At 38.3% G+C, this 72,089-nt stretch overlaps 1 protein-coding gene across 1 annotated transcript; it reads left to right on the top strand.

Moving 5' to 3' along the window:
- The first annotated feature begins 16,629 nt into the window (after positions 1-16,629).
- LOC134543271 (cullin-4A) lies at positions 16,630-47,440 on the top strand. Its single transcript, XM_063388182.1, has 13 exons — positions 16,630-17,073; positions 21,392-21,565; positions 23,689-23,878; positions 25,734-25,922; positions 28,822-28,968; positions 30,296-30,675; positions 31,798-31,934; positions 33,514-33,678; positions 38,911-39,138; positions 39,989-40,096; positions 41,108-41,278; positions 42,128-42,280; positions 44,148-47,440. The coding sequence occupies exons 1-13, from the start codon at positions 16,818-16,820 to the stop codon at positions 44,241-44,243; spliced, it is 2,394 nt and encodes a 797-aa protein (XP_063244252.1). The 5' UTR covers positions 16,630-16,817; the 3' UTR covers positions 44,244-47,440.
- The last annotated feature ends 24,649 nt before the right edge of the window (positions 47,441-72,089 follow it).

Below are 72,089 nucleotides of genomic sequence, written 5' to 3'. Positions count from 1 at the left end.
CTGCGTCTCAAATCACACCTTACTGCAGAATAATCTGGTTCTGAGGTTATAGTTTCAGTAGCGGCTGCTGCCTTAAGTTCTTCTAAGGTAGTAGGAAATTTACTGTCGGGTCTCAAGTAGTGCACAACACAATCTACCTGATTGCAGGGCGTCTCAATAAAGTCCGGAGCCTCCAGATCGCAATCGGTGCTCCAGTGATGATTGAAGTTGCAGACTATGAGGTGGAACTCTCCATCTCCGGTAAGGTATGCCACACGACGAAAGCCGGGTGACACGTCTGCGTAGCGTGCCGATGGATCGAACGTCATTTTTCTTGAATATATAGTGAGTCTACGCCCGCACGACCGCGAACTGTACGCTGACTGTCGTACCCCGGGACGATGACCTCAATTTATAGCGCCTCCAGTCCAGACATGTTTACCGTTGCTTCGCTTGTTGTTGATTCCATTTCGAGCGCGTCATCCAACATTCCAGGATCGCTGTGTTCTAGCATCCAAGCCCTAAGCAATGCGACGTTACGGCGAGACGATACAGGTCTTATGCTGTCACGATTTTGAGCATACATTATGTCTAATTTTTTGAAAGCCGGGCAGCCATATTCCTCTTGTGCATCCACTATGTGCATGTGTTTGAGACAGTGTTTACCCAACCATCTTTTCTGTTCGCTTCCAGCAACTATTACAGTTCCACTCAAGTGACTTGTCAAGATGGTGGAAAGACTGTTGTAGGGAAACAATCCGTGTTCCCATTTTAAACTATGAAAATTTTTAGTGAGCCACGCATTACTTCTCCGGTATTTACGACTAATGTCTCTCCACTCAAACGGCGGTTTGAATGTTCGCGTAATTATGTTCCCCTCAGAGTCAGCAATGCTAAGTTCCTTGGTAATAAAGCCATACTGAGAGAAAAATCCTTGCAGATTAACATACTTCATGGTGGCTGAGACACGACTGAGCCTCTACTATGCTTAACTCAGTATTTTAACAGCTTTGTCTCGTGGATTATAGGAGACAAGTCTGTCGTGCAATATTATTGCAAATGCTTGTGTTAAGATCGGTAGGTTGTCTGAGCTTGTGATCTCCATCTTGCAATCTATGATATTCGAAGGTATTTTCTCAGCTTGACGGCTTACATCAAACATGAATAACGTAGCCAGTTCCTTAAACTGATGAGGGTCAAGCAAAGGTGCATTCTGCTTTCCATAGTAAGACTCTTGAAAATTTGAATACATATCATATGCGATTAAGTAAAATCCATTGTCGAAGTTTATGTCCAAATCCGTGTATGGATAACTTTCTGAATTCAAGAATAGTTTTATATTCTTTATGTTGCAGTAGTCAAACCTCGATTTATCGGCAGCCATTACATTATGTTTAGCCGATTGAAAGCCGACTATTATGTATCGTGGTTTTTCCATCGAGAAGCTTGTCTTTACTGACCAGCTGACATTTTGTGCTTGTGGCATGCTGGGATATGTTTCAACATACCAAGATCTAAATGCTATATCTATATTTCTGCCTTTCTCCACAAGCTTAAGCAGTCGCGTGCGTTCCGCTGGAGACACTTGGATGTGTGGTACGGCCCAATCGATAGAGTTTATGGTTAAATTAACTGCTTGAGGCTGCGCACTCGCATCTACAATCGAGTTAATGTACGTATTTTCTAAAACTATAATTAACTCTTGTTTGGAGTTTAGAAGTATACGGTGATAATCCTCAGCAAAGCCGAGGAGATGGCTTAGCGGAACACAGATTTCGAAAACACCATCGGCTGTTAGAGGCAAGCTATAGTTTTCCTCGAGACACCATCCCTCCATTTTGCTGATGGCGTATTCATCACGAGTTCGTGAAAGATAATTCTTCACTGTAGATACCACTCCTAGTGATCTGGTCTGATCTATAAGAACGCCGTTCAGTTCAAATCCTATCCGATTGATCATATGTAATACACCATTGTTTATAATCTTTGCATGGTCCGGTTTCCGTCCGTCTGCCTTTACGAGTTTTCCACGTATACGCAAAAAGGATTTTGAGATGTTTGTGTATGCATCATGATTTTGAATCACTATACGGATTTCAGAGTTGGGGGCATAGGGTCCATTTAAGTATGGTTTGTAAATATGCAGTTCAGTTTTTGAAATAGAATCCTCAAATTGTGGTGCTTGCTCGACTTCAAGAACGGTGTTCTCCATGAGGATAAACTCTAAATCCAAGTTTTTTAAGGAATCTCACGTTAACAGATGTTAGCCGCTTGATGTCTCGTCGTCTACTGGATAAGGACACACCTGAACCGCTCCATTTATGCTTAGAAAAATATTTCACTCCCATTGTTTTTTCAAATGCAGTCTTAGAGTTATTTCATCCTTTCTTAGGTTAACTAAGCGTCCTTCCTGATCGACTATTTGAATGTCGAGCTCCGATATCGATTGAACGGTAACTGGGACATAAATGAGCGTGGTAGGTCGTTCATTTATCTTATATCCCGGAGGTACTATGGGGGAAAATTCATGAATAGTGTTGTTTAATTTACCATTCAAGTATGTGTGTCCCACAGCATTGCTTGTAATTCGTATAACATTCACGGGGAATATATTTACAGGATTTGTCGATTCATGCAGCTCACCTGCTTTGTATACTTGAGAAGAAAATCCAAGCATTTCACCTAATGTATTTTTTCCACTAAAATCCACATGTATATTCTTGCTGAACATTATGCACTGTAAGGTGTTGGGGTTGCCTCGTAATAGAAATGTTGAATCTGCAGGTAGGTTCTGTTTTATGTAAGCTTCCATGTCACTTATTTCATATGCACCTGTTGGTAATTTCATTTCATGATGTTCATTGTTTGCGATGTATCGAAAAACTTGATTATTTTCATCAATGTTCGGTATCGAGTTATATGTTGTCAGATCGATCAATGCCATTGTCCACTCTCCATCCAATTGCAAGGGAGGGAAGTAGTAGGTTCTCATAATCGAGCTCTTCCCAGTTAAAATTAATGTTATTGACATTTTGTCTAGTTTACACTGCGTCTCGCGTTGTGTGTGGTCTCTCTATAAACACTCTGTCGCATATGTGGCTTATGATAACACTAATGCTTCTTATATATTGATACTAAAAATCTTAAGCATAAGTGACCGCAATTCCATGAATGCAACTTTTGTTGCCTGTCATAATTATAGGTTATGTTGCACTTGTTTAAATATCGTATCAGTTCCACTGGTGGAGGCAAGTCTCCGAAGCTATCGTAATATTCAACGTTAGGACCGGTCTTGACATAAGCAGTCCAATGCGTTCCCGGTCCTTTGGATGAGTCTAGATTCAAAATAGCACTTTCATTACGCAATGGTTTCTTAGGTAGCGAATCGCGCATGTATATTTGTCTAAAGTATGGTATTTTCAATTCTTTTATCGCCTTCATTAACTCGAGGTTTGTAAGAGCTCGCTTTGGTAAGTTTTTTATTATCGCTTCCTGCTCCCGCGATTTTTCTTTCTTCTTCTTCCTCTTCGCTTTCCCCCACCACCCGACTGTGGGTAGGGGCGTAGATAAAGTCCTGAACCGTTTTTTGCTGCACGTGCTATCGCTTGCATACGTGCCTGACTCCGGACATCGGAAACAGTTTTAGCAACACCCGCAGCTCCACCAATTAAGCTGCCTAATGCAGCGAGTGCTGGAAATATAAATGGTAATAGACCACCCTTCTTCCCCAGGGCTTTCCTGACAGATTTACGGTTTCTCTTCTTTGATGATGATGAAAATCTTAAACCTGCACCAAGCTTACGTTTCACTCTCATAATCTTGTTAACGGTCCACGCGGATACTCTCTGTCCAAATTTAGTTTCGGGAGACTTTCTAATCTTCTCGGCCGTGTCAGCTAATATTTTATCCGCTTTATGTCTTTCAGCCAAGTTATTACTATTCGCATACACAATATCGTGAAGACGACACGCCTCGTCTAGTGCATTCACACCACGATCACCTCTTGCTAGTCTCTCGGCTAGTCTCGTGCCAGGTCCACAGAAATTGTAGCCCGGAAGATGTGCCTCGAATGGTAGCTTATTTATAACAGAATTAACTAAGCCTGAACCTCTCTTCCGTCTCATACAAGACATATCAAGACACTGAGTGGTTTCACTATAAGGATGACTGTTTTATAGTGTTTAGGTTTAGTATTAAGAATGGAGGTTGTTCAACAACAGCTCGCTTTACCAATTTCACTAATTGATGATGATGTGTTTAGTAAAACTGAAGAACGTCATGGATCTCTGTTACCAAATACCATACGGTGTATAGTGTCAGGTCCTTCGAATTCTGGCAAAACTTGTCTTATTCTTTCACTTCTAGAACACCCCAATGGGATACGTTTTGAGAATGTGTATTTATATAGCAAGTCCCTAGAACAACCAAAATATCAACGTTTAGCCCATGTGCTGGAAAATGTCGGGGGAGTGAAATTTTTTAAATTTCGAGAAAATGCTGATGTTTTAGACCCCAGTCAAGCCCTCCCCAACTCTGTGCTAATCTTCGATGATGTTGCTTGTGATAAACAAAGCATTGTTCAAAAGTATTATTCTATGGGGCGACACCACAAGATCGACTGTTTCTACTTGGTACAAACTTATACCCAAACCCGAAAGCAATTAGTGCGAGATAATTGTAATCTAATAATTTTGTTTAAAATGGACGATCTTAATCTAAAACATGTGTTTTCCGACCATGTCGGTACAGATATGAGCTTTGAGAGATTTAAAACTCTTTGCGGTCACTGTTGGAACAGTCCTAATGAGCATGGTTTCATTGTGATAGCTAAAGATTTTCCTCTACATAAACGGCGTTACAGATGTGGTTTTGATCAGTTTATTGTGATAGGTTCATGAATCATGATATCAAAGTTCGGTGGTGGTGGACTTAAACGATCGCACGACTCATGCATGACGTTTACTCGTGAAGGGGACTGCGACTTAAGCTGGAAACATTTGAAGAGAGTTGGTGATCCTAAACAAGATGGTGATGCTGCTAATAAGAAGTATGTTGACGCAGTAAGCGGGGCTTTTACACATGCTTTGCATTCGATGACTGATGGTATGACACGACAAGTTACAGATATCAACAGATCACTTACTGTAACAAGAGATGTGCAAGTGGGGATTATGGAGTTCTTGCGCAATATGGAGGCTAAAGAACAGCATTTAATTGCTCAATTAAATGAAAGTCTTTCAGCTGTGTCGACAAAGTTGGGTGATATGTGCACCTCGTTGGAGAGCAGGTTAGATTTATTCGCACAAACATTTATAGAGGAACTAAATGATGCACTAAATGCTAACATGGTTGAGATGGTATTGAAAATTAATGCTGGAATTGTACAACAGCTTTCACAAATGAATCGCACTGTTGGTGTTTTGACGATTACTCCTGATGAATATTCTCGCGGTGTGTTGTCTAAGAAACCTTCACCTCCAAAACCAGCACCTGCAAAAACAGCATCTTCAAAACCAGCACCTCCAAAACCAACACCTCCAAAACCAGCACCTCTAAAACCAGCACCTCCAAAACCATCAAGCTCTAGACATGCCTAGATCACTCACGTATTGATGCTAGTTGTATATAAAAGGGTGATATGCTATCGCTAACTCTGCAGTCATGTCTCTTGAGGCTAGTAAGTTGGAGCGCGTCATAGAAAATGTTCGTGCAAAGTATCTACTTGCCAAACGAGCTCGTTTGGAGAGGGATGCAATTAATGAAGAAATATTCAAGTCTGTTAATTCGCGTTTGGATAAACTTGGACCTACTACATCGCTCGCACAGTCTATCGATACTGTGAAGCAGGATTCTGCGGAAGAAGCTACTGTGAAACAATATTTAGAATCAAGCGACAGTGATGACTCGAGCGCTATTCCTTTAAAACATCACGGTGTTCCATATGATGATTCTTTAGGTGGAGTGCAGTCTTATTTGCAGAGCTACAACCTTCGCTCTGGTGATGGAACCTATGGTGTATCTAAACGACATAACCGCTGGTTTTTAGGGGACACGGAAGTATTTTTTCACGATAACAATATGATTCGCGTTAAAGATGAACTAATACAACCTGCTCCTGGTTTATTTGAACTTTTATTTCGCAGAGAGCCGCATACGTACTCGGAATCGGCCCTTAAACAATATGGTAATCTACTAGAGCTTACAAATGCTTATTTTAAAAAGAATGATCCTGCAACAAATCTCTATAAAAGCACGTCACATGCGAAATTTGATATCATTAAGCAACTGTTTCCACATATTGGTTCGCAGCAACGAGGAAGTGGATTGTTACATAAAACATTGGATTTAGGTCGTAAACGAGAGTTCATTTATTGGAATGATCCGAATGAGATAGTAGATCGACTCAGGTTGTTAATGGCCTCGCAGGCTTCTGGCCACACCGGACACAATAACGAAATCCTTTCGATACTTGAAGAGTTACAAGAATCAGGATACATTGCAAAATGAGCGACGCACAGCGTGGGATTGCATACGAGTTTCACCGAGGCAAACGTATTATATTTCCTCGCAGAAAGGTTTTAACATATGGACTCCATGATTTACTACAGATTGATTTGGTAGAAATGATACCATACAGTAAAGTGAACAGTGGTTACAAGTACATCCTGACTGCCATAGATGTGTACAGCAAACGTGCTTATGCAGTTCCAGTTAAACAAAAGACAGGTGTGATGGTTACTGCTGCCATGAGAAGTATTTTGAAAGAAGCAGGAAGTTTTAAAAGTATTCAAAGTGATGCGGGAACAGAATTTTATAACTCAACTTTCAGAGCTCTTATGAAAAGAAAAAATATTAATCATTATTCCACTCACAGTGAGATTAAAGCAAGTGTGGTAGAGCGGTTTAATAGATCTCTAAAATCGCTGCTTTTTCGCGAGTTTTCAGCTCAAGGAAATTATAAGTGGCTTAAAATTTTACCACAAGTTCTACGTGTCTACAATAACAGATTCCACCGCACCATTGGCATGGCTCCGAATCAAGTGAAGGATGACTCTTTGCTACAAAGTGTTTACAAATATGTAAAGACAATTGACCCTAGAAAACCTAAGGCTCGTGTGGGGGATCATGTACGCGTGTCACGAAACAAGAAAGTTTTTGAAAAGGGGTTTACACCGAATTGGTCTCACGAAGTGTTTAAAGTAACAGCTATGAGGTCCAGCTTTCCGCGTGTGTATAACTTGAGTGATATGGATGGAAATGAAATACAAGGTGTTTTTTATGCTTCAGAAATTCAAATTACAAAATACCCCGATACATACTTGGTAAATAAAATTTCTTCGAAAGCGTGGTGAAATATTACAGGTGTCTTGGAAGGGGTTTCCCGATAGCGTGAGGACATGGGTAAAGAGAAAGGATATGGGAGTTTAAGATTACATATACACATTTTATTTTACCTTATTGCTTGTTCTCAATCGAAGCATATTCTATGGAATCGTTTGTGTGGGCTGTTGTTGAGATTCTATTCCTGCAATGTATTTATAATGTGTGGACTACTTCCTGAACACGACCCAGCACTCTGCAGCTTGGGATCAACAAGCTGTGACGTCAGCCCGCGCTGGGCGCCTCATTGGAATGTGTAGCGCGACATCGGGGTTGCATGTCATCTTTCCGTCAAGACCAGGTCAACTATAGTCTTCATTCTGTCTCTGACAATTCCATAATGAACATGGCTGCTTTTGAGGAAATGCGCGATTGCATTGAATATGAATCAGGAATTTGCAAAAGGTACAAAGTCCACTTTTTAGCGAAAATGAGTTATAACCATGAAAATGATCTATGAAGTAAGGGCTATCTGTTCAGCAGGAAAAGGTCCAAAGTCCAATACATTAAGCACAGTTAAATGCACTATGAATTTTTAGGGAATTTGCAAAAGGTCTCATGTCCTGGACATGGCACCTTTTGAAAATGAAAAGTATATGTCGTGGACTTGATACTTTTTTTCAAATGAAATATTTGTGAGGTTCCTTCATAGAGATAATATTTTATGGAGTGGTAACAGCATTATATACAAATAAGCAAAATATGTTTATGATTTCTTGTTATGTAAGCTTCACTCTATATAGTAAAACCTCTATGGTTGTAGGAACAACAGTTGGCAACAGTGGCATTTTATCGTAATTATTTTGTTTACATTTAGTTAACATTGTTTTGTTTTCTGAATGGAACACATACAGTCGAAAATGGATAGCAACTGTACTAAGAAACGAAAAGGTGTAAGAAATGATGATAGTTATAAGCGAAATATGATAAAAAAGGCAAAAATAAAGGGTTTGCCTCACACAAACCATGCAGGAAAAGAAATTCGTGCCAGACAAACGGGATCCCAATGCAAGTAAGTGAACCTTTCAGTACATAAAAATGCAATCATACCCAACATAACCTACGTGTAAAGATATTAACATTATATTATTGTATAAACCTAAAACATCGTGTTTATTCGACATTTTTGTGTGTGCTATTGTAAGATTATTAATTTGTTCTAATAAAATATGTTATGTTTCTTACAGCTGCAAGAAACGGTGCTTTGGACATTTTACTGAGTACCAGCAAATTGATGTGATCCAAAGGATAAATGGCTACGACACAAAGAATGAGCAAGATATTTACCTCCAAGGATTAATCCAATCAGTACCTATTCAGCGGAGGCGACCCCGAAGTGGTGAGGGCTCAACAAAGGCAAATTCTTTCATTTATAATGTAGTATGTGATTCTGAAAGGATCAAAGTTTGCCGCAATGCTTTTATTGCCTTACATGGTATTACGGCAAAACGCGTACGCCGTTTATGTACATTACTTTCACAAGGTAAAATCCCAAAAGAAAAACGTGGAAAACATAGAAATGGAAGAGAAATAGCAGGTGAAGAGCTGAGAAAAATCCACGAACATATTGAATCCTTTCCGGTACATGAGTCTCATTACTCGTCTAGAGATGTATTTTATTTAGATGCTAGGCTCAATGTAACCAAAATGTATGGTATGTTTAAAGAACAGAATCCAACTTCTAAAGTCTCTTACAAATACTACACAAAATATTTCAGAGACAACTTTTCCCTTTCATTCGGCCAACCGCAAGTAGATACGTGTTCGAAATGTGAACAACTGTCAGCCAAATTAAAGAATCCACATCTGACGGCTGGTATGAAGGGTGTTGCGGAGACTGAGAAACTAGTGCATCTTAGGAAAGCAAACAAATTTCACCATCAAATGAAACTTGTTACAGAAATGTGTGCGAAAGATGACAGTATTGCAGGAATAGTTATTGATTTCATGCAAAATGTACCACTGCCACATATTCCTGTTCAAGAAATATTTTATTTGCGCCAATTGTGGGTTTTTGTATGCAACATTCACGATCTGAGGACTGGGAAGTCAGTGTTTTATATTTATCACGAAGGCCAAGCACACAAAGGACCAAACGAGGTGTGTTCATTCATTCTCGATTATATTGCGACGTACATTAAGTCAAATGTTAGAGAACTACATGTATTCTCAGACGGCTGCCCTGGTCAAAACCGAAATAATACAGTTTCACGGTTCATGATGGCTTTAACTGATACAGGCAGATTTCAGAACATCCACCAGTACTTTCCACAGCGTGGACATTCATACCTGCCATGCGACAGGAATTTTGCAGTTGTTAAAAGAGCTATCAAACACATTGATAGAATTTATACTCCTAAAGAGTATGTAGAAATCATTGTCAGCTCTTCCGCCAAAAACAACTTTGAAGTGAAAATGGTTGACTCGTACGATATCCTAGATTTTAAGGGATGGTGGCCTTCGTGTTATAAAAGAACAGCTACCTCGTTAGAAACATCCAAACGAGAAGTACCAAGAGATCGAAAGGAACACTTCACTATTTCCAAATATTATGACTGTACATACACATCAGATGCAAAAGGTACTGTAAGTGTGAGCGAACATATTAATGGACTTATTCGGCATACGTTTTACCTAAGCCTCCCATACAAAAATGACATCCCTACACTACCAACAAGACACGCATATCCAGAAGGACATGTTGCAATCAGGAAGGAAAAACTCCTCGATATTGCGAAATGTAAGCAGTACGTTACAGTAAGTGAAGAAGCTATAGCATTTTATGAAGATGTGCTTCGTTTGCCAGTCACAATGGACAATCACTAAGTGCTACCTACTGTTTCCAGAACTAATATCATTCATTGCTAACATGTGTTTTCAATTATTATATCTCTTAAATACATAGAGTAACATTTTTGTTTCATTTTCAGAAGTGATGCCAGTGACAGTTTAGGGTTATATTTGTAAAAGGGCATAAGTCCAGCAGATTTAAATATTTGTACATATGTTATTTTACGATGTAACACAATTATTATCATGTGCCATCATTTCTGTAGTATTATGGTGTGTATACAAAATTCCATTTAATGCTAGAATTATATGGCCACATGCAAACCAGTTTTTTGTGTTTTTCTCACAATTCATGTTTTTGGACATGCGACCTTCTGCAAATACCTGATTCATATGCGCTTCATGCTTGCATCGGCATGAATATAGATGCGATAGTACACCATCTAGAGGTCTCCGCGATCAATTTGTTCGCTGCATTTCCAGAGGAATACGAGTTTCTAACATACCTTTACAACGGTATTATAGCATGCTTTGAAGCTGTAATGGAGGCTCAAGAGCAAGTGGAGCCAGATGATGGAGTGGACAGCGGCTTCGGAGAGAGTGACGGTGAAGCATAATGCTTGCGCCCTTGTTAAACATGGACAATAGGCCTCTCGGGGAAACTCGCCATGTATAAAAAAAAGGAGTTAACGCATCTAATGCTGTACCTCCTGAGACATAGTCTCTAAGGTGATGTGGAAAGCAGCATACCACTATAAATTCAAACACAAGTTTTTATTTTTTTTTTTTTTTTTCAGCTTACACTCCAGAGAATCTTCCGCCACATCGAGATGAAGAGAATGAGACTACACATCATAGTTATAAATTCACTATCACTAAATAATAATAATGAGCTTACACTATTATTAAATGCATTACAGGAAAGCTAACACTAAAGTATGCCTATAAGAAAAAATTTCTTATGCCTGCTTCTGATGCATATAAAGGAACACATATCATGATCATTCAATATGGTGCACTCTGTGCATGTAAGGGAACAATCTTTTCGGTGCACTCTGTGCATGTATTGGAACGAGTCCTTGGGTGTATCATGTGCTTCCAATATGGTGGGGCTGTTGAATCCAAGATGGCGGAGAATTGTTTAAAGGTTGTAATATTTTTTAAATTTAAATATCGCGCCCTCTGGTAGCAACACTTGTTACTAAATATATCGATTAGCATTCGACCTATCGAATGGTGCTGCGCCCTGGCAGCTGAAATATGAAATAAATGTAAATATATCGATTAGCATTCGACCTATCGAATGGTGCTGCGCCCTGGAAGCTGAAATATGAAATAAAAGTAAATATATCGATTAGCATTCGACCTATCGAATGGTGCTGCGCCCTGGCAGCTGAAATATGAAATAAAGATGGCGACGGTGGCACACTCTGGTAGCCAACTTGAGAATCAAGATGGCGGCGCCTCTGGCAACTAATTTTTGAATTTGCCGCGCGATACTAGCGACATCTACCAGCCAACTTGAGAACCAAGATGGCGGCGCCTCTGACAACTAATTTTTGAATTTGGCGCGCGATACTAGCGACATCTACCAGCCAACTTGAGAACCAAGATGGCGGCGCCTCTGGCAACTAATTTTTGAATTTGGCACCATCTGGTAGTCTGTGCTGGAATTAAAGATGGCGGCTGTATAATAATTTTAATTTCAAATGTGGCGCCTTAGGTATGCATTAAGGAAGGCAAAAACACCCTCCCCCATTTATTATAAACTTGCCGTCAGTACGTAGCATATATAGATTATTTATTCCACCATATTCCAATTGGTCTCGTGGTCTAGTGGTCAAGGCGTCCGCCTCGTAACCACAACATCCTGGACGTTTTCACGTCCCATGGATCGAATCCCAGCCTCTGCACTGAAAATATTTTAGTTAAAATAAAATAATACCTGCTGCTACCTGGTGGCGACCAACAGAACTATATGACGTCACACAAGATGGCGGCCTCCAGCAGCCGAAACAAGATGGCGACCAGAAGAAATCAAGATGGTGGCCTCCAGCAGACGACACAGAATCATGACGTCACGATTCGAAGTTGGTGGAAATTTCTAGAAATACAAAATGGCGGATTTGCGGATTTGCGGATTTGCGAATTTGAGATTTGCGAATTTGCGAATTTGAGATTTGCGGATTTGCGAATTTGCGGATTTGCGGATTTGCGGATCTCCGGATCTCCGGATTAGCCACTGGATTAGCGGATTAGCCACTGGATTAGCGCATAAAAAACTGGATTTGCACATAAAAAACCATAAAAAATGCGTAAAAAACCATAAAAAATGGGATAATCCCCCGGATTACCCCGCTCCCCCCTCGCCTATGTTCCAGAGTCGGCACGCTCTCCCTACTTCCCGACCTTATTCTTAAGGTGACTGAAAAATTATATTATGTTCTATAATAGTAACCACTAATTTGGATGACTTTATGTCGGTTGCAATTCAGTTTAAAAATTAGTTTGCTCACTTTGCCCGTCTCTACACTATTACTGTGACAACTGCGAGAAACACTACAGAATATATTCTCTCCCAGTGAGAAATCTCTGACGTCAATAATGATCTTGTATGGGGAGTAATGTCTATAGGCATTGAATATTACCATGCTGAAGACAAGCACAGTGTAATGGATGTACCAGTATAGATGCAGAATAACCTAAAGATGAAACACAGAAAATGACGGGAAAATTGATAAACAAATTACGTGATGATGTACTCATGTTAAGCAGCATGCTTTAGAAAAGAATATGAAAGATCAGCACGACAACGACACGTTTGAATCTCCTTAAGGCGTCCAGTTTTGGATCAGTAATTCTTGCCACAATCTGGTGAAGAACATTCTCTTAAAAAAAATAACTCTATACTGTGTCAGTTAAAGTTGGCAGGCTACTCCACTGCGAAAAAGTGAAGACATTGGCGTGCAACAGAAAAAAAAGTGGAATATTTGTTTCTGAGACAGTGCCCTACCCCTGTGCTTCTCTCAGCACGCTCTAGTAGGCAGTAATGGCATTTTAGTGCTAGCCAGATATGTGTAACATCGGTAACGAACAAATTCATGTGTTCTCATGTTGCAAATATACTTATAAAACGAAACTTGGACAATAAATTTAACGAGGACTTCTGTAAAATAATTCCGAGCGTAATAATGTAATATGTTTTTTTTTTTTTTTAACTAGGTACGTTTCTTGACGCAAATCACATGTAGTTTTCGAGGAGATTTTTTAAATTTTATTTTAGAGAGAGAGAGTAATTCAAATACAAAATTTGAATAAAGAAAGCAACTGGTGGATGGGGGATAAAAGTATTTTTATTTTCTAAATCAGCTTTAATGGGTAGGAAATTGGGGTGGCTAGGTTTTTTAAAATCTATTGTAGATGTTTTGTAAGTCAAGATAAACACTAGATACGTTAGGCCTACATGATTGCCACTGAATAAAATAAAGGTTCTATTCTTACATTGTGTAATTATACAATGCTATGATGCTAATAAAGCTTTAACATTCCAACTAACACAGATACAAAACCTTAAATAACTTAAGCCTAATTTAAAATAAATAACATGAGTCCGAGCAGGAAATGTTCGCTATATCACCACATCTACCCATTTCATACTATACGCAGGGGCGCAACAACAGGGGGGGGCAAGGGTATTTTGCCCCCCCCCCCCCACTAAAACCTTGAAGTGGGGGCAAACGGGGGCAAATAAAGTGCTGTGTAATCAATTTTAAGATAGTAAAACTGCTTAAATAGCACCATTTTCCACCTTGAAATACACATTTTCCCAGGGGAGGGCCCCCGGACCCCCCGCTTCAACAAAGGGGATCAATGATTCTTTATAAAAAGGTATATTGGCCCCCCTTTGGAAATGTAGTTGTTGTGCCCCTGACTATACGTATTTATGTTAAGTAGCGACATTCCATTACAGTTTCAAAAGTAAGGAGCGCAATGCTATGTAACATATGTCAACGCTCTGAAAAATGCTGTTCTGGCACCTGGTGCTAATTGTAGTTTTAACTCAGAAAAATCCGGAGTCGGCCAGTCCTGTACTGATGATGCTCACGTGCTGATGATGCACGGCTGCTGAAGTAGAGAGGTTTAGCCCCCTCTAAAAATCCAACGAGAAACACACTTAGCTCGAGAATGTTTAAAACAGATTGCAAAAAAATCTATTACTATAAATTATGTAAAATAAAACACTGTTAGTAGCTCTGTGAAACTGTGTCTGCTCTCGGCAGTGGCCCATTTAGGACTGACTACAGGGATTCTATGCCATCACTTCTGCCCGCACAGAGCAGAAGTGATGTCACAGCAAACACTGTGACGACAGTCGTCAGTGCTCGCCCAGGCGGTTTTGTCCCATTGATGTCTCACCAGGCCTGTGGAAGAAAGTGCACAACAAGAACAAATGTAGTGCCATGAAGAGCAGCGACTCGATCAGTTACATCATCGATGAGTCGATAGCTGCTAGTGCGGCTATCGCCTAACATAAGAACAGGTATTCCAACTATGGATCTACAAAGACTACCGCTAATTACTAATTATTGTATTGAGAAAATAATTGTAAAAGCATATGTAAACAATATTGTTCATTTTATTATGTACTCAACACTATTCATGGTGCGCTGAGGTCCCTAAATGTAGTTTGACACATCTCCCACGCTTTATGCACTTTTGCGCGCGAAGGCGACCTCGAATGGTGCGATGCCACTATGTGCTCACAGTTAGTCTCCTGCCGGCGTCAAGGCAGGACACACCCTCATGCTACGTAATTATCATCACACAGGCGAGCGGTAAGGTTGTCTCCATAGTCTATAAACTCCTAAATAATTTTCATTTGTTCTATGAGCTAGGCTTCAACTAACTTTTAACTCAGCTATAAGGCGACCCAGCTCCCTTCAAGCAGCATCTTCTCCAGGTGAAATGGGCCTGCAAATGAATAAGTCTTTCGGCGGGTTATGTATAGTCATTACAGACTCTGTGTGCTACGCTGGCTCTCCGCCCCTCTGCTTCAGGTCAGCGTCAGTCTTAACTGTCACTGTAATTCACGTGGAACTTCCTATGAACAATGTTATAAATATTAATAGTGAACTAATGTCTAACCTTGTTACATATCGGGCCACGGGAGTGTGCCTTAACCGACAGAGTGCCTAAAGTTGTTACGGGCGCGATATATATGTCAACATTGTCGCCGCAAGGCAGGGAATTCAGACTCTGTGCTCACAGGATTGTCATCATTGAATCGTAGTGAGCCACCATACACCCTACTTAATGTTCTTATGTTTACGACTCCCATTATGTTATCATTCAATATCTGTGTATGCCAGCAGGTAACATGCAGTGCGTAAGAACGAGCTTCCAGCTCTCGCACGTAGTGAGCTACGTACATAAGGGAACTGTAGCTACCTTGTAAATGGATGTGTTTGGATTAAAATAGTGAACCATCAACATTCTTTTATTCATTAGTAAATGATGTACTAAGAAGCCGACAACTCGGAAATCCCTGTCTAGCCATTTTCCCACTGCCTCTGGCCACGTGGCCACAGATCTTCCCTGAGACCTCTCGTGCACTAGCACATGCTTGTAATTGTTAGTTGGTGCTCTGTGCACACAGCTTCACACTAACTCTAGCAGAGGCAGCCGAGGTGATGACAACTGTATTAAAAAAAAATATTTTTTTTTAATGGGGGACCCCCAGGGGGTCCGCCCCGTCAAAATTCGCTATACTTTATTTAAAACACTGAGAAATGAAACATAATATGTCCTTGTAATTGAGCAAGTTCGTCTTAATGTATTTCAAAACATATTTAAACGGTACAGTATGGGTCAGCGATTGTCCACAGCAACGATGTCCCTGGGAGAGCCTCGACAGCTGCAAGAAGCGGTGGACGGTACTAGGACATGGACTTAGTCTACTGCCCAGGCCAATACGACGTCAAACACAAATAAACATGTCCCTAACCTATAGACTGATCTTTGTTATGATGTATAGTTGAAGTTGAACAATGTTACTCTATAGTTTAGTGTCCAAAACTAAAATAGTCAACACATATAAACATGTCGCACACCGAACCTTTTGTGGTTACTTTCTTCGCTTTTTTTTTCTTTTTCTATTTGATCTTTTGATGCATCTGCGCCGAGCTATTTTTGATAGAACGGTTGACATAAGATTATGCATTTTATGTTACTTTTGGTTATTGCCAATAGAAGCTGTGTATTTGAGACAAGATGTAGTAGTAAAAGCAATGCCAACATTTTTCAAAATTTCATAGTAAGAAAACTGCTAAGTTCAGTTATTAATTACTTAAGTGTACTCTCGTGATCGGTATACATAATTGAAAATAAAACAAATAATATAATTATAAGTGGTACTAAGTTTTAAGAATTTAAAATAGTCTCAAAATTATTTATGTTCCTTAAATAGGGCTTTTTGGTTCCATGCGATTTTTTAATAGGGAAAACAGGAATGAGGTTGTTGGCAGTTATGATAAGTTGCAAAGTAATAAAGGATTATTGTGTTAAAGAAAAGTTGGAAGTTTTATTTGTGTTGTTAAAATGTATATTCTAGTCATGAGTATTTAAAAGTTAATTTTAAAGTAGGGAACAAGGTTTTCAAAGAACTGTAGATGCTAGCTATGTCAAGAGTTACTGAGAGTAATGTTTATGAGAATGAAAATTTAGATGAACGTCTGAGTGCTAAGAACGGAAGGATTCTTTCAGACTGTGAGAATAGCGTTTCAAAAAGAATCAAAATCGACATGATTGACGATTCAGATAGTGCTTTAAAAAGAACAAACTTTTCCGCCCACGAACCAAACAAAGGTGTGATAGTACATGCAAAGCCTGGAGTTGCCAGAAAGTTGGTGATAAAAAATTTCAAAGGTAGGTTATTTTCTCCTGATTTTACTTTCTAGATGTTAGCAGCTATGCACAGTGTTATTTTTAATAGGAATTTAATTGAAAGCTAAAGTGATTTTATATAATGATTACACAGAAATATTTTCATTGGGCCTATGTTGCCATAGTCTTTTGTACACCAAACATTGCTTTCTTGTACAACAACAGTAGTTTATAGCAAACGCACAGTAGTGGCAATGACAATCATGTATACGTGTATGCTCTTGAAGGCAAGGGAAATTGTCAGTTCATATTTGCATGTTTTGGTAGATGCTTTCCTGAATGTAGCATCATGAACTCGCACATGCATGCAAACACATTTGCTTGTTGAAAACCTGTCCATGATAATGTAAGTCGGAAGGGGTGAGGTCATTGTGTTTGCCTTCTTTCTGCCAATTTCACGATGCTTAAAGCATGATAAATGTCCATAATGTGTGCTAGGTAATGTCATGCTACAATACAACTATAACTGAATTAGTTGTGTGTGTGTTGAAATTAAATATATTTTGTTAATGTAGAAATGCAATTCATGGTAATACAGAATAAGAGGCACTTTTCTGTAAAAATTAAGAAAAAATTGAGTGAAATAATTTTTTTAGTTCTTGTCATGTTTTCTAAATGATTCTGTTTAAGGGTATTGTATATTTCAAGTAGGTCATAAATAGTTTCCCATTGTAACAGTTGGTTAGGTTACTGGTTAGTTATATTTGAAATACTTTGAAATAGTTTTATTGTTTAGGTTACGTTAGCCACATTAAAAAAAGTGTTAACAGTTGGTTATGTATTATATTTATTGTAGTTAACCTAACTTAACCAAACTTTAAAACTATTATACAGTATTTTTAATGTGGCTTCCCTAACATAATCAAATATTCTAATGATTTTACAGTATTTTATTAATTTAGCTAACGTAAACAAACAATATCATTTAAAACTATTAGAATTGAGAGGTGAGAAGGACCTCAGGATAAATCTAATAGTGCAACTATCACATGACTGCATTAAACTGGTACCATTTGTTGTATTAAAAGCTGAAACATGATGTGCCAAAATGCAATACATAGTATTATTTGTTTACTTAAAAAATAGTTGTCAAAATGCTCGTATTAAGCTTTGGCAATGAAATAGCTACAGACAAGTTGTTCTTGAACTGTGAATCTTGGTAGTAACAAACTCATCACATTCTCAAAAAATTTCTAGGAGATGTATACAATTACAGAAAGTACATAATGACAAATTACATCATCAATACAGTTTTCTATTTTAGGACTTTTTTTTACTTCCATTTGTTTTTTAACATACTTTACGTTCGCTTAATACTTTCATCAGAAGATTCTAAACACAAAGAACAGCTGATAAATTCTCATTATTTACTTCCATGCTGTCCACCATATTTCAGTGAATAACCGCACTGATTCTGGTGCTAGCGTGGAAATAACTTAGGGCAGTGCAGTCCTGCTGAGTCAGTGTGCACTGAGTTTAGGCTAGTGCAGTCATTGGAAGATGCTGTAAAATGAATTGAAGAGTGAAGTAGGGGTATAACATAACCCCTTGCCAACGGTCTAATACCCAATTTAAGGTGTATATTTAATCTTAGTATAACCACAGTGTCCTTTTACGGAATCGTTAGAAAAATATCAAGAGCCAAATAAATAAAAAATATAAAAAAAACATTGTAACAAATTTTTTCCGTAATTTACCTGAAATGTCGTTGTTTATTACTGTCCTGTATTTTTATAAACAGTTTTTTGGTAAAAGTTCCACATCACTTATCCAAGTTTATCCCTTGATCCTGATGGCCTGATCCTGAGGTACATGATGGTTTGTATTTTAATTTAGTACGTCAATAGATCCTGAACATAATAACAAAATCAAGTGATATAACAAAGAATAATGACTGTAAGTTGAATACAAAATATATTTTCCTTTTTATTCAACTTACGATTATTATTCTTTGTTATAACACTTGATTTTGTTCTTATGTTCAGGAGCTTTCAACATACAAAATTAAAACAGCAAGCATCGTGTACCACAGGATCAATATTTATAGGATAGTACCAACAGGATCAAGGATACGGAACAATACCGAAATATTTTTCTTTACACCCACCTTTGAGTATCCTAGTCCCCAGCTGCTCCCAGCCCTCTATTACCTTATACAATCTGACTAACCTTTCCACCCTAGCTCATACATCTCAGTCGGACTATGCATTTTCCCTTCTTGCCCTTTCCTCCCACATACCCATCACCCACCTCACTGCTCTACGCTGCACCTTCTCCAGCTCCCTAACGTCAGTCACTAGGTAGGGGTCCCAGATCACAGCCCCATACTCCATCGCTGGCCTCCTCCCTGCCCCCTGCATGATCCTGCCAGGCAGCTCCAACGCCCTCCTACACTTTCCTCATCACACGCTGAACCTGCTTTTCCCGTCCCAGGTTAATTTGTAGGGTCATCCCCTGGTAGTTATACTCTTCACCCTTCGGCCTCCTTTATCTCCTTCCCCTTCCACATATACACTTCCTTCGTGAACCTAACCACCTTTGTCTCTCTCAAACATTCAGCCACATCCCGTTCAACTCCGTCCATTGTTCCAGTCTGCTCAAGTCACATTGCAGATGATCCCCTTCCCCCACCATCTCGTACACTACGGAATCATCCGCAGATACTCTCCAATATCATTGTTTTGAACAAGGAGGGGCCCCAACACACTCCCTTGCGAAACGTCTTCTATCTCTCTGGAAGTCTCCTACCCGACTAACCAACCTCTCATCATCCTCCACCAACAACTTTCCCTACCTTCTCCATTAGCCTCGTGTCGATTGCCTTTTCAAAGTCCATATGAAAATTGCATCCATCTGCTCCCCCCCCCGCCAAATCCGCCACTTCCACCAAATCCTCCAGCAACCCCGCCATCCGTGTTTCACATGAGAACACTCTCCTGAATCCATGCTGTCTTTTCGTTCACGCAAACTAGGTCGTTCGTTACTCCCTCCTTGTAACTAATTAGGTACACCAAAACGATAAATCCTGATAGCTGTTAGTCTGCTATTCAAAGGTCGTAATACTCTCTAGTAGCAGATGTTCTGTTTGAACCTGTCAAATAGAGGTTTTCTAGCACCAGGAAAAAAAAAACTGGAACATTCGGGAAATTTTAAATTTTGTCGTAAAATCAGGGAAGTTAAATTAAAGGCTCGTCCTCTATCTCTAATGCATTAACTGTGATGCGTAATTTTTTTTTTTTTTGTGTTCAGTCTTTATGTTGCAATGCTGTTCTGCCAAGGATTGTTTTAACATAACCAAATTTAATTGCATGTGAGGCAGAATCCCGCATGTGACGGTGCCTTGGAGCACAGTGGGATACGTGAAGTAGTACATTCTCCCTTTTTATTACTGGTTAAGTATTATTGTCACAACATTGGAGAATCTGTTAAACAAAGTTATTTCTGTGTTAAGAGCTAGTGCAGAAATTTTATGTTGGTTGGTTTCTGTAAAAATATTTAATGCTTAGGTCGGATAAACTTCAGGTAGATTGTGTTGTGTGGTTTGCTAGACATTCTGAAGTTATACCTAAGCATATTGAATTCAGAGTCACCTGGGAATACTAACAATCCCTAAATAATTTTTGGTTATGTTCCTGAGTTGCATTTTATAAATCCATTCTTCTAGGAGTAATAGTATAAAAAAATAACTGAAGATAGATTGTTACAAAATTCATCATTTTTTTCCTTTGTATCTAACACTAAATGGATACTGCATTAATGAAAAATGGAGCTAGATGCTGCTGCTGGTTTAGAACACTGGACTCGGCTCTGGGTTCAAATCCTGGTTTGGCAATCATGAGTTTGGTTTTTCATGGTTTCGCAAAATCTCCTCCAAACAAATGGGTTCCTTACTAAAGGCCTTAATTGATGTTTTTCCCAAATACCTGTGATTTGTTTTGTGTGTGTGAATTTTTTTTTGTGTATTTTAGTTATTATAAAGTTATATCACCACCATAGGTGTAAATATCAAGGAAATAAATTAAAAAATTAAATGATATTTTGACTATAATGTTAACGTTTTGATTCTTTAAATACTTAATTAATACCATTTTATTTAGAAAATTGTTTTTCTATCCCTCTGTCTGCCGTTTTATCCCTTACAATACGTTTAAGAGTCGTGGTTTGAATTGCCAAAGCAGTTTCACTTTTATAGTGTGTACTGAGTTACATGCACCTTCCCCCCCCCCCCCTCCCCCTGATATGCCAGTCTCTGCTTTAGCCATGTTAAACTGTTAATTGGACCTGTTAAAATTGTTTTCAGATAAACCTAAACTTCCTGATAACTTTGAAGAGAAGACGCGTGAGAAGTTGAAAGATGCAGTAATGGCTATTTTGAAGTCCAAACCAATTCGCTACAGCCTAGAGGAGCTGTACCAAGCAGTAGAAAACATGTGCAATCACAAGATGGGGTCTGCGTTGTACACAAACCTAGCAGGTATTTGTCTGCGTCCAGATTTTACAATATTCCTGTGTCATTTATGACATGGTTTGTAAATAAATATTGTAAAAAATAACCAGTTGATGCAGTCTGCCCATGCTGCAAAAAACCGTGTTCAGAACTTTAGATAAAAATTAACTGTGGAAACCATGTGAATTTTTTTTTCTTCCCACTCTAAAATTAAAAAAATATATATACATATATTCTCAAAAGAATAAATGTGTAAAATTTTTGTTCTTTCACAAATATTATCAACAGATATTCCCTGAGTTTAGTATCATGGGTGTAAAAAGTTGCACTAATGATAATTACAAAGATTTATTTATTTATTTATTTATGTTTGTAACATACCCATCATCAGCCTAGGGCTTTAGTGGTGGACACTACACACACACACGCACGCACAAACACACACACATATATTTATATATACACAACAACTTTTACACACACACACATATATATACACACACACAAAACAGAAAATAAAAACCAATACTAAAATAAAACAAAGACAAAAACAAGAACCTGGACACTTCTCGTCGACAGCGCCAAAGTAGTCAAGCTCTGCTTGAAGTGAAACCACAGTAGGTAGGCGCATCCACAGTTACGTTACAGTGACCCAGAAAAAAAACTGGTACAACAGAAGCACGAAACATACACAATGTAATATAAGAACGTGCCTTTGTACACCAATGATATTACAGTAAGTGAATATCTGTTGAAAATATGATGTTACAGTAACAGATGTGAATAGTGGTTTTGTATTGGCTTTGAAAGCCTCATCCTTAGTTTGTTGTATGCATTTTAATGAGCATTCGTTATCTCTTTCTAACACACAATTTCTGCCAATAGTGCAGTCATTGCTTGTGTGCACTGTTGCCAGATGTATGCCATAGAGCACAAAAGTTTTTGACACAACTTTATAATGTATTGAAAATTTCTTGAAATGTAATTGAAACATTTTATTTTTTTAAATAGGCATTTGGAATGATATTTATGAAAATACATTTTCTTGTTATATTTCATCAATAGCATCATCTGATAAAATTCAATTTTTACTTCTAAGTGGATTTAACTGAAAGATGCCATTTTGGTTTCAGCAGTTTTTGTTTTTAATCATTTAATGTAAAAAAAAATGTTGGCTCTGTTTGAGTGCGGCACACAGTTAAATGGAATGTCTTGTTATTAATAGTGACTGTCCACTACAAATAGTTTCTCATGTTAAATAATATTTGGTGTTTCGCATTGAATTATATATTTTTTTTAAATTTCAGAATAACTACAACTGTACCTAATAATACTGTCAATATACATAATTTTGTGGTTTTATAAAAAACAAAAAAAATAGTAAAATTAAAAAATATATATTAAATATTATTAAAACTGAACGATGGTATACAAAATTATATATTTAATTTTTTTTTATTTTTTTTTATTTGTAACATGCCACACCAAAAGCACAAGGCTTCAACGGTGGGCACAACATGTAGGACAATTACAAAACAAATGCAGTAACAGAACAAAAACTAGAACAAAACAATTATAAGAACACAATAAATAGCAGGACTAAACAAAGACACAACAATACAACATACAAATATCCATATGAATGCTTAAATTCTAATAATTACTTAAACCAACAAAAAGTTCCATGAGAGTAACATGGTAAAATTAACATATATATATATATATATATATATATATATATATATATATATATATATATATATATATATATATATATATATAAAATTTTTAGATTAATTAAAAATTACAATTATATAAAATTGAAATACTACATGTAACTAAGGTAAGTACCATAAAGATAATAAATCTTTGGATTCCGAAAAAATAATTTTTTGAACAAATTTTTTCTCTGTGGTTTGTTGTAAGTGATTAGCATATCTATTGAAATTATTAACAAGTCTATTTATAATATCATTTGTATTTAAGAGTGTGCACAAAAAAGGTGGGTTACGGCTATTAAATGAAGGAATTTTGTTAACAAGCCAGGTAGTATCAGTCTGGCAACACTGCTGTGTACTGCACAGTAAGAGTGGGATGCTCTGTATTGCCTGTCGAGGAACTGTGGATGATGGTAAGATGTGATTGTCGAGGTCTCATAAAGAGCCACGTGAAGTGCAGCTTCAAGCAGTTCCAGTCGGAGGCAATGGACCACCAGGTGTTCCTCCAGAAGATGAACGCCTGTTGGAAGAGCCACTGCCAGCAGATGATAATGATTCGCAGCATCTTCCTCTATCTGGACCGAACCTACATCCTGCAGTCTCCTGCCATTCCTTCAATTTGGTAAGTCCCGGGCCAACTAGGCTATTAAAAATGTAATTCGTTTGTTTGTATAAGCTTTATAATTAGGTTTTCGTATAAATATTTTATGTACAAACACATTTTACCTCTCTTGAGTATTTTAAATTTTATTCAGTCCTAGTTTTTTTTTTTTTTTTTTTTTTTCCCTTTAAATATAAATTTTAAAATATCCCATGCTTAGAAATGTTTGTACATGTAATGGTAATGAAATCGTAACTTGTGATAGGCAAATATATATAGTTAACAAAAATGAAGTAGTTAAATCCTGATAGTCATACATTACCTGTACGATTACAAAGATGTGTATAAATAGGCAAATATTTTTCTGATGTTTTCTGTTTTAAGTTAGTAGGTACTAAATGTAAAGTAGTGAGTGTTACTATTCCATGGTAATTTGTGACCCAGTTAAGTTTTACTTCTAGCCCAACATAGCTTTGCCAGGTTATTAAAATTTTTGAACTTTGGTCCTTAGCATAATCATCAGTTTCTGCATCCACCTTAGCTTCCCTTTTCATGTCTTGTCATTACAATATCAATCCAAAAATTATCTTATCAATCATCCGTCAGTTGTGTCGGAGCCAGGGATTGGGGGGCATCAGGGCAATTGCCCCTCAACTGTGTGTGTGCGGAGGGGGGGGGGGGGAGGCACTAACTATTTCTTTTTTCTTTTCCCCCCATACATACACACATTTTTGCTGAGATGTGGGAAAATTATATGCAGTGCTCCATATATGCATCCCTTAGAATCTAAGATGTCTGTTTTGACGACATAATTCCAACCTGGATATTTCTGAAGTGGGAAACATGTCAGATGTTGCCACGAGCAGATGGGTTTTCTCAGAGTATTTCCTATTCCCTTCACGCATTCTGTCACTGCTCCATTGTAGGACAACGTCCCGTGTCAACCATGAGATTGTGGCAGATACTTAATAATGATGGGGCCTAGCTTTCCTCCCACATATAGTCACTACCTGTTGCCATCCAATAATCATTGTCATCAGTTCTCATCAGGCAGTTATGTTTTTAGCAGGTGGTTAAATCTGCAAAGTGATTTTCGTTCTTGCTTTTCTTCAACTATTCTTCACAATTTATTTTTTCCTTCTGTATTTACGTTAAGGTGGATGTACTTAGTACGGATGTCGCCTAAGCCTGGAATAATTGACTTATTATCATGAAGCATAGAAAAAAGTCTAGAATTTACTTTGTCTAAATTAGGTTTCAGGCAATTTTAACTGCAAAGATTCAGTATGGTGAATGCAAGCACTGAATTTGGAAATAGGTTGAGCAAATATACTGGTTATTTTATAGTGTTATTTTATTCACGAATGTCAAAAACATTTTCATACTCGCGGACCCATAGTGACAAATAGGAGCACCGGTGGATTGATAGGGTGGTTGAAGGGGAGCGCCACCGGCTTACTTAAGTTGGGAACGAAACTGTACCACCGTGGTGGTGGCGAGGGGGGTGCTGTCACAACTTAGAAACGCATAACTTAGAAACACACAACATAGAATCTTATAAGTTATGCCTGTTCTAAGTTGTGTGTTTCTAAGTTGTGATAGTTCTAAGTTATGACTTTCTACTTTATGATGTTTTTAAGTTTTGTTGTTCTGCGTTGCGTGTTTCTAAGTTACATATTTCTAAGTTATGATTTTCTACGTTACGGCGTTTCTAAGTTGTGTGGTTCTGCGTTGCATGTTTCTAAGTTATGATCATTCTAGCTTATGACAGTTCTAAGTTACGTGGATTTTTTTCGAGATTTCTAAGTTATGACTGTTCTAAGTTGTGTGTTTCTAAGTTACGTGTGGTTACGACCAGCGTGTTGTGTCTTCCCAGGGACACTGGCCTGAACCTGTTCCGGATCTACGTGCGCCTCAACGAGACGGTGGAGACGCGCACCGTGGACGGCCTGCTGATGCTGATAGAGAAGGAGCGGCAGGGAGACGCCGTGGACCGCACGCTGCTCAAGTCGCTGCTCCGGATGCTGTCGGACCTCGGGATCTACACGGACGCCTTCGAGCACAGGTGTGCACGCCGGTCGTCTGAGTGCAGCGTTGCCACATTCATACATACCCGGCTCGTTAACAATAATAATCTTGTTTAAGTACATCGTCACTGACTATAAGTTTTGGTGTTTGATTTTATTATGTGTTGATTTCTTAGTATCTATTAACAGTATTATTACAGTTGTCATTCTGAGAGAAAAATATTTCTATGCTAAACACCTATTATTTCACAGGAAAAACTATTTGCAAGTTTCACTATTAATAATAAGGAATTCCATCAAATTATGTTACGTTCTCAATAGAGAAAAAAAAAAATGGCAGAAACCGTGGATACCATGTTTTAATGATACATCTTAGAAATAAAGCATGAATGTTATCAGATTATAATGTTAATGAAATACAACAGGAAAACAAAATTCTGAAATTCTCAGTCCAAATTTAATTTTTTGCAAAACGCAATGTTTCATATAATTTTTTTTAAAATTACATTACATTAAAAAGTTGTGTCTGAAACTTTAGAGCTCTGTGGAGCATATAAAGGGCCACAGATAACACAGAAACTGAGACAGCGCTAAGGGCAGAAATCATCGCATTGGAATAAGAGAGTAAACACCCATTTAAATGCACACTGCAAACTAAGTATGAGAAATGCTTTGCCAGTAGCTCTCGAGAGATATGTTTGGTGGCTCACGGAAAATCACCTACGGTTGGTTAGTGGAGGACTTAGTTCCTTGAGATTGGCAGGAATTAGCTCCAGAAACAACAATTTTGCAGTGTGTATTTTATTTGTAATAATCTTAGTCCTTTCACACTAAGCTATTATTTTTATTTATATATGAGTCTCTTATTTATTTTCCAACAAAATTCAAGTGGATTTAGAGATCCCTGCTTTAGAAAATTGAATGGGGCTAAGATGATAATCAAGAAATTATCCGGTTTCTTAGAATTCCAGGAAAATTCATAATTAGGTATTGGGGTTTATATTTTTATTTTTAATTACATTTAAACTCGGTAAATAAGTTTCCTGTTGAACTTAGAAATTTATTCTTATTATTACTAATCACAAAAAAAATTAATTTATCAAATACTGTGTGTTTGTTGAAAAAGGGCAAAATTATTTGAACTGCTGAATAGGATTTCACATTTATTGGAATTTTCGTAAGTTTTTTTTATTGTTTTCTTCATTTCCTTTTTCAGGGTTGCTACACGTATAGAAAACAGAGAAAATAGAGAAAATTCAGGGAAATTAAAATTGTTAAAATACCTGGAAATGTCAGGGAAATCTTTTTTTTTTTTTTTAAAAACAAAAATATTAATTTCGCTAATGCGCCTCAAAAACTGCTCAAACGTTTACTAATTATGAAATTTCTTTGATTTTTCCTTTTCCTATAACCCTGGTCTTTTTACTGTGAACACGGGGAGGGGGATTAATTTCCAGATGCTTACATACAAGTATGTTAAGCCTTTGTTCAATAGCTTTAGATGAATCTATAGAAATTGTTTATACAAACACATGTATCCATCTAAAATTGCATTAATTTTGCCAAGGTGGCACATTTGAAGGCACATACTACGTCTTTTCCCTTCCAAAAAAAGCGACACCGAGTGAGCCGCGGGATAATCTTGTGTGTGGGGGTGGTGGCCAGGGGGAACTTGTCGATCCAGGTGTCTGGAGAAGCTGCAAACGTCAGGGGGAATGTGTCGGATCTCGTTGCAATTTGGACGTAGTTATGCAAAAAGGAACCAACCCACAATTTTGTTATATTTTATTTTAAAATAAATTAAAGTAGTACAAGGTTGATCGTACCGTCGTTGCTATTATTATATCAGTATTTATACTAGACCATTAAAATTATACCCACATTATGTTATCAATACGAGAATTACAATTTATGATTAACTTTAACTTCAAAATACTCAGAATAGGTTTCATGTGGGTTGGTTCCTTTTTGCATAACTATGTCCATTTGGGGTCCATCCCGCGGCTCACTCGGTGTCGCCTTTTTGGAGGGAAAAGACGTACGTGCCTTCAAATGTGCCACCTTGGCAAAATTAACGCAATTTTAGATGGATACATGTGTTTTTATATACAATTTCTATAGATTCATCTAAAGCTATTGAACAAAGGATAACATACTTGTATGTAAGCATCTGGAAATCAACACCCTCCCACCCCCTCCGGTGATTACAGTAAAAAGACCAGGGTTATAGGAAAAGGAAAAATCAAAGAAATTTCATAATTAGTAAAAGTTTGAGCAGTTTTTGAGGCACATTGGCAAAAATTATATTTTTGGTTTAATTTTGCTAAATTACAAAAAAAAAAAGAGTAGATTTCCCTGACATTTCCAGATATTTTCTTAACAAATTTAACTTCCCTGAATTTTCTTTATTTTCTCTGTTTTCTATACCTGTAGCAACCCTGAAATAGGAAATGAAGAAAACAATAAAAAAAAACTTACGAAAATTCCAATAAATGTGAAATCTTGATCAGCAAGTTCAAATAATTTTGCCATTTTTTCAACAAACACACAGGATTTGATAAATAATTTTTTTTTTGTGACTAGTAATAATGTGCCTGGCGGGTGAGCGGTTGTGGTTCGACGCGCGTGGAACAGCGAGAGCACGGCGTGCTGCACAATGTGCCTGGCGGGTGAGCGGTTGTGGTTCGACGCGCGTGGAACAGCGAGAGCACGGCGCGCTGCACAATGTGCCTGATGGGTGAGCGGTTGTGGTTCGACGCGCGGGGAACAGACGGAGAGAGCACGGCGTGCTGCACAATGTGCCTGATGGGTGAGCGGTTGTGGTTTGACGCGCGTGGAACAGCGAGAGCACGGCGCGCTGCACAATGTGCCTGGCGGGTGAGCGGTTGTGGTTCGACGCGCGGGGAATAGACAGAGAGAGCACGGCGTGCTGCACAGGTTCCTGATGGCCACCAAGATGATGTACGCGTCGGAGAGCCAGCGCCTGATGCAGGAGCTGGACGTGCCGGAGTACCTGGCGCACGTCGACAAGAGACTGCAGGAGGAGAACGACAGACTGCTCCACTACTTGGACAAGCAGACCAGGTGAGCCCCTGCCGTCGTCAAAGACAGGTTTAGCCTCCCGAAAAAATTTTGGAAGAAAAAAAAATCCTAAAATTATTTTAAAATTTTTTTTACCTGTTTCTCGTATTAAGTCGTTTTTATCAATCGCGGACCTTTGTTCGATACCTGCCTCAGGCAAAACGGCAACTCAGTACATACAGCAAAAGGGAGAGAAAAAAAAACCGGTTTAAGCAGGAAATTTTAATTTAGCGCTTGTTAGTGTTAAAAAAGTCCACTGATAGGTTCGCTTGATGCTCGAATTTGCTTAAACCAAGCCAACTATTTATACCTCAGATAAGTTTTTTAAAAAAAAATTCCGCTGAATTACAAAGCTGTCTAAAAAATAGATTCTGCTCTCTGGTGTAGATCTGGCAAACAGTGCTCACCAAAACAGGGACAGAAATTTTTGACAGAAACTATGCAATGGAAAGAGATAAATGCCCGTTTAAGTGCACACTGCAATTCAAGAATGAGTTCCGCTACTGCTAGGAACAAGACTATATGGTGAATCTCGATCCAAACAAAATAACACCGAAAAGCAAGTTGATGTATTGTACAGCACCGAAATGCACGTTTTATCGTGTAATTAAGTAGAATTTAACCAAAAAATTAAATAAAATCATAAAAAAAATTAATTTTTTTAATTTTTGTAATTCATATCGTGTCAGTATTTCCAGACGAAAAAAAATTGTACCAAAGTGCATGGAACGGAAAAAATTAATTTGATTTGTTTTGCTGTGGATCGCTTTCAAACCACAAGTTCTCGCTGGTTTATTCTTTTGAAAAGAATTTGGGCTAGGAATGAAACGGTAGGATCTCGCCACTGACTGTGGAAGCGGTAGCTTTGAATATATATACTGTATAGAAGTCGCCAGCCCAGGTTAAAATTTCTAATACGGTTTTGAGGTAGTTGGTTAATTCACAACGCCGCAATCGCCACACATCTCCAGGGGCATCAACTCGTGGTGGTCCCTTAGCGGACAAGTGTCCAACTCTTCAAACACCCCTTCCCCCTCCCGTTGAACGACCCTGAGCGCAGTGAATGAAAGGCTGGGGGGTGCGGGGGAATGACAGCGGGCGACAGTGCTGCGCTCTCTAGCGTGTAAATAACAACCTAAGACGATGCGGGGCGTTACGGACAGCGCACTGCAGCGGTGAGGTTCCCGAGCTGCTCATCATACGCTCCTGAAAAACGTAGAGTAAATCCTATCCACTCGCGACTTCTATACAGTATGTATATTGAAAGGCGGTAGTGACGGCGGCGGACAGTGGCGTTGTGGATCCAGCGCGGTTGCTCCCGGCCCCGCAGGCGCCCGCTCGTCAGCGCGGTGGAGGAGAAGCTGGTGGCAGACCACCTCACCAACATCCTGCAGAAGGGCCTCGACGCGCTGCTGGACGAGAACCGCATCGCTGACCTGACGCTGCTGTACGGCCTGGCGAGCCGCGTGCAGAACGGCGTGGCGGAGCTGTGCGCCAGCTTCAACGCCCACATCAAGCGCACGGGCCGCACCATCGTGATCGACCCGGAGAAGGACCGCACCATGGTGCAGGAGCTGCTCGACTTCAAGGACACCAACGACCACATCGTCCAGAGGTGCTTCCAGAACAACAAGAAGTTCGCCAACAGTCTGAAGGAGGCGTTCGAGCACTTCATCAACCTCCGCGTCAACACGCCCGCGGAGCTCATAGGTAGGAGGGACACACCCGTGAACTCTAAATAAAAATTGTAAATGTTTGTTTGTTCACAATATTAAATCTCTGAAAGTTCCTCACTAGGGGCAGACAACTGCAACAAGGTATACCGGCAGCAGCGGTTCCTCCCTTGTGATTGGCGGCCATCTTCGACAGAAGTAGTTGCCTTGTTTGAACCGAGCCTCTCGGGAAGCATTTGCTTCCGCAACGAATTACTTTGATTGGTGTTTTGGCAATCGTCATGCACCTGAAAGAATTTCACCCAATCACGAATCACAGACGATGTTACAGTGTCTTAACTTTCAGCTGGTCTCTGAATCTTTTCGCGAAATATGCATGCCCCTATTCCTCACTGATTGCTTTGGAATTTTGACACAGTGTTGCATTCGAAAACATGCATGTTTTTATATACTTGCTTCACACTGTGACAGGTAAAAAGATAGATAAAAATACGGATAGGTAAAAACCTAAAAACATAGATTTCTTATTTTAATTGCTATAGAGTGACATATATAGAGATATAGATATAGGTATATAGATAAAGAGATATACAGAGATATATATAGAGAAATAGAAAATTAGGAGAGAAATAGAGTGATGCTTTGTATATGTGTACCTTCTATAAACTAATTACAAAAAAAATTGATTGAGGCATTGCAATTCATGTCGGGCATTAGCTAGTATGTAATAAAACTAGTGTAAAAATTATGTTGTGTCATGAAGGCAGTACAGAATTGGTACAGGAAACATATTCACGACCGTCTTTATGTATTACTTCGACCTGATTTTAATCCGGACAGAATACCTTAATTGGAATTCACTGCCTATAAAGTTCTAGCTTGTTAACATCAAAATTTATTTTATGTGTTTTGTGTGTTAGATTGCTGTTCATAGCTAAGTCTTGAGTGATTTGTTAGTTTTTTCTGTGTTTTGCAAATAACTTTTATTAGATACTTTTAACTTACACATTTAAAAATTAAAACTATTTCACAGTGCCATTCTATTTTGAATTAGCACATTGATTGACCAAGAAAACTTTATGGTAACATTGCTTTGGTGTTAATTAAAAAAAAAAAAATCATGACATGACTTATTTTGCTTTTATTTTATTTTTTGCAGCAAAGTTTGTCGACTTGAAACTCCGGGCAGGAAACAAAGAGTCCACGGAAGAGGAATTAGAAAAATTGTTGGATAAGATAATGGTTCTGTTCCGCTTCATTCATGGGAAGGATGTGTTTGAGGCATTCTACAAAAAAGTGAGTCTGAACTTGTCAGTATACATCAGGTGCAAGGAAAAACAGTTCAGTTTCAAATGATCCCGTGTTATGAATTTAATTTCAAATTATTCATGAATAATATTTTTTTTTAATCAATTTTAATCATACAGTGATACACTTACTTCATACTTTATGCAAATAAAGTAAAATTTAAAAAAAACGAAATTGTATTGAAATGAATTGTAATTGCAAATCATTTTTTTATATACAGTAGATTTATGATAGTCCGTAATCCAACGATCCGGAAAGCCTGACACTGACTTAAGCCAACTAAGCTAACTTAAGCTAAAAACCTATAATTTTTTAGCTAAGGTCAAAAACCTCTTCTGCAGTATGCACACCACAGGATTGCTCAGATTGATCAAAGGCTTCTAGTTTTAGCCTGTGTTGATGTTCAAATGTTCATCCTTATGTTTGTGCTGAACAATATTTACAGCCGAACACTTTCTTGCAAATATATTTGCTGTACAACTTAGCGTTTATCAATAAAGGGGTAAATTGTCAGTTTATCCCCTGCATTTTTGGTAATCCAGCGCCAGCAAGTCCCAGGCGTCAGATTATTGGAAGTTTACTGCATTAAAAAAGCATGATTATACTATGTTGCAAAGAAATCTAATCGAAATTTCTGAAGTAATCTTGGCCTCATAAATTTTTATTTTATATTATATTATATTATTAAATTTAAAATTTTCACAAACGCATCTTGCTTGCTGTATTTATCAGCAGCGACAAGATTTTATGGTTTTATTTCTATAAAAGCTTTTTTATGATACTTTATCTAATAAAATAGTGGTACAATTTATAACCTGCATTTTTACGATAAAATAATTTGTTATAAATTAATTGATCTAAAATAGATACATTCCGAACAATACAAATAAATAAGCGAGCATTTGTGGTTTAAAAGTGATTCAATAAGAGAAATAAAAAAAATTAGTATTAATTTTTCTGATCATTGCACTTTGGTACAATTTTGTGTTCGGAAAGGACACTCCTTTGATTTCAAACATTAAAAACTTACTTTTTGTTAGGATTTTAATTAAGATATTACTTGGTTCCATGATATAACATGTGGTTCAGTACTGCATAATGTCATACGCAGAGACCTGTAAAATTCGCGGATTCATTTCGCGATAGGATAGAGTCCAAATACTTTTGACATTATTCAGCTTCAGTGATTGGGCCACAGTTTATATGAAGGACTCTGGGCCAATGAAAAATCTTTAACAGAAGAATTAGCGAATCACGATCATTCCAGTCAACAGGTATTACGAGTCGGTAACCAACCAACAGATGTAATTTGCACGAGTGCATAGAGGATCATGGAGTCTATCCTTTAGGGATTTGAAATTGTGAATTTTACAGGTCTCTAGTCATGCTGTGTTTTGACGTGCTTTTCGGTGTGGTTCCGGTTTTATCGCAATTCACCGTACGATCTTGTCCCTATCTATCGGTAATTCATAAATAACTCAAATTTTGGTTTTGTAATGTTGAATCAAGCGCAGGATAGTTGAGTTTCGGAGCGCGGCTGAGGGCTGAGGGACGTGTCTGCCGGCAGGACCTGGCCAAGCGGCTGCTGGTGGGCAAGTCCGCGAGCGTGGACGCCGAGAAGAGCATGCTGTCCAAGCTGAAGCAGGAGTGTGGCGGGGGCTTCACCTCCAAGCTGGAGGGCATGTTCAAGGACATGGAGCTCAGCAAGGACATCAACATAGCCTTCAAGCAGGTGGGCGTAGGAGCCGTCGTTCGGAACGTGACTCAGTTGAAGCTTTGAATATACATGCTGCATAGAAGTCGCGAGTGGATAGGATTTACTCTACGTTTTTCAGGAGCGTATGATGAGCAGCTTGGGAACTTCACCGCTGCAGTGCGCTGCCGTTAACGCCCTGTATCGTCTTAGGTTGTTATTTACACGTTTGAGCGCAGCACTGTCGCCCGCTGTCATTCCCCCGCACCCCCCACCCAACATTCACTGCAGCTCAAGGTCGTTCAACGGGAGTTTGTGCATCACAAAACTGTAGGGATGAGAGGTGGGGTAGAGGGTGGGTGGAGGACAACGCATGTTTGAGGGAGGGTGGGGAAAGGGGGTTTGAAGAGTTCGACACTTGTCAGCTAGGGACCACCACAAGTCGATGCCCTAGAGATGGTGGCGATTGCGGCGGTGAATTAACCAACTACCTCAAAACCGTATTAGAAATTTTAACCTGGGCTGGCGACTTCTATACAGTATATATATTCAAAGGTTGAAGTCTCTTTTTCACCTCGCCGCTGCCGTATTGTCCCTCCCAGAACATTTCAGAAATGGGGTTGACCACGTTTGACGATGTTACGGAAGAATTTTCGGACCCCAAGACTCCAGTATCAGGTCCCGGCGATCGGGGCCCCGCCTAGGAATCTGGTACTTTCGAAATTTTTCGAGTCTGAAATAGAAAATAGAGACAACCTTCTGTGAACCTGGCAGGTATGGAGGCCTCGCCAAGTGGGTTTGGGACTTTGAAATTTTTTGGATCCCAGGTCTGAGGATGGTAAGTGTGAATTAAAATCTGTGTCGTTAAATACAATCACTCCCATAAAATAACAGTCTTTAAATGTGTTTTCACATTGCAAACGCTACATTTTAATAAATATTTTGAGTGACAAATATTCCCAACCAAGATCATTTTTCAGTAAAACTGCTTCACCAAGTTGACGCTTGCCCGCCCTTCCTATATTAAATATCACGTTAATTAAACCCAAAACAAGTTTTAGTAAGCTCAGAAGCAATTCAGGGAAAATGGTATTTCGGCAATAGGCCTACTCACGTAATATGCGGCGACGAATCTGTGCGACGTCATAGGTTATAAACAAAGCGACGAACAATAGAATAATTCATTAAAACAACCAACCATCGTCGCCCTTTATATTTTACGTTGCTATAACCACACATATTTATTTACTTCAGAATATATTTGTAAATATGGACGAGTTATGTAAACAAATATATATTTTTCTCTTGCCACAGCTAAACATGTACATTGGGACACCATCTTGTGACCAGCGAACTACCAACTGTATTTATATTTTATAAAAGTATAAATTTAACTAATTAAGTTGTGAAAGCAAGTTTAAATACTTTTTAATACATAGGATTGAATTTATATGTATGTACATATAATTATGTATGCCACATTTATCTTTTCTTTTTAATTATTAATATCTACAGTGAAACCTCATTAATACAAACCTGAAGGGGAGTAAAATATTTCAGTTTGTAATAACGAGGTTCATATTAATGAGGTTCTTGAGCCAATAGGTAGAATAAGAACTCGATAAGAAATATTGAATTCCTACATGTCAGAGCACTAAAAATGTGGAATATTATTATTGTAATAGAAGCCAGATATTGACATGCACACTAACAAAATACACTTAGAAGCAATTTTAATAGTTTTAATAAAATATACTATAACAGACTGATAATTAGTATACATATACGTATGTATGTATTCTTATTTAATTTGCTTCCAAAGTTTTGACAAAAATGATTAACATTTACCGTACAGTTAATTGCTGTTGAGTGTATAGCAATTCTTATGCAAAGTATGCAAGATATATTTACATAGGTTTAAAAAAATCATTAATTTTTTTCTGGACACACTTATCTCTGTAAATATCATTTACAGCAGAACATATCTTCTCAAATCCTGCAATCAAGTCAATTGGCACATCACTTGCAGCAAGTACATTTTCCAGTGTACGCAAAGCACTGATTGTATCACTTTTGCTTGGAAGTTTATGCACTACCTCACCATTGTCGTCATCACCATCATTATCCTGACTTGTACCACCCTCACAAAGTGACTGTACAGCGTCAGCCGTTGGTGTTTCCTGTAATCCTCGTGAACCAACAAGATCTTCTGCAGTTAATCTTGCACTGGTGTACACACTGTCATCAATATGAACAAACTCATTGAAGTCATTATCAACTTGCACATGTTCTTTTAACTCTTGCCAATCCTCTAAAGGTTGATCACAGTCAGGTTCTTCAACAGTTTGCTGGCCAAAACCACTTTTTGCAAAGCAATGCACAATTGTCTTTTGGCTGATGCTGTCCCACGACATGGCTATACTGCGGATAGCATCCAAAACTGACCATCTAGGAAGCTCAGTCTTTCCTTTTTCACACTGCCTGATAAGGTATTTCACCAAGCGCTGTCTGTAGTTTCTTTTCAAGCACTGTATTATACCTTGGTCGAGTGGTTGTGTCACACTTGTTGTATTTGGTAGCAAGAAGAGTAAGGTAATGTTTTCCAACTTCATACCATGAGCAGTATGTGCAGCACAGTTGTCCAACAATAACAAAATTTTGCGATTTAGAGTCGCCATTTTCCTGTCCAATTTTAACAACCACAACTGGAAAATTTTTGTGGTGACCCAAGCCTTACTGTTTGCCTCGTAATCTACTGGCAGGTTTTTTGCTGCAACATCTTTGAAACATCTTGGCTTGGCAGACTTGCCAATAACCAAGGGTCGAAGTTTAGTACTGCCATCTTGATTACAACATAGTAAAACTGTAAGACGAACTTTACTGTGTTTACCGCCATGGCAGTTTTCACCTTTTACGGTTAGAGTTTTATTGGGCAACAGATTGTAAAAAAGCCCTGTTTCATCCATATTAAACACATCTTGTGGTGCAAATTTACTTACGATGGACTGTACTGACTGAAGCCAGTCACTCGTTGCTGTTTGGTCGACAGCTGCAGATTCGCCACAAATGGATTTTGTGGCCAAATTATGCCTATCTTTGAAGCGTTGAAGCCATCCGTTGCTGCAATGGAAATCGTCAATTCTGAGTTGCAGTGCCAGCTGATCAGCCTTTTCTTGGATAATAGGCCCGGAAATTGGAACTCTGGCGGCGCGCATTTGATGAAACCACTCCAGCAGTTTGGCCTCTAATTCGGAATGTTTACCGACGCGCATCCTTTTCTTAGTTTGATTACTACCTTTCCTGACCGCTTCTTCTATTTTATCTGCTTGCTTTAGAATTGTACTTAAGGTTGATTTTGATATACCAAACTCTTCAGAAAGTTCTGTTTTCGTTTTTTCACCCTGACGAACTGAATTTATTATCTTAATTTTCGTCTTCAATGCAATTTCCTTGCGTTTACGTTTTGCCTCCATTTTATGTGTGTACGTACAAATTCTAAAGTTTAATAAAATTCTCACGAGATAATTCACTTAAACTTTCATTACAACGTACACAAATATTAAACACGTTAGGCGTAACATATATTTTGTTTTTATTGGTCCGGCACAGATTCATGTATACAAAGGAAGTACAAAATCGAACGTAAATACCATCCCACGTGAAGTTCGATATATCGAATATTGTACAAACGCGAGTGATTTCTGAACATATCGAACACACGAACGAGTGATTTTGAAAACATAGAGTTAAAAACACACTTCGGACACTCAGGCGGGGCCGTATCTTTGTGGTAATCTTTGGTTCGTATTAAACGGTAAACATGACTGTTTGTTTATACGGACGGGAATTGTTATTGTTCGCTATACATAATAACGAGAATTTCGTATTAACCAAACAAATCTTCATTGTGTTTAATGGGCATATTTCACGGGGAAATAGTAATAGGTAATATTAACGAGTCATTCGTAATAAGCGGGATAATATTAACGAGGTTTCACTGTAGTTTATACTTCCACCACCAGGGCAGGGAAATGTCGGCGAGATTCATGATCGCGCATCTCATCCCTTCCAAAGAGGAGTTAGTTCGCCCCTCCCTTCTTTTTCTTCGTTCCCGCGCATTTCTCCCTATATAAAGGCGAGGTCATCCACCTGAAGTCAGTTGATCGGCCCGACGGCCAGTGAGGCTGGATTCCGCCCACTGGCCATAGGACGATCATAGGGGGAGCAGCAGAACGACTGGCTATCCGTTTTCTGCTGCTCGCACCCCTCCTTCGCGAGTCGGGTCATCCGAGGACCTATCTCGGCCTAGGGAATTTGTCGTCCCCCCCCCCCCCCCCTTTCTTGACGATAGGGTGTACTGTGTATAAATTCTGTGTATGTAGTGAAAGCCGACGCAGGCGACCAATTGAACTGTTTGGACATTCAGGTTAATAAAAGTTCCGTGTAAAATACCGGCATTTTTCAATGAATAGTTTAGTCCCATCCCTCACCCCACTAGCTATTCGCCTTCACCAGCCAACTGCGAATCCTGCCACAAGACCAGCTCGACCTTCTCTACAGGATACCTGGCTCTCACCCAAGAGGGCTCGGTGCGAGACGGATCAAAGTTCAGTTGGATGTATATGAATTTCTGGTTTGTGACAAACATTTTTAACAAAAAATATGATCAGAATTTAGAATGTAAATCATAATATTTTTTTGTCTAATGTTCCCTCTTTTTCTACAGTGGATTCAGTATCAGTGAAAACCTGAATATTCAGGAAATTTTGAATTTCCTGGAAAAATCTGGAAATAGTCTGGGAAAAAAAGGTTTGGTCAGGGAATTTACTGTATTTTACCCGAATGACACGTGCACAATATTCCGTGAAATGTGTGCCGGTGAGCAAACCGGTATTTAATGCGGACTTCTTGGAACACAATTCCTGCCGTTTCTGCATACGAGGCATGTAGGGCTGTAATGGGGAGGAAACACATTATTGTAGCCCACTAAGGATTACAATAATCGTTTCAAAATAATCTCTCAGTAACCTTATTTTGTCTTTGCATGTTGTGGGTGTGTGTTTGTGTGTTTTTTTTTTTTTTTTTTTTTTTTAATAAATATATATATATATATCATGAAGGGAAGGGTCCGGATCTCGTGTACCTTCCCCCGGCTACGTCCCTGACCAAGTCTTTGGAAAGAGTTAGTTTGACTGCTGGCCTGGCTGTCGGTTTGCCGCGAGGCTGCTGGGGCGGCGGTGGCGTCTAACGCGTCGTGTCTGGTGTCCGCAGCACGCAAGCCACACCCGGCACCCGGAGCTGTCCAGCATCGACCTGACGGTGAACATCCTGACGATGGGCTACTGGCCGTCGTACCCGGCCATGGACGTGACGCTGCCCGCGGAGATGGTGCGCTACCAGGACATCTTCACGCGCTTCTACCTGGACAAGCACAGCGGTCGCAAGCTGCAGTGGCAGCCCACGCTGGGCCACTGCGTGCTCAAGGCGTCCTTCCCGAACGTGAGCGTCATTCCCGTCACACTTGCACTCTTTAGTGATGGGCACAAAACAGACATTACGGTCACGTAATGAGACCAGGCACCACTAGCATGTCAGAATTACGCAAGGTAAGCAAGACCTACCAGGACTGTCTGGCAGGCAGGCAGGCACACAACCCCCTACACACACACAAGCATGTCTCAACATAAACGTAGGCACTACTCACATACAGAAACCACATAAGTGGACAATGGATATATACAGAACAAAAAAAAATACACAAAACAAACACAAAGGTAAAGTTAAATAAAATAATAATAATTTTTTAGTATGTTACACAGCTTATCAAGTTTATTGAAACTAGAGATAAGTCTAAAGATGATAATGTTCATTTTATAGTAGGTACGTAGAGTAGATGTTCATCTGCTATTAAATTGTGGTACTCTAATACGAGTATTATCAAGAATACACTTACAGTTTATATTTGAGTTATAACAATTTTTAATATATATTGCATCAAGGTATTTATGGCGGTCAGCTAGAGTAGGTAAGTTAGCTTCATGAAAATGTCTAATGATTTTATATATTTTATTTTGAATATTCATTTTTATCACTATCATATTTATTAACAATATTCTAATTTACACCTAATTAGTGATAAGTAAAGAGAAAGAATAGAATGTATATTTGTGGCATAAAGGTTATGCATTTTATCAGAGAAAGAGTCCTTTTAGAACTCATAAGTAAGTGATTTACGTGCAGGTGAAAATATAGTTTGATAATTTCAGTCTAGGATTGCTCTCGGTTGGTAGCTGGTCCTATATTACTTGAATTGAGTTTCGTATTTAATTAATTAATTATTTATTTCCAGGGTAAAAAGGAGCTGATGGTGTCATTGTTCCAAGCTTTAGTGCTCCTGCCATTTAACGAGTCTGACGAGTTGACGTTTGCCCTGCTGAAAGCAATTACAAACATCGAGGTAAGTTTCTGTCATCTTGTGCTGGTAATGATAAGATCAAGTAGCATTCATACTTGGTAACATCAAGGTGCTTTGCACATGGCTATGTTAAGATGAGAGATTGTATTCCTACTTTAAGAAACTAAAATGTTAGTGCTCTGTCTAATAATGTGGATGTATTCAATATTTTTTAACAGTTATTTCCATCGAATGTACTTGTGATTGTATGTAGTTGTTAGGATTCTTAGTAAAGTCTTTTAAGGTACAATTGTGACTTACTGCTACTTAGTTTGTCTGAATTAAAATTAAAAGTTCAAGTGAATGCAGTCCTCCACAAAGCATCTTCCCCCCCCCCCCCTCCATTTTTTAGTTTTGTTAACCTGATATTTTTTTTGCTACAGCACTTGGACCATGAGTGCACCATAGCATGTGGAGTGAAAATTACGTTTGAATTATTACCTAACATGTTATCTCGGCAAACCTCAAAATCAATTTTCATCCAGAGTTCAATCAGTAGTCTCTACTTCGAAGCCCCAAACATTTCTTCTTCATAAGCATCATTTTTTGACCTCATTCATTCTGTAGCGATGTTTTTTTTTTTTTTTTTTCCCCTGGCTTTCGCCAACACAGGAATGAAACATTTCAAACTTTTCACAATCATCTTTGAGTTTTTTTAATGTATCTTGCAGGTGACAACATTGCTCATGCGTAAATTTTATTTTGATCTTGTGTTAACTGGTAAGTGAACAAAAACAAAATTTGTCAATCTTGTTTTGATTCAAAAAAATGTGAACTACACTTAATTTACATGCATCTTCGGTTTTGTCTGTTGCTTTTTTTTTATTATTAATTTTGCTTATATCTATCTTTTATAATTTTTTTATGCTTTTAAATATTTTTATACATGTTTAGTTAATTATAATTTATAGGTATAAATTCTGTTGTGATTTTCTAATTTAGTGGTAAAGTAAAAAGTAAAGTGGCAAGGTTGATAATGTAACAGTTCTAATTAGTAAAATGTTCTCTGTGCAGGATGACGAACTGAGACGGACTCTGCAGTCGCTGGCTTGCGGCAAAGCCAGGGTGCTCCAGAAAACTCCTCGCGGGCGAGACGTGGCCGACTCGGACAAGTTCCTGTTCAACAAGGAGTTCACGAACAAGCTGTTCAGGATCAAGATAAACCAGATACAGATGAAAGAAACGGTACGTCGTCCGCATTGTTTCGTAAAGAGATTAATAGGATTTGTTTTCGTGGTCATGCCTCCTTTGTGCAAGTTATGAAAAAAAATTGAGAGAATTTTTACGATGCGTGCGAACAATGCCACGAAATTTTCACAGGATAAAAAGAATGCTGCTTCTCTCTCTTTCTCTCTTTCTCTCTTTCTCTTTCTCCCCCTCTATTTTGAAGGTCATAGTTTTCAAATACTTATATATGAATTGGTGCAATAGCAATAGATATTTCACTTTGGTGGTTACAAATTCTTATACATATATGTAAAAACAGCTGCACTACATTTGGCATTAGAATACAATTGAAAATTGTGTATATGTTATTTCAAAGTGTAAGTACTGTAAGCTAAATCAAATTTATATTTTAAAAAAAAAGGAGGTTGTCTAAAGTCGGTTTACGGAAGATAATTTTACGTGATAACCTGTAACGTCATAAGAAAACATGATGGAAAATTGCATACTTTTTAATTTTCAAATATTATTTACAGTTTTTGTAAATTTAATTTAAATAATTTGGTTAAATATAATCACGAACAATTAGTTAAAAAGCCCGCCTTGAACTGTTTGATATTATAGAAGATTTTCTTGCACGGTGGTTGGCCGGTTCTTGCACGCTCGGCTCAGGCGGAACGTGACAATTTTTCGTGTGTGCAGCCAGCGTTCGTCGATTTTTAAGACGTTTATCAAGTCAAAAAATTTATATATATTTTAGTTTCGATATTTAGAGTTTCGAATATTAGCACAGGCCCACTTGCTCTAAGTTCATAGAAGTTGACTCCGAGCGCACAGTTTGAAGCCACTTGTGTGCATTTGCCGTTCCAGACGGAGGAGCAGAAGGCTACCGAGGAGAGGGTGTACCAGGACAGGCAGTACCAGATCGATGCCACAATTGTCCGTATCATGAAGATGAGGAAGTCTCTGTCCCACAACCTGCTGATCAGCGAGCTCTACAACCAGCTTAAATTTCCTGTTAAGGTAAGTCCGCAGCGAGGCGAGTGAATCCCCTACCAATATTATAAATGCGAAAGCGTGTACGTCTGTTTTCACGCAGCGACGGACCGACGTGATTTTTGGCGTAAAGATGGTTTATGGGCCGAAGAGTGACGTAGACTACGTATAATTATGAAATTCCATCCCTAAGAAAGTGAAAAAGGTGTGAATTTAGTTTCATTAATATACACATTTGTGGCATTCTTAAATAAAATCAATGGGCTCTGGAGTAAAAAAAAAACCAAAAATATCGAGATACATCAAAATATTTAGTTATTGAAATTTTGTTTCCTGTGTTAAAGATCTTTGACCTTTCACGTGACATTTTCGGAAATGGCGTCGATCAACTCGCATAAATAGCTGTGTTCTCCGCCAGACTTTATTTATTCCAAAACAAAATAATAATTGAGAAAATTTGGGAAAAACTTTAAAAACAGCTGAATTCTGTCGTTTCCGCAAATTGTGCGCTTCATCATATTTTGGGGTCCTTTAATATGGCAACCTAAATATTTATATTTGTTGCAACACTTAAGTTTTCCAGATGAGTGCATGATATGTATTTCATTTACTTAATACATACATATTAAAAGAGTAATATATTGGGGAACAGTATTAGAATAAGTACAAAAATAAATATTAATAAGCCTAGTTAACGTTTCCCAATGTTGAATTTTTTAATTTACTATTTTTACTCAAATTTTTTTCTTAAAATATTTTTCAGTGAATTCCAAATCTTTCAAATGCTAGAGATCGGTGGATTCGAGGATTCTACTATCCCATCCCTATTTATGATACATCAATGCATTACTGTAGCAATAAAATAGGAGAACTAATTTAATTGTAATAGTGTATGAACTGGTAACAAAGTATTATTATAATTATTATAATTTTGTTGGTAGTAATTTATTTTTGAATAAAGCATAGTATTTGAGTGTTGCAATGTAATTATTAACTTAGTTTCAATTTTATTTTATTTTTACTTAATACTCAGTTGGTAGTCAAAATTTTATGGTGTTATAAAACAGGCAAATTTTGTTATTAAACTGGTGGATTCTGTCTTAATCATCATTAAAAATTGAAACACATGGTACAAAAAAAAAAAATTTGTAGTGACATTTAAAATGTGTTCATAAAACCATACTACATACATTGTTGAGAGTTAAATTGAAAAAACTGCAACTAAAATATTCAATATTCGTCTTTAATTTTTCTTAGTTCACGAGAAAATTATAAATATGAAAAAAAAAAGTCAGGTATTTTTTTTTTAATTCAATGTCTAAAGCTAAGATTTTATGGTTTTATACTTTGACAAGTTAAGTTAATATGGTTTTTATTTATAAAATAATGTGCATGAATATTAATATATAAAAAAACTCAAATTGATGTTATTGGAACTACTAAACCTACATAACTTTATAAGCAGTGAAAAAAAATTATGGTGTGTTTTAAGATTATTTCTGTTGCCAAAATATTTTCACATTAAAAATTCCCTATTTTTCACTGTCTTACTATTTTAGTACTATTGATATTAATCAAAAATCAATATGCAATATTAAAAGACCAAAATATTATACTTATACATTCCCTTGTGATGTTTCTTTGTAGGTCTTTAGCCATTTCTGTATGGTATCAGCTATAGACTGCTGTTATGTACTTTACTTTGAAAAATCCATACATAAAAACAAAATAGTTTTTTTTTCCTTAGTACATACATAATATTTTTAGGTTTTTAATTAATATCCTAAACTAAAGATTTTAGAAATTAAGTTTATATTTTCATCATCAAAATGAGGTAATTGAAGTGAATTTAATTGTTTTATGTAGCAATTTATTTTTATTTATTTTTTTACAGCCATCTGATTTGAAGAAGCGCATTGAATCGCTGATTGAGAGGGATTACATGGATCGGGACAAGGACGATTCCAATCAGTACAATTATGTTGCATAATCAGTAAATCTGTTTGAATTCTTAATAACCTTATGAAGCAAAAGAACTACAGTAGGTCAGAAATTATTGATTTATAATGCTTCTTGCGAAGATACTTTTGTTGTTCAATTTTGTAGATAGCTGTGTTTTCGAGTAAGTTTTTTTTTTCTTCTGCAAAACAAAGATTTTCATAGGTGAAATTGTATCTGGTTTAACTGTTAACAACAACATAATATCAGGTACTTTGTTTTAATGTTATTGACATTGGTATAAAATTTCAATTATTTAAAATTAGAATGAATTATAACTATTGTACCTAAAGATTGGATATTACGTTTCAAGTTCTGTGGTTGCTATAATTATAGAATTTGTTGTTAGCATGATTATGTTCAGAGTTGTGTAAATATATTTTTTTTTCATGTATCTTCCTGTATTTTGAAACATACCATGTGTGTCTTATTTAGATCTGTGTCTGCTTTAACATGTACATAGACAATCAGCTATCACTGTTTTTAGCATGTGGAAAGTTATTTAACAACTTTAAATTTAATATGTTGTGTGGTTTTTTAACATTGGAAAGTGTTTTAAAGATTTTTTTTAAAAGAACAAGTTAGTGGTCAAAATATTTGTCGTTCCCTGTTCTGTTTGCAGTATCTGGTTATCCATATGTGAAGAAAGTTTCTCACTTCTAGTTTTTTTTATTTGGTAACGTGGTGGTTGCAAGCGTTTCAGGTTCAATATATATCTTAGTTGTGAATTTTTGCACCAAGTGTTCCAGAACTCACCATAATCTCAGGAGTCCCATCACTTTAGCCCTCTGTGCATAGTCGTGATGTGTAAAAATTCTGCCTTGAAGTTTACCTTCAGTCTTCTATGTTTTGGTTACTACCTAATCTGTTTAACTATTTGTTACAAATTTTAGTTAGTTTTTTAAATTTATTTTTCTCTGATTTATTTATTTTTAAAGCGAAAGGATGATGACTATTTGTCAAACCTAACTGGTTAAAAAAAATTTATAGTGAGAAAAATTGAAATTGCTTCTACACGTGTCCTGGCCTGTGTTCGTTAATGTTAAAGTCTTTTTTATTTATTTTTTGTAATCAAATTGCATTATATTGTGTGTGGGCTAATATTCCTTTGATATTCGTTAAGTGTTTTCTGTTCAGATACGTACATAGTTTTACAGAATACATTTTGAGGAAACTGAAACTGGCATGATGCTAAAGCATTCTGTATTTTTTTTTATCAACACAAGCATCTTGCATCTTCTAGTTTTTTTTGCTTTTTGCTACCCTGCTTATACCAGATTCAGTTTACACCAGTTTACTTAGCCGAAATCTCCTTAAGAGAATAATGAACTATAGCTGGGCGGGATCCCGGTCATTTCAGAATGTTTTGGGAAAAACTGGGAATGTGTATTTCCCAAAATGTCTTGTCAGGAAATTACTTTTCCCTTATTCCAAAATTTATTGTAGTAGTATACATGTCCATTTTGCATTTTCCAAACTTGTTAACAAACTATTGTCAAAAAAAAGCACTGCACTCAAACCTAATCGACACGTGATCGAAAAACACACCATTTTTAGCAGTAAAAAAATATTTGATGCAAAAAAATATTCACAGGCACAATCTTAAACAAGCACTTTATGCAGCATTTTAAACATAACCAAATATAATCAGTTATTTTACTACCGCCGTGAAATGGTAGCAGAAAAAAATCTCATCCGCAGTTGAAAATACAGATTTTAAACACATTAATAGCGTGATAAACTGTTATTTGAATGTTTTCGTATCATATACTACTTAATGGTATCTGAAAAAAATAAACAAAATTGTGTTCGACCATGGACTACGTAAACGAAAACACAGGAACTGTTGTGCTATGGACTTAATGTGAACACAGCAATTGAAAGGATGTTTTAATCAATAGTTGTGATAAGTCTGCCACCATATTCGCACATCAGTAGCTTACTTGCTGCATTTATTTATGAGACTTTATACATAGTGACTTGCACTTTGAAAACAACATAACTATTGTAAACGTAAATAAAAGTTTTAGAATCAAGAGTAAATTCATTGTTAATATGTTTATAATATGTACGGATGAGTATGTGGGCATCGTAAATATCTATATAAAAAAAATGAATATTTTAAGTTAAATGTGTAAATATGAGCTAATTTAATCACTATTTCGCAAATTAGGCTTTTTGTTTTAATGTTAACCTTATTTTGTGGTATATTACAGTCTTTGAAAAATAGCTGCCTCTATAATTGTATAACCACTAGGTTTTGGCCTACACAATTAAAAAGGATATTTTTCCTTGAAAATAATATGGACATTTTTGAAATTTGTAACACAGATGATTATGATTACCCATCCCACACCATTTCCCTCTTTGAATTTTTTTTTTAATGTAATTTTTCCTAGCCATAAATTTTTTATCCCGCCCAGCTGTGCAATAAAATAATTTTTCGGTTGCCTACCAATCTATCTACACAATGGATATTATATCAATCTTGAGTGGGAAATTTTTTTCTCTCTTTTATTATGTACATATACAATGAAACCTTTTTAATACAAAGCAATTTTTTTCTAGAAATAATTTTTATTTTTGTGTTATGATTTATAAATTTTTATGGAAATAAGTTTACTGGTTAGTTTTTGTGTTTTGTTGTGTTTATATGGTAAGTTGATACCATTACACATGTTATGTCGAAGCCAATACTAAACCATCTAATATTTCAGATGTTACAATCAAGTTGTCATTAATGGCATACAATTATAGGCTCTACGTAAAATGTTTTCTATCCTGCAGTGTTGGCATTTCTTAGTTTTTATTTTTTTATCGGAAAATTAACCAAGCACATTTTTCATACACAAATATAAATTTGTTTTTGCAATACATAGTTTTAAATTGTTAAAAACTGATCAATTTTATAATGTAGTCTAGTTCTTTAGGCATCATGTATGTGATACCGTTTATTGTTTACTCTAAATTAATTAAGTCTTAATTAAGTTAATTAAGTGTTATTTAGTCTTAGATTCAGTCAATAGCATTTATAGTTTGGCTTTTACCATTAAAAAGAAACAGAGATTTTCCACCGAAATGCATGCAGAGTTTCCATGGAAAACATTTAATCCTAAAACTCTTGAGTTTTTATATTATTTTTGTTTTTTTTTAAGTATATATAATGTAGATTAAAAACTTTTACACCTACCTTTCACATTTATTTAAAAGTGCATTTTCTGAACTGTGAAAACAGTTCATATGGTTTTGGTACAGCCATTTAAGGTGGTACAGACAGGCGCAGTAAACCATCATTATCATTATTTCCATTTTGCAGTAGAATAACAATGTGGCCTTTGAGTCCCACTAAAGTAGTGTTGGTTCCAGACATCACACATTCAGCCGGGCAGCCCGCTTTAAGGGGCCCGTCTTATCTACCCAGGGGTGTGTCTGTGTCGGCGAGGCGGGGTGGTAAGGCCGACGCTCGCTGGTGCTTCTAGCGCGGTGTCTCCTCTGGACTGGCGCGCAGTCTTCTCGTCGTCACAGGACAACTGTGAAACTTGAGCGGTGACCGTAACATCATATGGCGAAGAAATGAAGACAAAGGTGTAATGCGAGTCCCTTGAGTGCTTCCAAGAATCTGTATGAGGTGTTTGCTTTATGCCTAAAAAATTATTTTGGGAAAAAAAGAGAGAGAGATAGAAAAAACACATTTTTACTCTTTTGCGCTCTTCTAAAAATACAGTTAAACAAAAGGTGAAACAGAACTACTCATTTGCCTTCAGCATATTCTTAATGCTTTTCATAAACACACACCACTCTTGATATCTTTAACAATTTTAAAATTGCATGGGTTTTTTTTTTTCTGAACCTTTTCTCACTGTATGTGTACCCAGGTAGGCGGAGCCCTCAATAGTGTTCGACACCTATCAGCTCTTTATTTAATACATTGTTATACGTGTAAAAAAAAAAAAAATTTAAATTATGTAATTTTTATGAATTTTAGCACCACTCAAGGGCACAAATTTCAACAAGAGCTGCTGAGAACCTCATACACAGCTCTTTCAGAACAACTAGCACAATCTGTCTAGCCAGTATTTATGTTGCAATCCAGCATGTCAACAGACAAGATCATCATAGTGTTCATCCATTCTGAATTCTTGTGACCATTTGCCAAAACTGTGTCATGTCAGTAATGGTAGTCGGGCTGTTGACGTTGCAACGAACACCTAAGTTGGACGCAAGCACATTGGGTAACCATTACCAGCTGCTGGATTATTCAAGTAAAGTGTAGTTGAGAAATGCTTGGTAAATCCCCCCGTTGTTTGTGATGGGAACTGTGGCCAAAGCAAAATATTCACAGACTACACCAACCCAACACATTTACGTTAAATTGTAACTGTTTACCAGAAGCTTTGGTAAAACAAGGATTTTAGCCTGTTCAGACATGCGTGTTGTAAACACTGGAAATACCTTCAGGCATGAAAGTGACTTTGACAGTGTACAGTGTACTAGCGCAAGTGAGGCCAAACAATCTAAATCGTCGTCGGGCAACTTAGGGACGGCTCCAATGTCGGGCGAACTGGGTTAGAAACATGGACATTATTGTACTAGCGAGCCATTTGAAGTGCTGGTGAATTCATTTTTAAATTTATATTTTTGTATAAGAAAATCTTTCTTAGATTTTATGGCCTCACGTAATAACACAATTTTTCCGGAGTTTGATCGTAAGAAATTGTAAAACAAACCTGAATATAATTTATTAGAATAGATTACAAAAAATGTTCGGGATAAATGAGCTAAAGCATTTTTAAAATTTAGGTTCTTGACTGGCTTAAATAACTTTCTTTGAAAGAGTTCATTTTTCTAATTTTCTGGGGGGGGGGGGGGGGGGGGGGATATTACATACCTCCATCAAGCCCCCTGGTAAGGCCCCTCTTAAAAATGTTATGCCCCTGTAACAGCAAGTGGTCCAGGGTCCTGCAAAGTCTAGGGCCACCATTGCAGGCAATATTGCAGTTGTAACATTCACTCGACGCTTTCGCGTGGTATTTTCTGTATGGTGTATCAGCTGTATCTCCTTCACCGATAATTCCGCTTTATGCTCAGCTATGATTATTCTCTAGTGTATTTTGTAAAACTTAAAATTCCTGTTTGCAGTGGGAAAATTTTTATAGCTGTTTAAAAATGGTCAGTTAAGATACGCACACTTTTTTTTCAATTCTCTTTCTTCAGCATAGACATGACTAGAGTTCTGATCAGAGCTATCGCAAGAAACCAAGGGCTTAGATCGGGCCCTCTCCCTATTACCTAATGTACAACTTTTCAAATTACAAAATTTAAAACCAAAATCTAAAGACTTAATTTTACCGTGCCCACAACTAAATGTGATCTGTGAATATCGCATTACTTGTAAAGTTTTGTATGAATCATATTAAAGAATAGATATGTAATTTTCGCACTTTCTGATTAAACATAAACATTTAAAAAAAAAACAATTGTGAGATTTTGAGCATCAACACTCGGTAACGAGCAAATTTTTGTGTACTCATGTTGCAAATACACTTGTAATATGAAACTTGAGTCTTGGACACTGACTTTAACGTATAATTCTGTTAAATAATGCAGAACGTGATAAATATATGCAGATTATGTTTTCCGCTACATTTCCCAACGCGAATCACGCGTAGTAATTCACTGCCGGAGCAGCGACGTGGACTGTTGAATCATGTGATTTGCAGAGAAAAATTTTAAACTATATAATCAAACGGCTACTATAAAAAAATAATTAACCTCTGCTTTGGAGCTAATTTTAGATAAGGAATTGTATTAAAATATTGACCATCTTGTAAAAATTCAATTAACCAATAATAATATAAAGTTATCCTTTTTATTTGTTAACTTTTGTTTACGTCATCCGCCACTTGGCAGCATCGTAGTTCTTGCACATTTTCGTTCCTGGACTTCTGTTGCATTCACGAAATTACTCCTACCAAATGCTGTGTGCTGAGTGCAAAGATGTTGCGCATCAAAAAGTTATACAAGTGAAGTTTCAACAGGCTGAGCCCTCGGTAAGTAAATGTAATCCCACAAACATCATTCAAAGATACCACAATTTGTTCTCTCTCTACCCCCACACCCCCTCCATTTACCCAATCAACAAATCAGAATAGTTGGCATGTCGCTTAGTTATACAAATGTTACATGTTCATTACAAATTTTTGAAATAAAGATTGAATGTACTTATGTGTTATAACTTATTTCAGATACTAAAGAGGGAGTGAGTACTTACGTACACCTTAGAAGTTATACTTCTATGAGATTACTAATATAAAATTGGAACATTTTAAGAAACACTATTATAGCACTAAGTAAATGTTTGTATATTTGTTGCTTGATCAACTGCAATCTGCCCGTAAACATTTCCTACAAGCAAACCTTAACCTTATTGAGCTGATTGAGCATTTAAGATAAAACATTTTTTTTTTTCGTGACATTGAATAAACTTAGGCTAACAATGTGTTGTCTCTTGACAGTATGATAATTGTGCTATTTGTACAATTCAGTGTTAACTTTTAAGTTGGCAACAATTTTTTCCACTATAAATTATAGCGCAAAGTATTAAAGGATAATTTTCCTATTAAAAAGTTTTTTTTATTCCATTGCACTATGTAAATTCGACGATATTACACGAAAGTAATAAGTACAGATGATTCGCGTGGGTTCGCCATATTATTGACTTTTCTGAGACGACTACAGATGGCAGCACCGTGTTTACGGACACATTTCCTTTTCCAGTAGACTTCTGTTACATTCACGGTATTAGGGGAAGCCTTCTTTTCACAGACGAGAGAGCCAAAACCCGAAGTTCATGCTCGCTTTTTTTTTTCCCTCCCGTATCTTTAATGTAGCTATCCTAACCAAATCAACCGTCCACAATGTTTTAAAGTATTTATACTGTAGCTAACCTAACCTAATTGACCATTAGTATCCTTTTATCAACACCACCATATTTATTTACAATGAACAAAAAAAAAAAGATGCACGATCGGGAGTTTGGCTCTGTCGTCTGTGAAAAGTTTTCCCACGGTATTAATCCTACCAGGGATTTCCCCCTCCTTCGCCGAACTGCCGGATTAAAGACACACGACGACTGAGAAGTGGTTTCTTCCGCGAGTGAGTGAGATCGCGGTATGGAGTGGAGGGGGGCTGGTGGTCGCCATCTTGACACACGTGGGGGGCTAGCGGTACCGGGCGCTGGCCGGAGCCACATTCCACGGAGGCCGTGGCCTTGACGCCCCTCTAGCGGGTGACCTTGGCGAACCCAGGGCGGTGCCTTCTCTCGGGGAATCCACGTCCGCCATCCTTCCATTGATTTTTTTTATCCCCACTTGGACACTTGCCAACTTAACTAGAGAACTGAGATCGAAACGATGATCATTGTCATATAAGCGTGATGGGAAGCCTTTTTTTTTTTTTTTTTCACAGACGAGAGACCCAAACGCTCGATCGTGCATCTTCGGGTTTTTTTTTTATTTATTGTTCATTGTAAAAGGTTAGGTTATCTACATTATAAATACATTAAAACATTGTGGACGGTTGATTTGGTTAGGATAGCTACATTAAGGATACCGTGAAATCATGTAAACGGTTTCCTAGCCCTGGATAGCTACATATTAAAAAGTTATTTGCTAAGTAACCATAAAATGATTTTACAGTATTTTTAATGTAGCTATACTTACCTAATATAACCAACCATCCACAATGATTTAAAGTATTTATAATGTAGCTAACCTATCTTAACCGACCGCAAAATTTAATGCCACACCGGTTTATACAATGAGATAGAAGGGGGAAAAAAAAGCTAGCATGAACTTCGGGTGTGGCTCTCTCGTCTGTGAAATGAAGGTTTCCCAAGCGTAATGCGTTAGAAATTCACGCCTGTGTTCATTAGGGATGGAAGGCCAACTCTCATCTCCTTGCGTTTCGATTTCGGCTTACATTTCCACCTTCAATGTTTAAATTATTTGAAGTGTTCCGAAAACTTCTTCAGGTACGGTGTTGTTTATATATTTCTATGTGTGTGTGTGTGCGCGCGCGCGCGCTCATACCAAACGATTGCACAGTGAAAGCAAATTATTTTTTTAAATAAAAGTACAAGAATACATACTAAGAAATTCACAGGTTTTGTAAACATCAAATTTTCTTTCGTTTGTGGTGTAGGTAGTGCGTTCTTGATCTACATTTCTGGAGAAATTCATAAACCCAGTCCTCTTGAGTTAGGTTCGGTAAGATCGGTATAAATTTACCTAACGTAACGTTGCTATAATGTATATGTAATTGTCTATGGGTATTTTTTTTGACGTGACGTCCAATAAATCGATGAACGCCAACTGCACGCACGTAAAAGTGTCCCGTTGCGCACATTGTCCCGTTGAGCACATTGTCCCGTTGAGCACATTGTCCCGTTACGCTGTGTCCCGTTACGCTCATTGTACGCTTGCGCCGTATCTACCTCTCTTCCACTCGATTGGAACAACCATCGATTTGACTTTTTCGAGGCACATTAAACTTGAAACACTCCCATTAGTTTCCTACTTTTCCTATCATCGTCCTATCCTTAACAGAATAGCACAGATTGGAAGAAGTTAAATACCAAACATGTATAAAAGTTATAGTTAAAATAATCTCTTCGCTAAAGTAATAAAGATATTTGAATTAATGAGTGCAAATAAAAGTAAATTTATCAATTAAATTGTAGATTTCATTTCACTCCTTCTTTGTATCCATTCAAAATAGTGATAATTCAATAAAAATGATTAAATTGTATTCATATAAGTATGCAATCATTTAATCAGTGTTTTGTTTTGACGTTGTCACATTAAACTATCGTCCGTAAACTCACTTTACAGACAACCAATTTTTTTTATGTACAAATCTACCGTTTGTCTCCGACGGCCTCGTGCTGCCGAAGTTGCACGAGGAGGTGCTCGGGCGTGTTCGGTCGACCGGCGGTGGGTTGTCGACCCTGGCGGCCGGACAGGCGGTCGAGAACCCCGCACAAAGAACGACCTCGAGAAATGGCGGGCTGCGGGTCTGGCGCGACGTGGGAAACACCCGTTCCCTCGTAAAAGCCGTCTCGCCGTTTGAAAAAAAAAAGTTCCTTCGCGTGTTGTTAAGTGTGCGTGAATACGACTGCTAAAAGGATGGATTCACAATTGTGAAATAAATAAAATAAAAAAGTCCTTTAGCTATTACATAGCGTGCCATGAACGCAGCTGTGCACACCACCTGCGTGTAATCGGTTGATAATTGGATTCTTAACCGCTAATTTAAGCCGATGGAATTTCGCGATCTATCTGACGTCTAATGGTAATGTTAATAAATAAGTATTTTACACTCCCGCGATAGCTGAACAAGCAGTCTAAACACTATATAACAACTCATAAATTTCGGTACGTCATGATAGTTTTGAAAGAAAAAAAATTGGTGCGTGTACTTATGTACGCGCGTTAGAATTTATACTTACTTGCGAAGTAAAAAATTTAACTTTTATTTTTCATGCAAATAATTAATAGAAATAAAATAATAAAATGACTGGAGTGGTAGTATAAGTACAGTTGGTAAAGTATAAATTCAAAAAAATTAAAAATATTTAAATAAATACTCGGTAATCAATATAAATAAACACGTGAATAAATATAATTATTTAATTTAGTAAAATAATTTAGATAATTTTAATTAATAATGAAAATCAATAAATATGCAGAAAGTTTATTCTAATTTATAAAATTTAATTATTTATTGAAAAAATCTAATAATTCATAATGCAAACAAATTATACATACGGGAACATAACCTCACAAAAATTCCGTGAAAACAGCCAGGATACTAATAACAATTAAGAACCAGTCGGAAAATATTGATTTTTTTTTTAGGTGACTTAATATATTTCTGTACCTAAAAAAACAGTGTCACAAAAACCATATTTTTTCATGCGATATGAGTTTCAATAATTTTAAACATTGCTTCACTTTACACAACAATTTTTTTCTGCAAAATATGCGATTTTTCACCATTTCTAGGGACCGGAAAAATTCGCGGGTTCAATGACCGCTAGAATGAACTCCACAGCTCTATGTGTACTCGGGAAAATGTCACCCACTCATTGGCTGCTGTCGTGTGAGACGTCCCAACGTGGCAGCCTGTGATTCGTTACAGATTTGATTACGTGTTTCTTATTGGCCCAGAGTCCTGAAGATGAGTTGTGAGCCAATGGCAGAAGCAGCATTGGTGTACAACTATTTCAATTTTATGATGTCGCGAATTGAATCCGCGATTTTTTCGGGTCTCTAACCATTTCATATATCTTATTGTTGTTTGCAAAGTTCATTTTTCCCGAAAGTGGACATAATATCTTATGCCTCCGAGGTACAGACTTGTCTCTTCTTTTTTTTTTTTTTTTCTAACAGGTGCGCGGAGTGGGGGAAATGATTGTTGCGACCAGCGGCCTTGACTAGGACACGGGAATGTTCACAGGCGGCATTCCCTGAGCTGAACAATGGCTCAGTAGCCAGGACTTGAGCGGTCTCGACCCGTGAAGGTTGGCTAGGTCCGTCAGCACGTCCGGGGGAAAAATCCATACAATCTCAAGAGAGAGAGAGAAAGAGCGCGCGTAACTCAGTACACGTGATGGAGGTGAAATTTATTTGGCAATTCAAACCTTGACTCGTAAGTACATCGTAAGTACACACACACACACACACAGAGAGAGAGAGAAAGAAAGAGAGAGAGAGAGAACAATTAAAAAAAAAAATACACAGCGCGGTTTTTTGGCTTCTATTTCTTTTTCAAATATTTCAAAATCCTAACCTTTTATTTTTGTATTTATTAGATATTTTGATGAAAATAAAAATAAATTAATATTTTTTTTTTTCATAACCTAACTAAAAACCAAGTGTGTCTGGGTTAGGGAAAGACTCTAAGTGCGTCTCAGATCGAAGCCAATACGCTCTAATCATGCAGGGTGTTAGCCATGCAGGAGAGGTAGCATGCATCATGTGCTAGGAGGGGGATTGGCCAGCCATGGCTGCAATTGGCGCCATGACTAACTCATAGACACAGGGAAAACCCTGGGCACTTACATGCAGGATGTAAAATTTAATGCATTAATAACAAACAGGTTGATTACAGGAAACAGAAGGATGGTTCCGGAAGAAGAGTTGGACAGAGTAGAAATAAACTACTAAGTAAAGGGTGGGAACTTAGACATTGCTGTCCGTAAATAAATAAACATGGACTAACAAAATTATGACTCACTTTAAAATAAACTGCTCACTGCTCAGGATATCAATAATCATTGATTTATGATTAATTAACAATAAATTTTACTCACTGTTGAAATTCTCAAACCATAAAGAAAACTTTTCGTGTTACTGTTTCTTCAAACAATTCTGCAATTTGGAACGCGATCTCTGAAAGAAATATGAAATTCTTAACAGCTAGCGCTATATATGCGGGAAATGCAGGGACTGTCTCAACAGCGCTCTCTACGCTGCTGGTTGAACAAAGAGGAAATCAATGGTAAGCGCTGCGCTGGTAGCAAATATAAATTCAAGGCATTCACAGCTTTCTGTGTAGGATACCTACATCTATTTTCTGAAACAGACGCATACGCACGCTCTCTGTCTTATTCTTTCGTTCATCTATCTATCTAGGTTCTATTTGGGGGGGGGGGGGGGAACGGGGGATGAATCATCGCACAAACTGAAGAACGAAAACGAGCCAGTTGACAACGAAAACCAGTTGACAACGGCAGTCTTGAGTTCCTCGTCGTCAGCTTGACGCCGGAGGTTCGCAGTCACCCACAAAGCCTGGCAGGCATGGCTGCTCGCCGGCAACCCCAGCGGACAAGAGGAAAGTGAGATCAGACGTGTGTGGACGCTTTCTGTGTGCAAAAGGATCTTCACCTGCCCCTTGTGTGATGCTCCTGTGTGCGGGCTTCCCGCTTCACTCGCCTGCACTGCCAGTAGCCGCGCTTCCTGGCGCGTTTGATTCCCAGGCGGCGAACTTCTATCATTGAATACACACACACACACACACACACACAAATTGTATGTATATTCAATGCATCTATGCAGAGGGGTTACAGAAACTGGTGGGGCGTCACGAAAAGCGCTTAGAACTGAATGGCGATTATGTGGAAAATTGGAGAAGATACGTAGTAGACAAAAACTTTCAATAAGTCTTTTCTCACGAGTTTATATGTACATATATATACTTTTTTTTAATGACCAAACAGACATTACTTTAAGAATTTACCCTCTTATTAATTGTGTTACAACCCAAGATAACCAAATTTTTTGCTATATACGTTTACAACACGCAAAAACGCAGGAACGCGGATAATTGAGGCAGCCGACTCTGGGCTGGTGGACAGTAGGTGTCGCAGCAGCGGAGGACACGTGTCGCGGGCCGCCCCTCCCCCCTCCCCGCGCCGCGACACGTGCCGCGACTGACCCACATCGCGCGGGGCGGGGTCAGCCGGGCGCCTCGGTCCTGGCCCAGACCTCGGACGTGTGTCAAGTTGGCGACCACACATTGCAATTTCAAAGTCAAAATTTGTCAAAAATTATTGCTCAATTAGTGCTCATTTTTGCCGTAGAAAACAGAATTTGTGCTGCATTACGTAAAACGTTATAGCATATAGTAAGTTGGTTGCCAACTTGACGTCAAGTTGGCGACCAACTTACTATATGCTATAACTTTTTATGTAATTCAGCACAAATTCTGTTTCCTGCGCCACAAATTCTGTTTCCTGCGGCACAAATTATCTTTAAACGAGCACTGATTTTTGACAAATTTTGAAATTTAAATTTAAATGTGTGGTCGCCAGCTGTCAATTTGCTTCAAACATATCAAGGGCTATAACTTTTTTGTTTACGTTGCGATAAACTCGAAATTTTGGCTTCTGGCAGCACAAATTGAGCACTAATTCGTGACATGAAATTCAGTTCAAAAAATTGATATTTTCCTTGGGTGGTCGCCAACTTGACGTCAAGTTGGCAATCAACTTACTATATGCTATAACGTTTTACGTAATGCAGCACAAATTCTGTTTTCTACGGCACAAATGAGCACTAATTGAGCACTAATTATTGACAAATTTTGACCTTGAAATTCCAATGTGTGGTCGCCAACTTGACACACGTAGACCTCGGTACCAGCAGGGCGTTCCGGCCTCCAGGACAAAGTAACAAGTCATTATCTGGACATTTCCAGTGAACTTTATTTACAAAAAATTACCTTAAAAGAATTATTTAAGAGTTGAATTAAAAAATCTTTTATTAAAAAAATTAAATTAAACATAACTTGTCCAACATAAATAAATACATATATTTTTTTTTTGTTTTTACATTGGTGTTATTGCGTGGATTCTCTGCTATAATTAATATTTGACTTTAATATTACTATAAAAATAATGAATAATAAAAATATGATGTTCCTAATTATTTGTGTTACATGGCACAGAGAAATAAATGTTTTGTCAAATACGTTTTGACTAGTAATTTAGGTTTTATTTTCCATTTAACTGAAAATCACGCATAAATTTCGGGTGCCTACGTAATTTATTTCTTGTAAACATTTGGCATCGCTGTAGTAAGAAATTTAACATTAGTTCAGAGAATATTCTACTTTTATATTGCGTGGAAAAAAAGAAAATCTTTTCACAGGTAATCATTGTGCTCTATGGGGGAAGGATGCAGAAATACAGCACAGAGTTAGTTCATAACTGTGGCGCTAGGTGTCTCTGTAATGCACTAATCTTTCTCATTGCGGTGCAGGTAGTAAAAGATCCCCGTCATGAACTCTACCCGTTGTCTTTTTATTTAAATTCTAGCAACCTTTTATTTTTTTATTACGAAACGATTGAAGTCATTACAACGATTTTTAAAAAAACTAGATTCTTTGCAGCGAAAACTCATCTAGGTAGACCTACCTCTAAAAAAAACTCCCGGTAAGATATTATTTTTTAAATTTTATTCAGTTTAATCGTGTTGGCATTGCTGTAACTTGTTCGAAATATCATTTATTCAATATGCAATAATAAAACAACTTTAGTAACACTATGCCATTGTTATTTCACTAATGTGGGAAAATTCTTTCTGATTTGTGATTTGAGCAGTATTTGATTTGAGTAAGTATCAAAGTTGTTTCAGAACACTTGTAATGTTCAAATATATTAGAAAAAAATTTTCAGAAGCACTAGGTATGTATATAATTTGTTTATCAAATGAAGTTTGCCAGAAACCTTTAACATGTTTTAAATCGTGCATAAATTTCAAAGTTTATTATTGGATTGAGCTAACTGAAATTTTTTAATTCTTAGCTTATTTTAAAACTAAAATAATGCATTACAATGTTGGATGGAATTTTTCAAACTTATGTTTTTTTTAGGCATTTCTTAATATTTAAGGCGCCTTTCGTTAGCTTGATGTGGTGTAAATATGATAATCGGATCATCGTTTGTTTAAATATTCAGCGCAAGTCATAATGCGTTGTGTAACAGAAACTAAAAACCATATCATCAAATCAGTTCTAGGTTCTAGCCATACAGAATAAAAATAGTAATTGACTTTGATGTTGACGTAAGGGGGGAAAAAATTACGGCCGCCATAAAGTATTTTTTTTATTCGCATGTCAGTGCGTTCAGCATAACTTCACTGGTCGAAATAACTCACTGCCCCATAACATCTTAGAACTAGTTTTAATATATATATATATATATATGTGTGTGTATATATATATATATATATATATATATATATATATATATAACAAAAAATAATCTACTCAGGCCCACAACTGTACTTACCCTAAGTAGTAATTTTAATATGTAGTACTCTTAAAATCATATAAAAACTGATTTTTTTTTTTAATTTAATATAATAATTTTCGCAGGCTTTCACGGCCATTGTCTGAAGTAGCTTGACTTCTGGGTTGTAGCCGTGTCCTTGGCGAATAATTCACCGACGTAGTAACTGCTGTAGGTAACTGCTCACTGATGATGGCGACTGCAATGTCGACCGAAACGTCGGTGAATTATTCGCCAAGGACACGGCTACAACCCAGAAGCCAAGCACCTTCTGTTTTTTTTTTTATTGTGTAGAGGCATCAGGAATAATATTTATCATTTTAAAGGGACTATTATGTTTCGTAACTTTGGACCTTCCATTTCATTGGAGTAGGGTGGGGGAGGGGAGGGGTATTTCGTACCTCCAAAAAAACTCCGGTAATCACATCCCCCCCCCCGCCCCTTCGCAAGAAAATGCGAAGCTGGTTACGCCATTGGCGTGTGCACGAAGTTGCATCTGAACACGAGAATAAATCAACTAACACTGAAAGTGATTTCTCCTTTCGTTACGTCGTCTCCCAGGGGAATTCGCAACCACACTTTTTTTCTTCTTTTTGATGACGACCATGACGCAGCTTCCGCCGCGTCGTCGAAGCGGCGATGACAGACGTGTTTTTATTTTTAGACAGGTGCGTTCCTTATTTACGGCCCAAGGCTGGCCGCAGCCAAGGACGACCGCTTGTCTGATGCTAATGCGGCTGTGGGGTTGAGACAAGGCGCGTGGTGGGGAGACGGCGATGTCTCTCTCTCTCTTTCTCTCTCTCCCCTCGTGCATCGTGCGAAAATTAAAGAGCTGGCCTAGCGAGAGAGAAAGAAAAAAATATATAAGAGCGAGAGTTTTAGAAGCCGTCCCACATTGTGCCTGCCCCCCCCCCCCCCCTAACCCGAAACCATACACGCCGCCTTCAAGAACGTGCAGTATTGAGGCCACGCCGATAGTGAAAACTGACCGCGCGGAGGGGAGTGTTACATAACCTCAAACCACCCACTGCAACTCGGGGTGGAAAAGGGGGAGGGGGCCTTCCCCCCTGCCCCCTTCCAACCATCAAGGTGTGTCAGATGCTGACAGCCCCCTTAAAAACCTCCCCCCCCCCTCCCCCACTCCTTCTCTTAACCGACCTCTTTGAGTAAACCCTGGTGAAATGGTGTCTGTGGAACACAGGCAAAGCCTTGCCTCTTGCACAAGGTTTTCTGCTGGGGTTTCTGGGTCATTAGCAGCAGGAGGAGGAGAAAAGTGTCCGTCAGGCCGCTATCACACGGGAAGTCTTCTTTTCACAGACGAGAGAACCAAACTCCCGATCGTGAATCTTCGGTTGTTTTTTTTGGTTCATTGTAAATAAATATGGCGGTGTTGATAAAAGGATACTGATGGTCAATTAGGTTAGGTTAGCTACATTATAAATACTTTAAAACATTGTGAACGGTTGATTTGGTTAGGATAGCTACATTAAAGATACGGAAAAAAAAAACATGAACTTCGGGTTTTGGCTCTCTCGTCTGTGAAAGGAAGGCTTCCCGTACTTACACGGCGCGGTTGAGACTCAGAGCGGTTTCCCACCCGGGAGATTATTTGTTCTAGATCGATTGTTTGCAAGCTCGAGTTCTGATCGATTCACTCAGGGCGGCGGTGTTCCAAGACTCTCGGGCGAGGTAGCGAGCAAACACTGTCTTGTCGGGACCCGACCGCAACGTGACCAAGTCAAAATGGTTAAAAAAAAAAAACACCCGCCGTAGTAAAATAATACTTTGGGTAAATTTGGAAAAGTACGAGTAGGAATTAGAAGAAAATACGTAAATTATTCAGGGTTCGGGTAGAAGGGGGGGGGGGGGCGGGGCGGGGGAATGCTGCTATGTCCTACCTCTTCCCCCTTCTGTATTCGCTGGGGCTTGGAAACAGTCAGAGGGTTTTGCTACGGTGTCCGCACCTGACAGTTTTGTTTTGTTTTGTTTTGTTGTTCCCCGCCACACGGACACGCCTTGTGGTCTCGGGTCAGGAATAGGCGCGAGGTCGCCCCCGACACAGCCGCCGGAGTATCGGGTTGATCCGCTGGCCGCGTCTAGGGCTGGAGGAGGGGAGGGGGGAGGGGCCCGCGGGCGGGGCGTGGAAGGCTCCGGTCCGACTCCTCAAGGACGCCTGGCGTCGCGGCGCTGCAACCAGGGTGTCCACAGTCAGTGGCGTAGCCAGGATTTGTGTATGGGGGGTGTTAAGAAGCATGGCCCCCCCCCCCCCCAGTATTAAAGCGAGGAGTCCTCCCCCGGGAAAATTTGGATTTTAAGGTGTAAAATAGTGCTATTTTAGCAGTTTTCGGTACTTAAATTTAAATATTGTAATGGTAAATTTTTTTATTAATTTTAATATGAAATTTGTTTGAGTGATGAATAAGAAATTAATTAAAGATTTGGTGCTAAAGGGGGGGGGGGGGTTGAACCTTTACGCCCCTGTCCACAGTTGGTACTTTCCTTCTAGATCTAGTACTGTTAGTGGTCTAGTACATTTACGCTCAGATCTTGTACTTTTTTTCTTTAATATAATAGTATTAGAGCCACGGAATTAATCGCGCGTTCATTTAGTCGCAAGCTAGAATGCAAACCTCCATCCACACTGTCGCACTGTGCTCGTGATTGGACCGCAGTTATCTGGACACGCCCCCCTCTACGACCGTGAGCCAACGATGCCCAGCTAGGAGAGAAGTACGTAAGCGAATCAGCTAGTGCCAAATAACAAGGATAAAAAATGTTCTCGCTATGAAATCAAACCGATGGGAAAGTAAACATGGGTCGAGCGCACACCTATAACTTTGAATTCTATCCTGAGGCCAGAGGAATCCGCGAAATTTCCGGGACTCTAAATATGATTACAGTAACTCCAATATGTTTTATTACTAAGCGTAATTATTTTTAAAAACCAAGGAATGTGTGTGTGGTGTGATATTTAAATTAGAGCATTGCAATGTCATAATAACTTCCTAAATTGTTAAAACCATGACAAATTATAATTTAGTACTTTTTTTCAAATCTAGTACTTTTTTTTCTCTCCTAAGTTGGTACGAAATATTTTTTTTTTCCTTGTGGACACCCTGTGCAACACCCCGCCAGTCGCACGAGCCACCCGGGTGGCGTCTAGCAACACGTCGTCTCGGTGCGCGCTGGGCTGTGCGGTGTTCGGCACCCGGGCCGACATTTAGCACCGAGACCGGGTGCTTCGGAAGTAGTCTTCGACGGAACCGGGAATCCCCCGGTACTTTCGGTTCTAGGTACATTTGTTTTTTATTAATGGTGCAGCAGTTGGTGATTAAAAGTACTAATAGTCAGGGACCGGAAAATTTCGCGGGTTCAATGACCGCTAGGATGAACTCCACAGCTCTATGTATAGGTACTCGGGAAAATGTCACCCACTCATTGGCTGCTGTCGTGTGAGACGTCCCAACGTAGTAAGCAGCCTCCTGTGATTCGTTACAGATTTGGTTACGTGTTTCTTATTGGCCCAGAGTCCTGAAGATGGGTTTTGAGCCGATGGCAGAAGCAGCATTGGTGTATAACTATTTAAATTTCAGGATATTGCGAATTGAATTCGCGATTTTTTTCGGGTCTCTACTAATAGTTAGTTTTAAACAATTAAACAAGTTTAATTGACCAAAAGTAAAAAAAAAAAAATAAACCCTTGTGTTACAATATTTAGGGCAAGAAGTATCTACTTAACGTGAACAAATCGCTTTATTCTCAGTCTTACTCGCAAACTTTTATTCTGAAAAAAAAAAGCTTTTAAACAAATAATTGTTTTAACGCATGCTACGCTGCGTACCTATCACCCCCCCCCCCCCCCTTTTCCTCCTTTAGGGTCTCCCCATTCGACCGCTAGCGCATGCGTTGGAGTGGCGTCGCCGCTGACGCACTCTCCTCCACCACCGGTTCCCCCACCACGTACATAACTATTCCCCTCGTGAGATGGATTTCGAAACGCTCGAAAATTGTTACCCACTCAGCAAAGTAGTTTCATTAAAAAAAATTGGTTGTCTGTAAAGTCGGTTTACGGACGATAGTTCAACGTGACAACGTCATAACAAAACATTGATCAAATGATTGCATACTTTTACGAATAAAATTGAATCATTTTTATTGAATTATCACTATTTTGTATCGATACAAAGAAGGAGTGAAATGAAATCTACAATTTAATTGATAAATTTACTTTTATTTGAACTCATTAATTCAAATATGTTAATTACTTTAACGAAGAGATTATTTTTAACTATAACTTTTATACCTGTTTGCTATTTAACTTCTTCCAATGTGTGTTATTCTGTTAAGGATAGGACGATGATAGGAAAAGTAGGAAACGAATGGGAGTGTTTCAAGTTTAATGTGCCTCGAAAAATTAAAATCGATGGTTGTTCCAATCGAGTGGAAGAGAGATAGATGCGGCGCAAGCGTACAATGAGCGTAACGGGACACAGCGTAACGGGAGAATGTACGTAATGGGACACTTTTTCGTGCGTGCAGCCGGCGTTCATCAATTTATTAGACTTTGTCACGTCAAAAAAACAACAGATCCGGACCTCTCAGCGACAGACGAGCCCAGTGATGTCACATGACAGATCCTCTGGACAACACAATGAACACATCACAGCGAGCTTTCTAGGACGACACAGTTGCGAATGTTTCGGAAACGTTCCGTCATTTGGCCTGGATTTTCTGTGATAACGAGCACTTACCATCATTGGCGTGTTTCTGATAGATTATCTTCAAACGATTCCCCCCGATCCAAGAATCATTCAAAGAACGTATCTCCGAGCAAGATAACGGGTGATTATCGTACACCGATCCGGTGTAATGCTCTCACAGACTCGCCGAACTATTTACTAACGCATTTCAGTTAATCTACCGAGGAAACTGCGGTCACTATTTATTCCGAGAATTTTCCAGTATCTTTTCAATCTTACAAGAACTCAGTTTTACTTGCCTTGAATGTAAAGTCACAAGAATCAACTAAGAGTATGAACACGACCTTCAAAAGGTTGTTAACTCCTCTGAAAAAAAAAACACCATTCTTAACCACGTGTCTGTTTACCTTGTTCACATCGGAACATAGATTTTTACTGAGATCCAGTTATCCAAAACTACAAAGAACTCTTCATTTATTGGAGGTCTGAAAATCTTTAAATATGCTGTAATTTCTAACAACGTAAGGAAACTGCAGCAACAAACGAAATAAACTTAAAGACAAAGTAAAATAGTAAATTTAAATTTTTTTCTGGTAAAAGAACGGCCTTTCTATTATTATTATTTTTTCCCCAGGAAGAAAGACGAGAGTTTAGAAGGAGGGAGTAGAAGACTAGCAAACACACAAACACACCATGTGTGTACACCGACACGCTTACGTCACGTTATTTTGACCTCCGGAAAAAAAAGGTTTCATAACGCGTTAAGTTTCACATCGCTAGCAACTCGCATCACTATAAAGAACACAAACATAAACATTAAAAAAATAAAATAAAAATAAGGTATCTGTTTTCCACAAGGTTGCTTTATCTGTTGACAATGCGCGCCTCCCCTCCCCCACCACTCTTCACTCTTTCTTCACCAAAAGCCACTCTAACCGACGCGCCATGGTTTCTAGGGCGAATTGCCCAGTGCGTCACTTTCGTTATCTGTGGCCGTGGCGACTAGGGCAGTGACATTTCGTCAGATAGTAGGGCCTAGTTGACTTCCATGTGTACACAAGCACTGCACACAGAATCACACGCGGCGAGACGCTATACACACGTGGTGACAACATCGCTGTAGACACGTGGTGACAACAGCGCTGTAGACACGTGGTGACAACATCAAACAACTACTCCAACTTGGTCGCGGGCATACTGTCTGCGCATGCGCGAAAATAAAACAGTTTTGTGTAAGGGGGATCAGGCCGTGCCATTTTGAATTTTTCTATATTTTCTATGTAATTATAATTCTGAACTTTCCATCCCAATTTTGTTTTGTCATGTCAAAGGTATAAATCATATCTCCTAGACCTTCCGTGCCTTGTTGCAACCACGCATCTACCAGCAAGCTCCAGTCCGTAACCCCTGGTAAAAAAAATAAAAACTTATCATTTCACGCGAGTAACTACAACTGTCGTGATAATCACACCAGATCACAAGTGTTGACTTCGAAATGTAGCCAAAGTTAGGTCCTATATCTTGGCAAAAAAAAAAAATTGTAACGGAAGCTTTATTGCGAGCGATATTAGCTAGGGACCAGAAAAATTCGCAGGTTCGATGACCGCTAGGATGAACTCCACAGCTATATGTATACTCGGGGAAATGTCACCCACTCATTGGCTGCTGTCGTGTGAGACGTCCCAACGTAGTAGCCTGCGATTCGTTACAGATTTGGTTACGTGTTTCTTACTGGCCCAGAGTCCTGAAGATGAGTTGTGAGCCAATGGCAGAATCAGCATTGGTGTATAACTATTTCAATTTTAGGATATCGCGAATTGAATATGCGATTGTTTCGGGGTCTCTAGATATAAGAATGTTTGCAACTGCAAGATGGCGAGAGAGTGACCCTGGACGGACACAGTGTCGGGTCGTCGGCCGCGCTCAGCTGTGGCGACAGTTCCGGCTCCGGGGACTCTTGCGAAACGAGGTCTCCAAGTCCAAACAAACAAAAAAATATATATATTCCGTTTCATGGTCCCCTGATTTCTTCACGCCTTTTACTGACTCATAACTAGCGACCCGAAAAAAATCGCGGATTCAATTCGCGATATCCTAAAATTGAAATAGTTATACACCAATGCTGCTTCTGCCATTGGCTCACAATTCATCTTCAGGACTCTGGGCCAATAAGAAACACGTAACCAAATCTGTAACGAATCACAGGCTACTTACTACGTTGGGACGTCTCACACGACAGCAGCCAATGAGTGGGTGACATTTTCCCGAGTATACATAGAGCTGTGGAGTTCATCCTAGCGGTCATTGAACCCGCGAATTTTTCCTGTCCCTATAAATATGTGTGTGTGAGAGAGAGAGAGAGAGAGAGAAAGTGATTGGCACACTGGTGACTGTCAAAATTTTTCGGTGTGACACCCATATATATTTTTTTAAAGGACAGCTGTTATAGTGTCTGAGTACAACGTTGGCGACTCCAGTTCGATGCCCAGTATGAATACTTTACTTTAAAAAAAATTTTAATATTTTTCATAATAAACGTTAAAATGCATGTTTATTCGCTGACTGTAATATAATATTTTTATTTATTTTTACTACAAACGTTCAACTACTAGAGTGAAGGTAATATTTAATAAGCTTAAAAGTTGTTATTAAAAACAAAACATAATTTATTTTCAAACAGACGCCAAAGTGTGACAATATTTACACAACGCTGTCACAGTCACGTTGTACAGATTTGGTGCACACTTGCAAGTGATGCTTATAGTAAAAACACCTAAAACATATGTTATGTTCGCACCACGAGCATTTTTATAAATGCGACAGTGTTGCAATATCATTTTTTTTTAAACAAAGACCGAGGGAAGCAGTTTTACGTTGACATTTTGGAATGTGATTCGTGGTTGTCTCAGTTTCGCAGCATACCAGGCGCCATTTCGACAAGTGAAAAAACTTTGGCGCGCTCAACCGGTGAATAACTAATGAATGTATGTTTATGGCATCTTCGCGCGATGCTCTTTCCCGTTGTTCTTGTAATAGCTTCAGGGCACTGACGGTCAGAGAACTACGAGAAACTTCCGTTTTAAATAACTTACAAGAATGAAATTGCAATACGTGAAATTTTAATACTTTTGGGCCACACTGTGGTGAATTAATTTTTTTTTTTAAATTTTATAGTATTTTCAATAAATAAACACGAATTTTTCACGTTATCTAAGAAAAACCGATGGACAAAAAAGTATTCGAAGTGGGATCAAAGCCGCAACTGTTCGTAACTGACAGGAAAAAAAACACCTGAAAGATTGCATTTGTTCACTTCACCATGAAGCAAACGTAGGCCTAGGCCGCGAGCATGAGAGATTGTTATGAGTAGGGACCGGAAAAATTCGGGAGTTCAATGACCGCTAGGATGAACTCCACAGCTCTATGTATATACTCGGGAAAATGTCACCCACTCATTGGCTGCTGTCGTGTGAGACGTCCCAACGTAGCAGCCTGTGATTCGTTACAGATTTGGTTACGTGTTTCTTATTGGCCCAGAGTCCTGAAGATGAGTTGTGAGCCAATGGCAGAAGCAGCATTGGCGTACAACTATTTCAATTTTAGGATATCGCGAATTGAATCCGCGATTTTTTCGGGTCTCTACATAAATATAGTGGGCGGCTATACTCGCACGTGCAGCAAAACACGTTCAACGACGAAAGCGAGCCCTCTGCGATCATCGCGCCGTCTCTCGCGGGATGGATCATGGATCATGGATCATGGATCACGGATCACGGATCCCCAGCGGTGATTGGCTGCAGTCGGCGATGTGTCCTCGCGAGGGGACAGTGGTGGCGCGCCAATTCCACTCCCGGCAGGCAATCAAGGCCGCACAAAGGAGTTCCCCCCTCTCCAACCTACCCCCCCCCCCCCCCACCACCCGGCATACAGCTCGCCCATTGGTCCCGCTCGAGAATGGAAATCCGCGGCCATTATCCCACCAGCGTGGGCGTCGGCGAGCCGGAAGTTGCGTTCCTTCACTTTATTTTTAAATTCTCTTTCCCTCCCGTCCTTAGGCTAGGTTCACATTTTAAAAAAAATTACCTATACTTCTGTACACACGTTAGAAGTTACACTATTTTTTTAATGCTTCGAAAATGTATGTATCAACAAGCTAATGCCCGACATGTGTCGCAATGCCTCAATCTATATATATATATATATATATATATATATATAATTTGTTTTGAAGTAGGTACACCTGTACAAAGCATATACATCGCCACTCTGTCAACCTTTCCAAGTGCCCCCAGCGATATCTGTTAAGTAACTTGCTATCCCAGGTAGAATTAAAGGATCTTCAGAACATAAAGATGACTTATCATTTTCTGCTACAGTCTCTCGTTCTTTAATGTGATTGCGCCTTCTTGTGCTCCGAGATGCTGACAGCTTATCCAAAGTCAGACCACGGACCTCAGAAACTGCAATGGCTTTACGGTCTGTCGTGTGATGCCGCTACTTTTATTGTGAGAATCTTCTTCCTTTTTTTTTTTTTGGAGTAATGCTCGTGAAATGTTAATAATGTAAAATCAGATTAATCAGAACTACTTCTTATGGATTCTTGAGTTACTGCTAGTATACTTGGGGCAACACAACCCGTTGATTTTTTGCATTTCATTAGCAGAAAGCTGACTCCTCAACTCATCTTGACTTTCTCGTACTCGTTAATAATGTTCGCAGGCTTTCACGGCCATTGTCTGAAGTAGCTTGGCTTCTGGGTTGTAGCGGCGTCCTTGGCGAATAATTCACCGAAGTTTCGGTCGAAATTGCAGTCGCCATCATCAGGGAGCAGTTACCTACTGCAATGTCGACCGAAACGTCGGTGAATTATTCGCCAAGGACGCGGCTACAACCCAGAAATCAAGCTACTTTTTCGTACTCGCGTTATTGACTGTTGAGCTAGTAGATTCTTGTCTACTCATACCATGCTGCAGCTCTTTGTGTCTTCATGTTGCATTATTAAAAACTTCTTGTCTTCATCAATTTTCATTATTTGCAAAGCATCTTTATGTGCAATGTCAAAAATATCTGCGAGGTCTCCTTTGAATATTTCCTCTTTCATACGACAGTTATCGAGGAGTGTCTTCTTATTTTTTTTTTTTTTTTTTTTTTTTTTAGATTGAGATATTCATTATACAGTTTATTGAGTTTTCTTTCGATCGCATCTATTCTTTGAGTTGGAATCTTCGCCAAATCCCAAATCTCCAGGACATATTCAACAGTGGCTCTTATTCCTTTTTTTAAAGCCCAATTTGTTGTTAATGTGGTGGGAAATATGTCTTTGCGATATGTGACTTTTGAAGGTAGCCTATGTTTGGAAGGTGTTTCAGTAGGCTTTCCAATGAGACACACTTCAGAGGAAGATCTGGTAATAGACGTAGTCATGAATCAGCAATGTATCTGCAACCAAGGGATTAGTATAAAATGTAGTATTTATGATCTGAATTGGCAGTGAGCATGTTTGTGTAGTTGAGAAAGTCAGTACGAAACTCTTAGGTTACGTTTTAAAGGCGAATTAGTTATCACCTACTCTCATTGCTAACTAAACTTAAACCTAATGCTTATTGTAATGTAGGTAATACACTTTCTGTGTGTTCCTTGATAAGCACTTACCAAGTTTGAACAAGTTGAAATACAACTTATATCACTTATTTAAAAAAAATCACAATAATATCAAGAAACACTTGTTTTTCACAGAAATAAATATTACTACTATAACTACTGTTGCATCCTGGCGGATAGCCACATAACTATTAATTCTGCAAACAATGGAAATTGCTGCTCCCTAATATAAACTGATCTAACTAAGACTTCTAATCAAGTATTTTAAGAGCACATTGTAATAGTTGATTGATTTTTTTCAAAATAACCTTTAAACAGCGAACCAATTAGAAACGGAATATAAAAGTTCTCAACTTTCAATTCATAGGGACCCCTAAACTTTCTCCAAGTGATCCAAAATTTTGGTTTGGTAATTGACTTTGCATAGAGTAACAAAGTCAGCAATGTGGAGATAAATATTTATAACTTTTAATTTTTTAAAGGTAATTATGAACCACCTTAATATATATTGAACAATTGAATGTTTTCATGGGCTACTGGTTACCTGTAGTGAAATAACTACCATTTTTACGAACAATACGAATAAGTGTCAGAAACATCGCAAAGCTTCACTGTCTAAAATCAGTGCATAAAAAATTCAGTTGGAATAGATTTGGCACAGGTCGTGTGCATAGCTCGCTATACACTCGCTTTTTGAAGTGAAAACTTCTATGGGAAGGTTTGGATAGGGAGTAAATTCATGTAAGTCGTCATCGACATGGTCACGTGACGTGTTAACGATAACACTATATCTGTTCCTATTAGTGAGTATAAAATATATTAATATTCTCATACAGATATATAGTGTGAATAATGAAGAAAACTGAGACTTTGCAACAATATAACCTAAAAATTAAGAACATAATTACATTTTTAATACCTACAATTACTATGCAATGCGTATTTTTATAGTTATTTAGGAGTTATTTTACTAACGTGATAAAACAAATTTGTTGTGTGATAATATTTTTTCCGTAAAAATTGCGAAAAGGTTTTCACTTCTGTGGCAGTCCTCATGACTGCTTTGAATATTTTTTTTTACGTGACAACGTCTAATAAATCGATGAACGCCGGCTGCACGCACGAAAAAGTGTCCCGTTACGCACATTGTCCCGTTTCGCTGTGTCTCGTTACGCTCCTTTTATATTGCTCTTTGCTAACCTGAACCTCCTAGCATTGCGACCGAGTCCGTATGTCCGAGTCTGTTTTCATGCATTTCAATGTAACATTTTAATTGATCTTTGCTAACCCGTTCCTCCTAGCATTGCTGCAGAGTCCGTGGCGCAAATATATTATTTTTGACTGCATTTTGGTGTTGGGTAAGCCATTTTCCTTCACATCATCCTTGAAACACTCCCATTCGTTTCCTACTTTTCCTATCATCGTCCTATCCTTAACAGAATAACACAGATTGGAAGAAGTTAAATAGCAAACATGTATAAAAGTTATAGTTAAAATAATCTCTTCGTTAAAGTAATAAACATATTTGAATTAATGAGTGCAAATAAAAGTAAATGTATCAATTAAATTGTAGATTTCATTTCACTCCTTCTTTGTATCCATACAAAATAGTGATAATTCAATAAATAAAAATGATTCAATTTTATTCATAAAAGTATGCAATCATTTCATCAATGTTTTGTTATGACGTTGTCACGTTAAACTATCGTCCGTAAACCGACTTTACAGACAACCAATTTTTTTCTTTCGGTTGTGATCCCGGCTTGTCTCTCCCCCTGCGCCGAGAGACCTTCCCTCCGCTCGGCGCCGGAGGATAATCGGCCTCGTCCTGCAACCCCCTGATTGGCCACTTCCGGTTCCTCACGTGGGCCGGTGGAGGGGTAGGGGGGAGACCCAGCTAGATGCCAGCCCTAACCCACTATCCCGTGCCCCGCCCTCGATGCAGAGGCCTCGATTAACAAGCGGCAGGGCGCTAAAAATAGCCCCGGGAGAGAGACGGCTATTTTAAAACTGCTTCCTCATTTCGAGACACGTCCAATTTGGATTTAAAGGAAGGAAGAAAAAAAAATGTTCGCACTGTCTGCCCTTGTGCCGCTGTTGCATTCACGTATCGTACACTGTTCATCATTTTCACCTTCAGTAGCTTCTCCTTGGCGAATAATTCACCGACGTTTCGGTCGACATTTGCAGTCGCCATCATCAAGGAGCAGTTAGGCCTACCTGTTAGTAGGTAAACTGCTCCCTGATGATGGCGACTGCAATGTCGACCGAAACGTCGGTGAATTATTCGCTAAGGACGCGGTTACAACCCAGAAGCCAAGCTACTTTAGACAATGGCCGTGAAAGCTTGTGAACATTATTTTCACCTTAAATTTACGAAGAACGCTGGTCACAAATTATCCAGGGATCTTCGTAAATTTACCGTTATCTTCGTAAATTTTACGTACGCTGATTTCAACTACTTTGAAAACGAATCTAAAGTATATTCTTGGTATGTTGACAAAACATTCAAGTCTACAGCAAGAACAGTCTTCTTCATACCACGTGTGTTTAGCTACCTTTGTTTGGAACGAAACAGACAGCTCGGAAGTCGAAATACGAAGATTCTGTTGTTTGAAATTACCAAGACCCTTTTCGTTTGAGTTAAATTATTCGTTGAAACGTCCGTGGATTCACTGTAGTT

This window comes from Bacillus rossius, assembly GCF_032445375.1.
Source record: "Bacillus rossius redtenbacheri isolate Brsri chromosome 9 unlocalized genomic scaffold, Brsri_v3 Brsri_v3_scf9_2, whole genome shotgun sequence".
In the NCBI taxonomy this organism is placed as follows: Eukaryota; Metazoa; Arthropoda; class Insecta; order Phasmatodea; family Bacillidae; genus Bacillus; species Bacillus rossius.
Note: the sequence above shows the minus strand (reverse complement) of the source record. Positions and strands in the feature narration are given on the sequence as shown.

Coding starts and splice junctions, on each gene's coding strand:
- LOC134543271 (XM_063388182.1), top strand. CDS start 16,818: ATGCTAGCTATGTCAAGAGTTACTGAGAGTAATGTTTATGAGAATGAA. Junction 28,969..30,295: donor TACTTGGACAAGCAGACCAG/GTGAGCCCCTGC, acceptor CCGGCCCCGCAG/GCGCCCGCTCGTCAGCGCGG. Junction 39,139..39,988: donor TCAAGGCGTCCTTCCCGAAC/GTGAGCGTCATT, acceptor ATTTATTTCCAG/GGTAAAAAGGAGCTGATGGT.